General features: G+C 35.5%; 10 protein-coding genes across 13 annotated transcripts; 3 read left to right on the top strand and 7 right to left on the bottom strand.

The window, feature by feature from the left end:
- Positions 1 to 3,994: 3,994 nt before the first annotated feature.
- Positions 3,995 to 11,701, bottom strand: LOC111473082. 2 transcript variants are annotated; one of them, XM_023118640.1, is made up of 11 exons: positions 10,888 to 11,701; positions 9,813 to 10,107; positions 9,451 to 9,616; positions 8,607 to 9,357; positions 8,069 to 8,492; positions 7,781 to 7,962; positions 7,351 to 7,510; positions 6,958 to 7,185; positions 6,525 to 6,872; positions 4,793 to 4,894; positions 3,995 to 4,638 (listed from the first exon to the last, which is right to left on the bottom strand). In XM_023118640.1, exons 1-11 carry the CDS (start codon positions 11,397 to 11,399, stop codon positions 4,408 to 4,410), a joined length of 3,399 nt encoding a protein of 1,132 aa, XP_022974408.1. In that variant the 5' UTR covers positions 11,400 to 11,701; the 3' UTR covers positions 3,995 to 4,407. The 2 variants fall into 2 exon arrangements, with proteins under 2 accessions (XP_022974408.1, XP_022974409.1); XM_023118641.1 differs by having other exon boundaries at positions 9,813 to 10,077; positions 10,888 to 11,700.
- Positions 11,702 to 12,961: 1,260 nt separating this feature from the next.
- On the top strand, positions 12,962 to 16,738 carry LOC111473101 (meiotic recombination protein DMC1 homolog). 2 transcript variants are annotated; one of them, XM_023118669.1, is made up of 15 exons: positions 12,962 to 13,046; positions 13,154 to 13,239; positions 13,701 to 13,792; positions 13,870 to 13,941; positions 14,067 to 14,105; positions 14,349 to 14,406; positions 14,489 to 14,534; positions 14,638 to 14,683; positions 15,130 to 15,191; positions 15,316 to 15,382; positions 15,460 to 15,552; positions 15,629 to 15,697; positions 15,807 to 15,885; positions 16,113 to 16,279; positions 16,527 to 16,738. In XM_023118669.1, the coding sequence occupies exons 1-15, from the start codon at positions 13,027 to 13,029 to the stop codon at positions 16,569 to 16,571; spliced, it is 1,041 nt and encodes a 346-aa protein (XP_022974437.1). In that variant the 5' UTR covers positions 12,962 to 13,026; the 3' UTR covers positions 16,572 to 16,738. The 2 variants fall into 2 exon arrangements, with proteins under 2 accessions (XP_022974437.1, XP_022974436.1); XM_023118668.1 differs by having other exon boundaries at positions 16,113 to 16,620.
- Positions 16,739 to 16,929: 191 nt separating this feature from the next.
- Positions 16,930 to 18,854, bottom strand: LOC111473103 (stem-specific protein TSJT1-like). The gene is made up of 4 exons (XM_023118670.1): positions 18,527 to 18,854; positions 17,680 to 17,920; positions 17,469 to 17,589; positions 16,930 to 17,367 (listed from the first exon to the last, which is right to left on the bottom strand). Exons 1-4 carry the CDS (start codon positions 18,724 to 18,726, stop codon positions 17,177 to 17,179), a joined length of 753 nt encoding a protein of 250 aa, XP_022974438.1. The 5' UTR covers positions 18,727 to 18,854; the 3' UTR covers positions 16,930 to 17,176.
- A 2,791-nt stretch (positions 18,855 to 21,645) lies between these two features.
- On the bottom strand, positions 21,646 to 24,166 carry LOC111473076 (transmembrane emp24 domain-containing protein p24beta3-like). Its single transcript, XM_023118627.1, has 4 exons — positions 23,829 to 24,166; positions 22,738 to 22,924; positions 22,537 to 22,644; positions 21,646 to 21,922 (listed from the first exon to the last, which is right to left on the bottom strand). Exons 1-4 carry the CDS (start codon positions 24,045 to 24,047, stop codon positions 21,789 to 21,791), a joined length of 648 nt encoding a protein of 215 aa, XP_022974395.1. The 5' UTR covers positions 24,048 to 24,166; the 3' UTR covers positions 21,646 to 21,788.
- Positions 24,167 to 25,302: 1,136 nt separating this feature from the next.
- On the top strand, positions 25,303 to 26,315 carry LOC111473077 (early light-induced protein 1, chloroplastic-like). The gene is made up of 3 exons (XM_023118628.1): positions 25,303 to 25,566; positions 25,669 to 25,752; positions 25,874 to 26,315. The coding sequence occupies exons 1-3, from the start codon at positions 25,441 to 25,443 to the stop codon at positions 26,216 to 26,218; spliced, it is 555 nt and encodes a 184-aa protein (XP_022974396.1). The 5' UTR covers positions 25,303 to 25,440; the 3' UTR covers positions 26,219 to 26,315.
- A 694-nt stretch (positions 26,316 to 27,009) lies between these two features.
- Positions 27,010 to 33,476, bottom strand: LOC111473075 (dymeclin-like). Its single transcript, XM_023118626.1, has 18 exons — positions 32,994 to 33,476; positions 32,323 to 32,562; positions 31,969 to 32,032; positions 31,763 to 31,892; positions 31,545 to 31,686; positions 30,835 to 31,077; positions 30,588 to 30,672; positions 30,216 to 30,318; positions 29,871 to 29,996; positions 29,684 to 29,797; positions 29,165 to 29,283; positions 28,838 to 28,925; positions 28,636 to 28,728; positions 28,443 to 28,532; positions 28,197 to 28,316; positions 27,996 to 28,087; positions 27,603 to 27,660; positions 27,010 to 27,319 (listed from the first exon to the last, which is right to left on the bottom strand). Exons 1-18 carry the CDS (start codon positions 33,181 to 33,183, stop codon positions 27,233 to 27,235), a joined length of 2,184 nt encoding a protein of 727 aa, XP_022974394.1. The 5' UTR covers positions 33,184 to 33,476; the 3' UTR covers positions 27,010 to 27,232.
- A 1,028-nt stretch (positions 33,477 to 34,504) lies between these two features.
- Positions 34,505 to 36,414, bottom strand: LOC111473120 (heat stress transcription factor A-6b-like). The gene is made up of 2 exons (XM_023118695.1): positions 36,005 to 36,414; positions 34,505 to 35,466 (listed from the first exon to the last, which is right to left on the bottom strand). The coding sequence occupies exons 1-2, from the start codon at positions 36,305 to 36,307 to the stop codon at positions 34,735 to 34,737; spliced, it is 1,035 nt and encodes a 344-aa protein (XP_022974463.1). The 5' UTR covers positions 36,308 to 36,414; the 3' UTR covers positions 34,505 to 34,734.
- A 1,158-nt stretch (positions 36,415 to 37,572) lies between these two features.
- Positions 37,573 to 40,883, bottom strand: LOC111473097 (1,2-dihydroxy-3-keto-5-methylthiopentene dioxygenase 2-like). The gene is made up of 7 exons (XM_023118660.1): positions 40,773 to 40,883; positions 39,316 to 39,427; positions 39,128 to 39,222; positions 38,877 to 38,991; positions 38,661 to 38,785; positions 37,976 to 38,046; positions 37,573 to 37,868 (listed from the first exon to the last, which is right to left on the bottom strand). Exons 1-7 carry the CDS (start codon positions 40,788 to 40,790, stop codon positions 37,802 to 37,804), a joined length of 603 nt encoding a protein of 200 aa, XP_022974428.1. The 5' UTR covers positions 40,791 to 40,883; the 3' UTR covers positions 37,573 to 37,801.
- A 3,793-nt stretch (positions 40,884 to 44,676) lies between these two features.
- On the bottom strand, positions 44,677 to 50,025 carry LOC111473074 (VAN3-binding protein-like). The gene is made up of 7 exons (XM_023118625.1): positions 49,944 to 50,025; positions 49,490 to 49,620; positions 45,616 to 46,030; positions 45,268 to 45,546; positions 45,129 to 45,178; positions 44,980 to 45,037; positions 44,677 to 44,900 (listed from the first exon to the last, which is right to left on the bottom strand). The coding sequence occupies exons 1-7, from the start codon at positions 50,023 to 50,025 to the stop codon at positions 44,677 to 44,679; spliced, it is 1,239 nt and encodes a 412-aa protein (XP_022974393.1).
- A 3,156-nt stretch (positions 50,026 to 53,181) lies between these two features.
- On the top strand, positions 53,182 to 55,234 carry LOC111473086 (protein IQ-DOMAIN 1-like). Of its 2 annotated transcripts, none has more exons than XM_023118644.1 (4): positions 53,182 to 53,828; positions 53,915 to 54,154; positions 54,266 to 54,892; positions 55,052 to 55,234. In XM_023118644.1, exons 1-4 carry the CDS (start codon positions 53,412 to 53,414, stop codon positions 55,070 to 55,072), a joined length of 1,305 nt encoding a protein of 434 aa, XP_022974412.1. In that variant the 5' UTR covers positions 53,182 to 53,411; the 3' UTR covers positions 55,073 to 55,234. The 2 variants fall into 2 exon arrangements, with proteins under 2 accessions (XP_022974412.1, XP_022974411.1); XM_023118643.1 differs by lacking the exon at positions 55,052 to 55,234 and adding an exon at positions 54,985 to 55,040.
- Positions 55,235 to 61,454: the final 6,220 nt, after the last annotated feature.

The raw sequence follows: 61,454 nt of genomic DNA, 5'->3' as shown, positions 1-61,454 counted from the left end.
ATCTATTGTTGTATAAATGAACTTGATTCTTCTTTAACATGGTATTAGCTGTAATTTGAGTTTAACAATTTTTATTTTACATGTTTCTTGAAGTTAAGAATATCTTTGTTTATATCGATACTTTTTTTTAAATTGTTCGTCTAATCAATTTGTTGGAAGCCATATTGAAGCGAACCCGATTAATACCCAAATAAAGATCTCCCACAAGCTGAAAATAATTTTGATCACGAGAAAGAAACCGGTTCGTTAGAACACGAATATTAAATCTTAAATAGGTAGCTACCGATTTAAAACATGGGTAGAAATGTTCATGGCAGCAATCCCAAAAAACTACATGAAATACACAAACTGCAACTCTAAGAATCTTACAGAAAAAAAGAAATCAAAAACCAATTATGAGATAGAAAAATGCATATGGCGTAATGAAATCTTGAAAAATTAAAGGATACCCATGTCGGCTGTTGCTGGAAACAGCATAAAGATAAGGCCGCCGCCATGATCAGAAGCTTTGAAGAGGGAATCAGAAACCCTAATTTCTCTCAGATCATGAAACCCTAAACCCTAAACCGAAACCCTAAACCCTAAAACCTATCAGAAAAAGGATCACAAAACTCAATTATGAAAGGAATTGATCCAAATTAAATGAAATTTTGAAGGGATTAGGGTTTGTGAGGGAAAAACGACAACAGGTGAAACTGTCGCATGATCTGATCTTTCCTCAACGACGAAAACAAGAGAGAGAAAATTTAAGATCATGCTGGCAGCTTCAACTGTTAGTAATTCACCATAATTTGAAGGGAAAAGCTGATGAAATTAGGGTTTAGGATGGAGAAGCAAGAGGTTGAAGAAGAGGGGTATAAATAGAAGAAACTAAAAAAGGAGGGACTAAAAAGAAAAGTAAAAATAAAACAGTGGTCCCTTGTTGGTGCAAATTGAATATTATCACGCCAAGCCTAACTCATGCAGCTCTTTTGCAGAGAAGGGCTTGGTGGGTTCATTTTTTTGCATTAATTACCCCTTGAGAACCCTATATTGGCGTGGAGGCCCTTTTCTACTCTCTCTCTCTCTCTCTAGCTATGAGAGAGAGAGACCGACAGAGATTAGAATGTGCTTCACCATAAACGAAGAACACTTTATTCTTAGAACAATCCAAAGAGCCAAACAAAAAAGATGGGAACGTTTGTGCATGAAAATTCTTGGTTGTCACTTTTAGGGTTTTCAACATTTTTGTTTTTAATTTGAATTATACTTTAAACTTGGCATAGATAGGTCGATCGATCGCCCGTGTTAGCGATGACAAATCACGAAAAATATGACCTATGAAAGATAAAATAACACATTGTGTGATGTTTGTCACATCAATACTAATACTTAAGTCGAGTTTAGCAAAGACATAGATATTCATACAGGTCGGGATGTTCATGGCCCGTGTCCTTTTAAGAGGTCGATGTATGTAACAACAGAGTAAAAATTAGGTACATGAATGAACCAAAACCACACTTGAATGAGAGCAATCTTAATGATAGAATGAACAACAAAAACTTTTTTAAAAAAATTGAAAGTTACTACTCGTACTAACGAGATACACCTTTGTTTTTCAATATCTCAGTTATAAGAACTTCAAAACTAAAAATGTTTTGCTTGAAGCAATTCTATGTCGGGTGAAAATAGAACATGTTGAAAATACATGCATTGGTATGTGGGGATAGTCTTCACTTTTAGAAGCGAGAAGTAAGTAACGTGACTATGTTATAGGAGAATGTCGAAACCATCAAATATCCAATCTTAATCCGAATTCTGAATATGAGTTGCTATAATAAAGGCTTTGGGTTTTGTATACTCTTGATCATTTGTTTAATCCCATGCGAATATAAAATGAAAAGCATATCTTATAGATATAAATGCTTATTAAATGGAATATGTTTATTGTTTTTCTTCTAAAGTTATACATAATATGCATAATATACCTAATATGAATTTAGATTCGACGTGTAACGGTACAAGCCCACCGTTAGTAGATATTGTTTATTTGCTCTGTTATGTGTTATTGTCAGGCTCACGGTTTTAAAATGCTTTTTTAAGGAGAGATTTTCACACTTGGTAAGAAATATTTTATTCCTCTCTCCCACCAATATGAGATCTCACAATCTACCTACTTTCAGGTCCAGCGTCTTCGTTGGCAAACATCCTGGTGTCTGGCTATGATACCGTTTGTAAGAGTCGAAATCCACTGCTAGCAAATATTGTTTGTTTTGGCCTATTACGTGCATTTTAAAACATGTCAATTAGGGATAGATTTCCATAGGCTTATAAAGAATGTTTCGTTTCAATGTGGGATCTCACACAACACTTGATAGTCCTATCATTATTCTGTATTCCTGCAACATGATCACATACTTATCTTGGACTACTATCTGAGAGTGAATACTATTCCCACAAACCAACATATAGTGTCTTGTTTTATTCTCACTCATACTTCCTAAAAGAATTTTTGTAAGTTTTTTTTAACCATCATACCTTTATAATCGCTATCATTAAAAAATGACCTCAATTCGTTCGTGTACCTCTAATTTACTCGGTTATCACAAAATGATTTTTTTCTTAGAAATGTATCACAATCGTGTGGACATTAAATTTTTTAGTTTAAAAATTGAAAGTGTGTCCTTGTTTGAAAATTTGCCCTCAAAAAAGTTTTTTACCTCATGTAATTAAAAAATAAGAACTATCATGGTGAGTGACTTGTAAAGCTTATTATATATGTAATAATTATTCACGTATATTATCATACTCTTTACTACTTTAATATGAGAATATAAAGAATCTTAACTTTGCAATTAAACTCACAATTTTGCATAGTTTTGTAGCATATAAATCCACCAATATGATTTTATCATTATTCAATTTCTTAAAATTTCAAAATAAATAAATACTTATTAAATACAAAAATTGAATTTTTAATGATTTGATACAAGACTTGAAGATCCCAACATTTGCGTATTTATATCCCCTTTTTGGGTACATATTTTGATGCATAATAGGCACGCCAAATGGGAAACATGGATCTCACAAGCCCATTTTACCTTTAATACCTAAGCCTACTACTTATATTCTTTATTATAATATTAAAAATTTCTAATTATTTAATATTTAATATAACCCCTAATTTGTATACAACAAAGTAAACAATCATTTAGCCAAAATTATGCTTATTTAAGTAATTAAATTAAATAATTCGAAAGAGCTAGCAAAGGATTAAAAATGATAGCGATATAAAAAAAATATTGTGAATGTGGACTTAGGCTTTATGAAAGGATTAAAAATTTAAAATTAAAAGGGGTTAGCCCAACAACCCCTAGAGAGGCTAGAAATTGAGGGGTCATTTATCTTAAGGGTGGTCCTTATGTGGGATTCGAGGAGGCAATGGCAAAAGGCACAAAAGGCAAACCCTTTTTCTTTCTGTGTTTGTGGGGTTAAAGAAAGCTCAAAAGGGCAGAGGGTTCTTATTTAAACAATTAAGGACCTTCAAGTTCTATGCCTACCTAGGATTAGGGTTCCCCCCAAGATTCTAAATTCAGAATAATCCTTGTGTCGTGTCGGTCTAATATATTTGTGAAGGAAAGTCGAACACCTTTTTCTTTTTCAGCATCAAGCTGTAATTACGCGCCTGCCTGCTGTGTTCGAACACGTCCATCTACACCTGATAAACTAGTCAAACCTGATCAATAAACTAGTCAAACCTGATCAATAAGTCATTGGTTCGAATCTATTACTCCCATGTGTTAATCAATAACATAAAAAATAAAAACACGATGAACCAGTCAAGCCAAGATTCTAAACTCAGAATAAACTCTTTCTTTTACTTGATTACATTACACGAACAGAATGATGAAGAGAAAAGAGAAGGATTCAGTGAAGGAATATGAAGATTATGATGATATCCGCGTGGCTCTGTATAAAGCAGATAAAGCTAAAATCTTTATCAAGGACGGTCAGGTCAAAGAAAGCATGGGGAAAACAATTGATAATAAGATTATGTTGAAGACAACGGTGAGGGGTACAACTAATGAGGATCCCACGTTTCTCTTAAATGTCTCCCTCAAGTTCTCTACACACAACTGCATCAGAATCAATTCTCCTCACTGGTTTGGATGTGGGGGTAAATTTGCCTAAAAAATTGTGGGTTTTAATTACATTACGATTAGATATTCTACCTTTACTACTTACTTACTTAGCGCCAGCCACTGTATTCTAAAACAACCTGTGAGACTACGACTAATTCAGGGGACAGAAGGCCCTACTACAAGGATCCAGGAAACATAATACAAACGTTCTAGGGCTTCAAAAATTTGGGATAAGGTTACGGGGCGGCTGAGGGTATCAATTTCATGTGGCTAGTTTTTCTAAAGATTATACTTTGGCTGTGTGCTCAAGCAGAATTTTGTGTAGTTCTTCCGCTGTTGGTCGGTCGTTCGGATTTTTTTGAGTACACTTGCAAAACAAGTCGATCAAGAATGTTTTGGTTTCTTGGTCTTTCTCTGAACCATCTGATTCTTGAACAGATTGAGACATTGAGCTTTCCTTTATCAACCCCAGTGCCTCCTCCTCAAGCTCTCCTATCAATTCTGGTCGTTTGCCCATCTGTTCAGGTTGAGGGCATAATTATTGATCAGGGAAAATCCTACACCTTCAAATTTGGATCTAAATGGCAATTTTACTTTTAAAAAAATGAGATCCAATTCTTTTTAAAGAAGTCCTGGGAAATGGAAAACTAGATCAAGAGAGTAAAAGAAACCTGAAGTTGATCGAAAATCTGCAACTCTGTCAGCCCCAAGTACGGAATTTGAAAAGTCAACAGTTCAAATAACAGACATCCAAATGACCAAATATCCACTTCCTGCAACCAAAGGCAAGAATGAAATATCAAATTATCGACATCATAACTTGACAACATAATGCACAACTAAATGTGTGGTGTGAGAAAATCAGACGATGCATGAATTTCCTTCTACACTAACTCGCAAAGTGTACTGGGGAATCACAGGATGGACGCAGAATGCAAATTTAAATTACAATCCAAATGGCAAGAATATATTTTTGATAGAACACAAAAGAATGGAAGAAATTGTGAATGGGCAGTTACAAAACCTCCAAACATTTGAGAGGTTTGGGACACCCCAATAAAAACACATCTCGTTCCAGTTCCCAGCTATATATTTAGCTTGCATCACTCTCACACACCACTTCCTTCCTGGTACTGACACCTAGCATCTCCCATTCAGTCCTTGCTAATGGTTTTACAGGAAAAAGATAATATAACCTCCTGACTCCCCCAAGCCCCATATTTCATATGCCAGGCTACCTCCTTTCATATGTCAGGGAGTTTGACATTTAGCTGGATGCCAGTTGTCACATAGTAAGGTTAGATGTTTGTTCCAAAGAATTGTAACCTGTAGGCTACCTATCCCCGACCTATCCAAATATGTTAAAAGAACCAGTGGCAGACAGACAAATACCTAACAATTGTGGATTCCTAACAATTTTTTGCCCTTAAAATTCACTTTATCATCGAGGAGTGGTTAATCGACAAAGCTAAAATGCAAGTGAAGCAAACCCATTGAGAGTCTAATTATTCCCCACCGTCCCTTAAGTTCGTCTGCTGTCTATGTTAATAGCCCAAGTTTTGCTAGGGACACCCAGCTCTCGAAAGTAGCGAGGGTTTTCTCCAAGTAGGCCCACCCATAGACCATAAAAATTGGTAGCTGTTTGTGTACAATTTTCCCCCCCTAAACAGAATAAAAATCCAGAATAAAAAGCAACTCTATTGAAATCCTGACAAAAAAGGGTGGGGCTTTGGGCATTCGTTTGAACCATCTCACTGTGTTAAAAATTGGGTGTAAAAATCAGTCTTCTCTTCCAGCTCATTAGGAAGTATATTACCTTATCCCTGCATTTTCCTCTTTCTTCTTCAAAGTCAGCAAGCCTATACCTTATATACATCCACCCCTACCACACCCCTTTGCGGGAAATATCAAGTCCATCTGTAGTTCCAACAACGTGTCAATTCCTAGCATCCAGCTTGTCTTCAATCCTGTTGTTGCTACCACAGGCCTTGCTGCTGTAGAGCACCACTCCAGCAGAGACATTCACTGATTTTGGAGAAATGTTGTGGCACAGGTGTAAGGATAATTCACCCAACAACAAACTGACAGGTCCCTGGGGTCTAGATATTTTTCTACAAAGAACTACCCCCCCCCCCCCCCCCCCCCCCCAGAAAAAAAAAAAAGAAAAAATCCCATTCTATGATAGAAATAAATATTTTCCAGAGAGCATTTCCGGACACTTCATTATTTTCCTAATTCTTCTCAACTTCATGGCATATTGGCATATTTCCATTCCACTCTAAGCCAGAACAGATAGTTAGAAATGTATAGCACCATACCAAGAATGACTCAGTAGTGTAAAAAAGAAACGTTGCTGAAAGCCTAACACATCCACAAGAAAAAGTGAAATGCTAATCTACATACCAGTCCATAAACATTTGGTGTATGCATTGCTCGTAGAACTTCTGGAGCCATCCATCGAGGTGTTCCAACACAAACATCAGGAGGAGGTATTCCAGTATGGGCAATGCAACAAGTGTGCAAGGAAGATCGAAGGGGCACTGCTCTATCAAAATCACAAAGCTTAACCATGGGAACTCCATCAGAATTTTCATCAAAATCTATCAAAACATTTTCACTTTTGATGTCACGATGAATGATGTGTTTCGAATGCAGCTCTACCAAAGCACTTGCAACATCTCGAGCTACATGCAATGCCAGATCCATTGGAATGTGCTTTTTCCCAGCTTGGTACAACTTGTCCAAGTAGCTCTACAACATACAAAACAGAACATAAATTGAGAAAAACAATTACTGATACAAAAATGGTAACATAACAAGCTATACGACAGTTTACCTTTAAAGATCCCCCTTTAACGTGCTCTAAAAAAATTGCAGATCTAAGTAACCGGCGCTTCAGTTTTCCGTCCTCAGAAGGAATCCATTCGGAAGATATCTGATGCCCATACATCTGTACTATGCAGGAGTGTTTCAAAGCACCCAGTATTCTAACTTCACCTAAGCAACTGTATTCAAAGTTCCTTATCTCATCAAATGAAGATTCACAAACTTCAAGCATCCGTAACTGCAATGTCCAACACATAATAAATGTACCTCATCAAAGGTTTCTAAATGAAAAAAGCAACGATATAGCACACAGCACAGCACAATACTAATTAAAATAATACCTCAAATCAGTACAGCATAACATTAAGATAAACAAAACTTTTTAATCTGTCTAAAATGTTACCTTTGCAGCGGCCTCAACTGACCCAAGTTTGCACTTTATCACAGAACTAGAAGGTGCCTTCTCAATCTCATCACAGTTGGACAGAGACGGGAAGGAAAACCCTGGACTGGATGACATTCCGAAAGAAATAGGAAGTTCTGCACGACTGAGAGGAATATACCTATCACAACAGACAAGAAGTTATAAGATAAATATAAATATATCAGATCAAAACTGTAAGCAATGAATTCTGAAACATGGAATTGAATCAAAGTGTAATAAAGTTAAGAACAAACACTATACAGAATAATAAAGAACGAATCTACATTATCATAACAATAAAATAAATAAACAAGTGCACAGGAACATTAGACGTTCAGATTCAATCCTTAAACATGCATATGTAGTTGGAGAAATGTCAAGGCCATTGGAACTGACAAGAGAAACCTACCTGCAAAAATACTCAGGATCTGCTTCTTCTCGTATATCATTTGGTCGACATGCATCAACAACCATTCGAACCAAAGCATTGCCTCTTTTCACTAAGATCACATTCCAGGCATGAGGCAAGAAATCCAAGTAACCTCTCACAAGCTCACAAGGTACTGGAGGCTCCATTCGGTCACACAAATACTGAGGTAATCAAAGCTTTGTTAAATCCAAGTAAATATAAAACCAGTCATTACAGAAAGACCCAACAAGAACAAGCAAGGAAAGGTTATTACAGTAGGATAATCACCTTAAGAAGAAGCGCTCTATGCCTGCACACACCAAATTTCAGAGCTCCAAGGGGAACTATGACGGAATTTCGACTAGCTTTAATAGCACGAAGAGATTTCTCACAGATATCAGTAAAAAGAATATCCTCATAATTATCCACTGTTAATTTAGTGGACGCAGTAAGATTATTCCGATCTCCAGTTGAGCAGGTGCAGACAAAAGGCTTCTGATACTTGGAACCAGAAACAGCTTTCCGTGTTTTCTCAACCATTGCACTTCTATCACTGCCTCCAAAATGATCAGACACAAATAGAGCAAGTACTTGTATGATATGCATGTCATCAAGAACTTGATGTCTTTCTTGGGTTCGGTTAATCTGCTTTAGACGAAGTACCAATGACTTCGCAGATATCACTGTAGAGTCTAATAATTCATCATGTTCCCTGGGCACATACAAATAATCATTATCATTTTCCACTCTCCAGTATGAAAGTCATTGGATACTCAATCTACTCAATAAATAATCAGTCACCAATATAATGTCTTAACTAATCTACCTGTTGACAAGAATGACTTCACGAGAATCAAGATGAAAATTTTGCTCATAATTCCTTAATGACATAAAGGGACGATCACGCCCTGCATCATAAAATCCATCCGGAACATAATCTTCAACGCTGCAAAATGATATATTATTGTACTTGCAAGATAAACTTGAGCTATCTTCAGCTGCCTTTCTTGACTTGCAAGGTTTAGGATTATCAAGTTCCCTCTCAGAATATCTTTTCAACTTAGCATTATCCTTTGATATTTGGGATGATGACCCTTCTAGGTCATGTGCTTCATTTCCTGGTAGCGGCAAAGTCTCACTGGGCTCACGACATTCATTGTCGTCCCTTGTCATTTTTCCTGCAGCACCAATACAGATACCTGAGGACTCCTCCACAGGTAGTTCCTTTTTGACATCAAAATTGTCCTTCTCATGGTTCTTGATAAGATCTTCCCCTTCATCTTTTCCATGACTGGTCTCTTTACTATCATATAACTCCTCAATAACTGATGAATCTTCAACTGTAGTTTCAGAAGTAGGAGCAGTATCAAGCCTCCCAAGTTCATGATTTTCATGGATCTTCACTTCAGTATGATGATCTACTCCTTTCCACTTCCTGCTATTATTCAAACGCTCCTGGCGAGCTTTTTGCTGTAAATAATGTCGTCTCCGCCATCGCTTACCTGATTTTCGAGATGCAAATGATCTACTGTTTGTTGAAGATCCCATTAATAGGTTTGATGAGAGATTACGAATACCTGCAAAAACAGAGTTCTTGACAGTGAAAATCAAAGAACCAAAATGAAAAATCCATGTTCAATCATTGAGCATAAAATGACCGCAGAACACACCTTTATGTGGAAAATTATCACTATTGTCTGGAATGGTGGCTTCATAAACATCCATTTCAACTGTAGAACTAATACATTCTTCATCAGCTATTTTGTCTCCACAATTTCCTTCAAAGTTGCAGCATATCCAGGAGGGTATCTGACACCTTCTTAGAAACTTATTGTACTATACCACAAGGAAAAACCATAGCGAAAACCAAATTAAAAAAATATATGTTATGTCATATTCAGAGTACAAACGTGTAAAATAAATTTAAATGAACAGGATCTAAACCATTAGATTGGACAGAAAGGTTACAATTACCAACTTGCCAAAGAAACTATGTAAATATACATAAAATATAATAAAAAAGACAAAATACCTGTAAATTTAAGTTCTTAAGGCTATGCATAGATACAAGTTCAAGAGATCCCAATGACGTTAACCTATTACTTGAGAGATCCAAATTCTCCAACTTTTGCAGGGAGGACAAAGCTGGAGGTAGTTCCACCAACTTGTTATTGGCAACTCTCAAGGATATCAAAGCATTCAAATAGCCTATTTCTGCTGGAAGGCTCTTCATCTTATTAAATGAGAGATCTAGATACTCCAAACTATCCAGGCAGCCAATTTCAGGAGGAAGGAATCTGAAGGAAAAGGGAACGCGACAAAGATACCTTGTTTAAGAGTAGATAAATAAATAATAAGAAATGTACAAACTAGGATGAAAAATGGTTATGAAAATCGTACTAAAGCTCAATAGTTCACATCACAAAACATCATTGTATCATCAGTCTACATACGTAGTTTATCCATCCAGGTATGGATCTATACAGCAAGACATCACAATTAATGAGCTGATATTCAACATCGATGCCACAGTTACATGTCCGGCTAGCAGAAATGAATCACTAGTTAAATAATAGAAAAAGATATGGATTATATTAAAACTTCTAAGACACTATTAACTCGTGGAAAATTGACACTTCTAAAAGTGATAGACATGTACGTACACTTGCATGCAAACAACAACAATTACATAATCTATCACTCAAAATGATACCCTACAGCAACAATTGAAGAAAGATCCTAATTTTAGATTCCTATATCACCTAATGTGATAGCCTACGTAAAACTTCAAAATAAATTGACGAGAGTGAATGAGGCTGAAGTCACTGTTTTCCAAATCATTTGGATTGTTCAAAAGAAAGTGACACTCTAATGTTATTTTGTCTCTTTCTAAAACATTCCAATAGACCATAACACATAATATGGAAAAGCAGAATACAATCAAACAATCCAACTCGCTTCATCATTTTTTTTAATAAGATTAGTTCGTTCTACCTTCGTAGAATGAAATTCTCATCTAACTAACAAACACAGAAGGCAATTAAAGCAATGATAGAATGTTCAACTTCTTTTATACTTCTAAACAGGTATAAATGAGGCTCACTCACCTAATAGAAAAGTGACAAACAGTGAGCTTAGTCAAGCACTTAAGGCCAGCGATCTCACTAAGAATTGGAAACGACGAAGGTTTAGGAGGAATCTTCGATAGTTCGAGCTCCTTCAGATCCTTCAGTTCGTGTAATGATAAACCACCAAAACCCGGTGATGATAACTTCACCTGCAAGCATTCTAACCCCGAAAAGTTCTTCAACTCCGGCGGAAACAAATTAATCTCGTTCCCGAAGAACTTCAGCATTCTCAATTCTCTAAAGTTGCCAACTGATTTCGGAATCAAATTGAACGCATTCCGAAATATGTACAGACCCTTCACTGAGCTGTGGGAACCCTCCAAGAAGTGAGAATCCAAGTTTTTCCCCGATACATCAATAACCGAATCATCGGTTTCGTTTCCACTATCACCCTCAAACGAAACCAAGTTAGAAGATTTCAAATTTCTTTCCTCCCCAAGGCCGCTTTCCGACGAGTCGGCGACCGTTTCTTCGGAGTTAAGAAGCTGCATTGAGGGCAACAGTGCCTTCCGGGATTAATCCACAGGTCAGAATGGCGAAGAATCGAAGTGTTGAAGGTTTTAGCCTTCAGAACAGGAATCAAATAATCCAGAAACAAAAAATATATATATAAAGCGTAAAGCATGGAATGAAATATAAGAACGAGCAAAATTTGAAGTTAAAGAAAGGGATAATCCATGGAAAGGGGCAGAAGGAGCGGGAAGAAAAGGCCCGGAAGAGGACCGCTCCTGGTGAATAAGTTAAGAAGAGAAACCCTAGAAATCCAGTGAGACAGTGGGAAAAGAAAACGTTATAACGGGACGGGGATAAATAATTGGTCAGTATACGCTTTGAGCACGCCACCTTTCCTTGAAGACGCTCCCCTTTTATTTTCCGTTTTTACCTCCTTATTTCTTTTTTTCTTTTTTTTTTTTTCCATTTAAAATGTTCCCATAATTCTCAATTTAGTTCTTTTAAATCTTACAAATATTTCAATCAAGAAAATGGCTTCTTAATTATAAATAAATAATTATAATTATCATAATGTCATTTTATATTATTAATTAATTAAATTAACTAACTATACTACCAATAAAAATGTTATTTTTAATCTTTAATTTACTTAATCATTTTTTATATAAATTAAATTAAGGAAATGTTATAAATATTTTGAAGAAAAAATAGAACACGAATTTAAAATAAAATCAATATTTATTTTATTTAATCAAATTTGAAACTAAAAATCACATATGAAATAAATTTGAAAATTACTAATTACGTCTCTAGTCAAGTAATGTTTAATGCTCATGAAAGTATCACTAATAAAAACAAACACTAAATCCGTTTCAAATGGCGAAAAGTAAACAAAAAAAAAAATATAGCGTGAATCGTATTTAATAATCAATATAATTTAATTGATATCATTTTGAGTTTACAATATCACGTGTTAAGATGGTTAAGATTGCAAATTTTGGAATATGGATCCGATGGATTAAATCAATAATTTAAATTAATCAATCAATGACGGTTCATGAGTTTAATTGATAATTTTATAACTATATACACGTTTTAATGGATAGAATTTTTAATTTACAGTTTTACCGTCATTCTCGATTCTACGAGAATTTTTATGAAAGCCTTTCATTAAAAAAAAAGGTTAGGAATTTCTCTAAAACAAATGTGAAGTATTATTTTTTTAATTTGTTTTTCACTTTCTCTCCCTATTAAATTATCTAATATAAAAAATATATTTGGACACGTATTGATAAAAGATCAAAAGGTATATTATTATCCAGGTTAGTTAGTCTGGTAGTGAAAAGTCAAATTTATCCTCGAGACGGTAGGGATTGGCGAAATTAGTTACGCCAGTCTACTGGAGAGGGGAGTGCTCACATCAATTTGGGCGCGTTATCCCAAAATAAGTGAAAAGTCCTAAATACCCTTTGAAAGTAGTCATGCTTTTGCCAATGTAGGCCATATCAAAACGCATAATTTCCCCGCCGTTTACAAGTTCCCGCTCCCTTATAAATTCAGTTGTCATTTAATTTTTTTTCATTCTTAAGTTCCAGCCGGCTTCCTCTGTTTCGTTCACTAGCAGGAAATAGTTCTCCTCCGATTTAGGCACCTTCAAAGCCAACAATGATGCTCGCAACGCTCAAGTGAGTTAGAAATTTGTTCTCGTTATCTTTCGTTTTCAAATTGTAACAATTACTTCTTAATCTATCCGTCGCATTCTCTCTCATTTTGTCGCTGTGATGTTGCTCAGAGCGGAAGAACAGAGCCAGCAACTTCAGATCGTAGAGCGCGAAGATATTGAGGATGAAGACGACTTGTTCGAAGCGATCGACAAACGTAAGTTTCAGAGCTTATAACTTATAATCAAGTTATGGTTTCGCTATTCAAAGAATTTCCTCGCTGACTCTTGTTTTGTGAAGTTCAAACAAAACTTGATTTCGTGACATTCTATCTTAGTGATTTGCTTGTTGACCTCGAGGTTGATTTGAAAAACTCCAATGCTAATCGATTTTCTTTTCTCCGAAGAGATATGAGATCGCTGATACGGCATCACGGAATCTCATTCGATTGATTCATCAGCAATTTAATTTAGTGATCCTTTCATTTCGCGATAGCCTTGCATCCAGTTTAGCTAGGTTTATTTTTTGTAGTGGCCTATTTTCTCAAGGCATGCAATTCTACCAGAGTTTTGCTAAAGTCGAGGGGAAGATGCAACTAGTTTTAGCCATCAACTAACTATCATGCTGTACTGTTGTTCCACTACATCTGATAGAGTTCCTATGGAATTTTCTGTGCAGTGACTTCTCATGGAATTAATGCTGGAGACGTGAAGAAGCTTCAGGACGCAGGGATATACACTTGCAATGGTTTGATGATGCACACGAAGAAGGTAGAACAATTCTTACATCCGATTCTATATATTCTGAATTTGATGTAATTATAGTGACCAGGGGATTTGTATCTTAGCACTTGACAGGGATAAAAGGTTTATCCGAAGCGAAGGTTGATAAGATCTGCGAAGCTGCCGAAAAGCTAGTGGTCAGCGACTCAATCACCACTTCTGTTATCCACGATGCGTGCAATGGTTTACACAATGATATCAAAATGCGATGAAGTCCAGCTTTTCTTCAATTAACAGTTATTATTTGTCTGTTGTTTTTCAGAATTTTGGTTATATCACTGGAAGCGACGTTCTGCTCAGGGTAAGCTGCTTCTGTTTTTTATTGGTAACAAATGGAGTGTAACCAAATAGATCCATACTTCACCAAAATGTACAGTTCGCATAGTCTCCCTTTCCTTTCCCGCATGCTATAAGTTTCGCGTTCGGAAACAACTGTGTACGATTACCTTTAGTTTTTCTTGTAGCTCCTATAAGTTCAAGATATCTTCTAGTAAAATACTGTCCGTCATGAAATGCAGACTGAGACCTTGATTTTTGTTTGTAGAGAAAGTCTGTAGTTCGCATTACGACTGGAAGCCAGGCTCTCGATGAACTCTTAGGAGGCAAGTCCTGATTTACCACGTTCCTTTTTTCACTATCTCACCAATCATAAGCATTAAATATTGCTTTAATTCTTTCCAAAAGGTGGAATTGAAACTCTAGCGATCACGGAAGCTTTTGGAGAATTCAGGTGAGAATGCATATGTTAAAAGGCGCTTCAATTTTGTTTATTGAAAATCGAAGTCCCGTATTTAAATTTCCGTTCTCCTCTGACCTCGTTAAACTAATGCTAGGTCCGGGAAAACGCAACTCGCGCATACTCTATGTGTCTCTACGCAGGTAATCTACGCCTCATCTGAACATTCATTGGGGTGCAATAGTCTTGTTCCTTTTTTCGGTTCTCAGGTCGATGGAATTTTATTAGTTACTTACAGAAATCGTTTTGACACCGTCCAAATATAACTTATGCCTTTCACTCTCCTGGCACCTGTTATAAAGCTTACTCATACTAGTCTCCAGAGAAAGTCAAGTGCCCACAAAATAGTTATGGAATTACAATTGAGATTGTATTTCAGAAAACCTGGAAGCATATACTTGTTCGGCTTCGCATCTGATCTTTAAAATTGAGTTCGATTTATGTAATGCTATATTTGGTAATATATGTATTCAAAGAAAAACTCAGGTTTACTTATCTTTCTTATAAATCTCGTAAGTACTTAGCGCCTCTTTAGCTGCATCAAATCTGATAACATCTTAACGATTGTGCTTGGCGTTGGCCTTCGCAGCTTCCCACCAACATGCGGGGAGGGAATGGAAAGGTTGCATACATCGACACTGAGGGCACTTTGTATCCTCTTTTGAAGCTTCTTTTATCATGTCGTTATCGTGGCATGTCTAGAGAATTGAAATGATTATCTTCAGAGATGTTCCCCTTTTCAATATGTCCTCTCCTTAACCACACGCACCTGCAGCCGACCTGATCGAATTGTGCCTATAGCTGAAAGATTTGGCATGGACCCGGGAGCTGTGCTAGATAATGTAAGCACCATTCTTTTGCATATAGCTCCTTTCAACCAGATCACAAATCTTTTATTAATTTGCTGCTAATGAAATAGATCATATATGCTCGTGCCTACACCTACGAACATCAGCATAACCTCTTGCTCGGCCTTGCGGCAAAAATGTCCGAAGAACCGTTTAAACTTCTGGTGAGTCACCTGGTAACTTGTAATTCAAATGTCAAAAACTATGTTGCCTGACATACATTCTATCTCTTAATTTCAGATTGTTGACTCTATCATTGCACTTTTTCGAGTGGATTTCACTGGAAGAGGAGAACTTGCAGAGCGCCAGGTCGAATCCTATAGACTTCAACAGACGTCTTAGAATTTAATTTCCCTATCTAAGTCTCACCTGTCACCTTGTTTCATCAATTATGACACAAGCTGGTTGTCAAGTGCAGCAAAAACTGGCGCAGATGCTGTCCCGATTAACTAAAATTGCAGAAGAGTATAATGTAGCAGTTTACATGACCAACCAAGGTAGCGATTGAACTTTATGGAAGTCGTTTCTAGTGCTTAATCATCTCATTCAGGCAATCCATGACAGACATGTTAGCTCAATTTATGGTCAGAATATTTTGACCTTGGTACTTCTTGTATTAGCTGGATTGACTGAGACAAAATCGTTTGCTGTTGAGTACACAAAACTGGTGTTTATCATTCAAAATGTTGGTCACTGAACGCGCTATCTGTCTTGTTGACAACAGTTGTTGCAGACCCAGGTGGAGGAGTGTTCGTATCAGACCCCAAAAAACCAGCAGGAGGCCACGTTCTTGCCCATGCTGCCACGGTAAGACTGATGTTCAGGAAAGGCAAAGGAGAACAACGCATCTGTAAGGTGTTCGATGCTCCTAATCTGCCAGAGTCTGAAGCTATATCCTTAACTCACATCACGTCACACTTCATCACCTTCATTTATCATTTTCTGGTTGGTATAAACATCGAACCCATGAATCTCAACGATTTCCGAAATCATCGAACCAATGATGTAAGCAAGCAGTAAGTCCTACAATTCTACTGCACTCATATCACTACATAAAAATTGTACTTGTTAAACATTGTAGATAAAGCAGAAGAGAAAAGGCTACACCTTTCACACAATTTTTCCTTGACAGAACCACGTTTTTCAGATAACACCAGGGGGCATTGCAGATGCAAAGGATTGACGCCTCATGTGGTGCTGGAAAATCAAAGGAAACACAGGTTGAAATGTTTTAAACTTTTCATCTAGTTACTGGATACATATTTTTATCTTCTAGTGACAGTATGTAAGACCCTATGTACATTGTATCTTCTAGCATCCATAACGTTTTTTGCTACCCCATATGCAATCCATTTGAAAAAATAATGAAAAAGCGCCTTCTCTAGTAAGCATTAAATTGCAACTCTACTCAGATAAAGCCAAATATGCAATTTTGGCAAGGAGAAACTTTTTGGCATAAATCCAAAACCAGCGAAAATCTGTTTGGATCAATGCCCTTCAGCCATTAGGAACACATATAGAGCCAATTGTTAGAGAAGGGCAACCCCAAAAACATTTAGAAACAGACTATTATTCCACGTATCTAGAATGTAACTCAAATAAGCCACAGAAAGTTTCATATGATATTAAGTTGTAACTGCATAAACATGCCCATAACGGGAAGGGAAGTATAAACCCTAAGTACCCATTTTCAAGGCACAGTTAAAAGAGTAATGAAATATGGAAATATGGAAAGAAGCTGGAGGAAGGCCAAGGCAAAGTAAACAAAGCCTTTGCCGAATAGTGCACTCAATAGTTTGATGACCAGTTTGCAGCACTCCCAACTCTTGGCATGCCAGAACTTTCCTTTCGAGCCTCTTCATCCACCTTGAAATTGGCTCCACAGACATGACCTGAACTGTCCACCCTTGGCACTGGCTTCAGCTCATTCAGTGGATGCTCAAAACTCCTCAACCCACCGGATGTTGTGAAGAAGCAACCTAACATATAGTTCAGAAAATCAATGAATAATAAACAAAAGAACCATATGAGAATATGATATGATACCAGAAGTGATGCCCACAATTCCCATAAAAATTACCTTTGGGGAAAGAAGCAAATGACTTTCCACAACCCTTCTTCATAATTTCTACATCATCCGAGAGAACAAGCTGTCCCTCAGAATCAGTTCCCCAGTGTAGAGGAACACTCCCATCAGCATCCTACGAATTAAAAAGACACATAATAGGTTAAAAACACAAGAAATCTGCAGCAATCAATGGTTAAACTAAGGGATCGGGGCAACAACTTACAGAAGCAAAAAATGCAGCTTTTGAGGAACTGTCAAATAGAACAAACACAAATTTCCCTTGAATATCTCTGACCACCTGATCAGCTGGATATGGACCCCGATCCCTTAACGTTCGATACGCTTCGATAACGATGATAACCTCATTTGCAGCTTTGTTCAATCCATATTGTTGCTTCAACTGAGCAACATTCTCAATGTGCCCTTGGAACAAGCAGAAAATGTCGTCCACAACCGCGAATAATCTATGGTTATAAACACAAATTTCATCAATTTCCCAACAGCAGCCAAATCTAACAAATGCTCTTACAAGAATGAAGAATCGAGAAGCCAAACAAACCCCAACTCCCTTCCCAACGATTCGACACAAATCCCATAAGAATTATTGATGATTGATGAAGTGTAAAAGAATCTTGCCAGACCAAGAATCCCATAAGTTTAAAATTATATAAACTAAACATTGATCTGGAAAGATTTGACCCTCCAAAATTTTGATCGAGTCAAAATGGAAAATCTGAAGCAAAACAAAAAATGCCCAATAGTTTCCTCAAAGAACACAAATTAACGACATAATATCATATAAGTAAACCCCTGATTGCAGATAAAACCAAGAATGAGGGGGGAAATCAAATAAACATGGAAAACTCGATTCTTGTAAGTTCAAACAGAATCTCAGCAACCCAAAACGAGAAACAGTGCAGATGAAATCACAGGAATACAGAATCTTAATGAGATCAGCAATCAGATCCAGAAAAAACATAAAAAATGAAGAAACAATCAGAAAAACAGAGACGAACGCTATAGTTTTCCCCAAAAGAAATGAAGAAAAAGAAGAAAGGTAATGAAAATACCTCGGGAGGAGAGGGTTTTTCTTCTCGACGGAATAGGCCAAGAGACCGGCGGAGCCGAGGTTGACAATGACAGAGTCAGGGTACACAGAGCTAAAATGCTTGGCGAGAATTCCATCTTTGAGAGCCCAAACGGAGTCGGAGTGAGGGCTCTGCAGAGCGTCGGGACTTTTGGCCACCGATTTGTCGAAGACGGCGAGCATTTTCGAAGATCGTCGATCAGAAAATTAGATGAACTAAAACACGATTGGTTTCGTTTGTGAATGCAGGGGCTTGCAAATACGGGCGATGAAGGATCGCATGGTCTTGAAGGACGGAGATAAAAACAAAAATAAATAATAATAATAAGGTTAGTAAATTTCCACTATTGTCCCTCCTTATTTCTCTAATTTTCATTATTTACAAACTCGCACCCACACTTGTTTTTTTTTTTTTTTTTTTTTTTTATGAGAATAATTTTGTAGGGAAAAGCTGAATAAAAGTGATTATAGAATAATCACTTTTAGCTTTAGCATCGCTTTATATCCATTTTAATATATTTATTTCTATATACAAATTTGGAAAGTTCAGAAACTTTTATAACTTAATAAACAATATTTTCATTTTCAGATTTTTTTCTTTTTGAACTTTTAAAATAAAATTCTATTAATTTTCATTATTATTTTGCCATCACGTATTCAACGGAAGATGATTTAGCTTTAATTATATGTGTGGCGTTCTGATGTGGATGAACGTTAGAGGCATGTGATTTGAATGAATTAAATATTAGATAACGAAAAATTTAATTATTAGTTAATTGCCCCAATTATCCATAGTGTAGGGGTTCTCTTGTAATTTTGTGAAAGGGGTAAGGGTTTTGAGAGGGAATCTGAAGCATATCCATTCTTAACGCGGAACACCACGTAGTAATACAGTCAGAAATTCAGATTAATCAAATTAAAAAAATTATTAATTATTAATTTATATTCAAATAAAGATGGATATAAACAAACATGTTTCAAATTAAATATGTATATATATATATATATATCGCAAATTTAAAAGTATTTAATAAAATAAATATTTATTTTTGAACGTCATTTTGGTTATATATATATCGCAAATTTAAAAGTATTTAATAAAATAAATATTTATTTTTGAACGTCATTTTGGTGGGATGTTGGAGAAATTTGGGGATGAAGGGAAGGACTTTTTTTTACTACTAATAAAAAAAAGAAGTTTTAATTAATTAATTAATTAATTAATTATGAAAGTAATTTTCAGTCAGCTAAATTGGAAATGTGAGTCAGCAACACGTGGATGGAACATTGTATCTGACTTTGTATCTACTAATTTGAATATTTGAAATTCCTTTTTGTGTGGACCGATGGTTGGATTGTTTGTGGAAAAACAATTAAATGTTTATGAATAATTCCATACCAAAATTNGATTTAAGAACACATTTTCGGATAATATAATTATTTACTAAAATAAATCTTTAAGAAATGATTACTTGCATATAATATAATAATTCTGATTTGTTTTTATCGTCTAATATACTTACCTTTTACCTATTGATTATCAATCTGTCAAGTACAGATCATTTAAAATTCGAGTATTGATATATTATTAATATGTATATTGATTATCAATCTGTCAAGTACAGATCATTTAAAATTCGAGTATTGATATATTATTAATATGTAAATTGATATCAAACCCTAATTTGGTCATAAACCGTCATACCCACTTAAGACAGATTAAAGGAAAGATTTCATGGATATTAGGATATTAACACAAGATTAAAGGATTAATGATCCCCGTAGACTAAAATCAAGATTAAACACAACCAATAATGTTTCCTCAAAATTCAAAGCTGAATTCTGCATCTGGAAAGAAACTCCAAGCTAACCAAATAAGCCAGCCAAGCCTAACACAATGGACCGAGATTCTACAGTAAGCAAAGACAAAAAAGGTACCAAATAAGCCAGCCAAGCCTAACACAATGGACCGAGATTCTACAGTAAGCAAAGACAAAAAAGGTAGTGATACCGATGGCTTTGACTCGAAACTTTTGAAACAGTAATTAGGGTCTAATCCTCGTTACTCGAGAGTTATGCCCCAACCATCAAATATGCAGTAAATTCATGTCATTTAGCTTGAGTGCTGTTATTGCTCTANATATATATATATCGCAAATTTAAAAGTATTTAATAAAATAAATATTTATTTTTGAACGTCATTTTGGTGGGATGTTGGAGAAATTTGGGGATGAAGGGAAGGACTTTTTTTTACTACTAATAAAAAAAGAAGTTTTAATTAATTAATTATGAAAGTAATTTTCAGTCAGCTAAATTGGAAATGTGAGTCAGCAACACGTGGATGGAACATTGTATCTGACTTTGTATCTACTAATTGAATATTTGAAATTCCTTTTTGTATGGACCGATGGTTGGATTGTTTGTGGAAAAACAATTAAATGTTTATGAATAATTCCATACCAAAATTGAATATGATTTAAGAACACATTTTCGGATAATATAATTATTTACTAAAATAAATCTTTAAGAAATGATTACTTGCATATAATATAATAATTCTGATTTGTTTTTATCGTCTAATATACTTACCTTTTACCTATTGATTATCAATCTGTCAAGTACAGATCATTTAAAATTCGAGTATTGATATATTATTAATATGTAAATTGATATCAAACCCTAATTTGGTCATAAACCGTCATACCCACTTAAGACAGATTAAAGGAAAGATTTCATGGATATTAGGATATTAACACAAGATTAAAGGATTAATGATCCCCGTAGACTAAAATCAAGATTAAACACAACCAATAATGTTTCCTCAAAATTCAAAGCTGAATTCTGCATCTGGAAAGAAACTCCAAGCTAACCAAATAAGCCAGCCAAGCCTAACACAATGGACCGAGATTCTACAGTAAGCAAAGACAAAAAAGGTAGTGATACCGATGGCTTTGACTCGAAACTTTTGAAACAGTAATTAGGGTCTAATCCTCGTTACTCGAGAAACAAGAGAAGGGCAATGAGGATGTCATCTGGAGTCGCAAACATCCTTTCCCAGATGCATAGGGAAAATGGTTTTTCCTTAACTTAAAAGAATATAGATAACTCATGAACACATAACAACTTATTAAAATTTAAAACTGTAGAATGGTCAAAAGTGATTATATAATATACTCAATGTTAACTCTCATTCCTAAGGTTACTGAAACCTAACACAGAAGCAACAGCGTTATCACTAGGATTGCTCACACCCGGTTATATGCAACTGACTTACTGAACAGCCGACGAATGTAAACGACCTGTAGCCCACTTGCAACAGCAAGCAACAAATACTCTCCCACTGTATAGAAAATTACGCGCTTTCTTGTGCTTTCGTTCGCTGCATCAAACAATATTCAAAAAGGTTATCAAAATATAGCAAAAAGGTTACCAAAATCTTTTGTCTGCCATAGAATCACCCATAAATCAATTCAATAACTTATGTAGATAGGCTAGAATAAATCTAAGATTCTTGTTGCTCCCTTAACTGTAGAGCCAATTTCATCACGAGTCTTGACGTGTGGACTATTATATTAGTAAACAATGAAGATGGGAAAACGACATTTCACGAATTCAGACTAAAAAATTCAAGCTTGCGTTGTTCAGCTATACTAACAATCTCATACATTTACATTCAGAAAGCTAACATTCTGACATTCGGTTAACCGCAAATGATTCACACCAAATTTTGTTTGGGGGGGGGCGCTAGAGCATACAAAAACAAGCCTAAATGTGGTAAAATGAAGGCAGATTGCTATTATGTGAGAGCTTGTGAGTTGTCTATGCCTCTACATTAATATTAGACTAGTAATAAAAAAGAAAAGTGATTTTAATATAATGCCCGCAAACAAGATTCAGCTGGCGTTTTCAACATTTGCTAGCAAGAATTCCCAGAAATGGCATAAACAAACAAATTCATAAAACCGAAACCACGCATAAAAATAAACCACATACTGTGACGGTGGCGAGCATCACGTGCTTTCAAATATTTCTGCTCAGCAGTGACTGACTCCAATGCCTCTCTAAGCTCAGCAATCTTAACATTTATAGGGTCTAGGTGTTCTGCAAGAAGTGACCAAAACAAGGTGAGAAGAGAAATGTGTTAAATTCTCACAGGCAACCAAGACTTTAGCAATGCAGAAGTTAATCAATTACCATCTTTAGCAAGGTCATGTTCGTTCGGAATGTGACCCACATGGATGTAGAAAGAAACAGTCTCGGGAGTCGAGTAGGGATTATGAAAACAGAATTTATACATTCCACTACGAGGAGCCTTAAACTCAAACTTGTCGCCAGAGGTCTCCTTCAAAGAGTGAACCACATTACCTGCGGGAGATGTAACCTGCACGAAAATAACCCATATAAGGATATCTTCAAACAGCATTTTATCATCGATATAAAACGATCAGACAAGAAATTCCAGGTACCCCAATGTTCAGCCAACCATAAACAATGAAAGAACATAAGTAGCTTCAGATAGATTAAAAGAAGAAGAACAACAAAAACAATGCAACTCATCAACTTTTCTAAACATTGTTTGAACCACCGCTTTAGAAAGAAGAACAACAAAAACAATGCAACTCATCAACTTTTCTAAACATTGTTTGAACCACCGCTTTAGAAACCCTTTTGTGAAGATGCGCTCAATAACTAAGTAACCTAGGAATTGAGTTGAGAATCATCACTCGTCGTAGTTATTACAAAAACAAAAAATTTTTAAAAAAGGGGAGCAAGAGATCGCCAATTTTATAAACCATGAACAATTGAACCATACAATTTCAAAAACGAAGAAAATTACAGGGTATCAGTCCGCTCAGGCTCGAAAAGGGATTTATAATTGTGAATCTATTGATCAGAAACTGTTCAATAACGAATCATCTCGCAGCTCACAAGATAAAGAAACCAATTATCAATCTAAAATATCATCTCTCAAAATCATAATTTCAAACGAACGAACCCTAGACGTCGAATTAACAAAAGGGCAAAAATTTCCACCGTTCTTCAAAAAGTCAAAATCAACACACAAGCTCTCACATTCTTTCCCACGCCAATTTCACAACAAAGATCATAAAATTTCCCAGAAATATCAGAAATTAAAAACTAAACCCTCCCCCACTATCCCAAGCTCCCCCGATCTAAGATCCAATCTTAATCGAGCACAACCAACAAATCGGCAGTAATGAAATCCATCTACATGCAAACATAAACACAATAAAAGATTGAAGATAGAAAAGATAGGAATTTACAGAGAAATCAATGCCGGGATGATCGGCGCCCCAGAAAATATCATGATCGACCACCACAAAATTTCCAGAAACAGTGTCGCCTTCGTACAAAACGTACTCATAAACGCATTCAAGCTCGTTCACTGTGACCGATATTGAATCGATTCCGGCGAATAGGCTCACAAGAAGAAGACCCGCCAACAGATATCCGCATCCCGTCTCTCTCAGCCTCCTTTCCATTTTCACGCCTTCTCGGTTTTCTTTTTCCTTTCAGATCCCTTAGTCCGAAGTTTATAAATGGTTAAGTAGCACTAATCACCGATCAATTTACAAAAGTACCCTTTTCTTGTTTTTTTGAAAACTAGTCTTTCCATTATAGAACATATTGGAAAATAAGCCGGCGGCTTAAAAAGTTATTTAATTTTCAAATCTCTAATCATCAAATCCATTTTCCCCTTTTTTTTATTGTTATTTTGGGCTTTTATTTTGGGCCTATTTGGGCTTCTTAACTGGTTGCCAAGCTGTTCTTATGGGCCCATTTATATCTAATCTTTTTTTCTTTTTCAATCTCTTTTAGATAAATTTAAAGCCGTTTGCCCAAACAACCAACAAAAATCAATAGTTTATGATATGATTGGCAAAAAATTAAAACTCACACCCTTATCCATTTATAACCAAATTGAATATAGTTTAAGTAACCTAAAATATATTTAACCGATCAACTGGTCAATATTTAAATATTCATGCAGCCACAATCGTTGAACTAAAAAAAACTTGTCAACCGTCCCTTACGCCAAATGATTTGTTTTTATCAACAAATCTTGATATTCATTCAAAAAAAAAAAAAGAAAAAAAAACGTACGAAGTTAGTGTGTTCTTATTATTGATGCAAGAATCGACTCATAAATTCATATTAGCTTCATGTTGAGGTGTCTAACCGTACGAAACATAACCCTCTATGACTTTATGTTTAGTTCCATACAAAACAAAAAGTTTTATAAAAATGAAGTTGAACCACGATTACACCTCTTCCATGACGCTTAGAAAGTTTATGTGGACGGTTGGATGCCCCAAATTATACCTATAAACCCATAATTTTAATGTTGGTATTAAATATTCTTTAATATTGGTATTCTAGTGTTGAATTTTACTTCATATAGTGTTCATTCCTTCCACTATTATATATATATATATATATGTATATATTCTTTCTTTCTTTCTTTTTTTCTGATAAAATTAACACTAAACAGGAAAAAAAGAAACCCTAATTACTCCTTCTCCACTGATCTAGAAGCTTCCTCCAACAACCATTAACCCACCGTACAAAAGTCTCCTTCGTTTCTCCTGGTGAATTAGGAAGCCACGCCATTACACTTTTTCATGTGTGGACAATCCAACCCACGTGACTCTCTTATTTGGCAATGAATGGAAACTGCTGACGTGGAACCTAAATATCCACCACTCCCTGCCCCATCCTCCGTTATATAAACCCCGCGGAGCTTCTGATCTTCACCATCATAGTAGCGCTCCACCGCTCAACACGATAATTTTCATTGCTCCTTGATCGATCACTGCCCTTAATTTCCGCCCTTCCTCTGCTCCGCTGACGTTGAACTCCCAGGAACTGAGCGAAATGGCCACTTCTGCATTGTTACAAGCCATTCCGGTGAGCTCGGCATCTCGAACTACCTTTAGGACACCAACGAACCGGTTGTGTTCAAGGAGGACGGCCTCCTTCCGTGTGCGATGCACGGCGGAGGTAATCATTATTTCCTTCCTTCCTGTCTTCACTTTTATTCTTTGTATATACATCCTAGGGCTTAATGTATGTCTAAATCTGTTTATTCGACTGGACTCTCAGGAGGAGCAGAGAGAGCAAGCGATTCCTACTCCAGCTCCGCCGACGTCAAATCCGTCCCCCCCGCCACCGTCTCCGAAGCCGAAGGTAAACAATCCTGTTACACTCACCAGCCGTTCTCAATCGACGGATCGAAACGTAACAGATGTAGATGAACATTGTCTTTAAATATCATCGTTAATTTCGAATCTAATAATGCGATCCGCAGGTGAGCACGAAATTCTCGGATGTCCTAGCATTCAGCGGGCCAGCGCCAGAGAGAATCAACGGGCGGCTAGCAATGATCGGCTTTGTGGCCGCTGTAGCGGTTGAGGCATGGAAAGGTCAGGATGTTTTGGAGCAAATAGGCAACGGAGGAATTCCATGGTTTGTGGGAACAAGCGTGGTTTTGACACTGGCATCGCTGATACCTCTATTTAAAGGGGTGAGCGTGGAGTCTAAGTCGAAGGGGCTTATGACATCCGACGCTGAGCTGTGGAATGGGAGGTTTGCGATGTTGGGGCTCGTAGCTTTGGCCTTCACTGAATTTGTTAAGGGTGGAAGCCTCGTGTAGGTTGTAGTTCTGAGATGTAGTTTCCATGTCTCTTAAGAGAATTACGAATGTGTTACTTATATTACTAGTAATACTTCTTCGTTTGCCTATTATGTCATATTTGTGTTTGTCCCAATTGCCACCATTATGTGTAACAATAGCTATTAGTGCACTAATTAACATTTAATTTAAACATATTAGGACTCAGTTTATAATAGGAATAATTATGAACCCATCAACTCCATTTGAATCTTTGTAATAATGACATACACATTATAAGACGAATAAATGTTTGATAAAACTTAAAATGTCTAACATTATTATTAGTACATGTAAAGAAATTTCTAATATAATAATATACCACTATCAATAATAAATGACCATCAACTACATACAATAAATATGGTATACAAGGAAGCTAACAATAAATGATATATATACAAAAAAAACGTATACGTGGAGTTCCATAAATATGTCTATATAACCTCATGATTCAAAATCCTTATTACTGATCTTATTAATATTGGAGTTCCATAAATATGTCTATATAACCTCATGATTCAAAATCCTTATTACTGATCTTATTAATATTTCAGAGGTTAATATTACTATTTCAAAGAAAATGCAAACAAATAAATAAGTACTTTACATGTGAACACTATTTAAAATTCATATTACTATTTCAAAGAAAATGCAAACAAATAAATAAGTACTTTACATGTGAACACTATTTAAAATTCATATTATTAGTGACACTTTGGTGATATTTATCTGTTTTATTTTAAATTTAAAAAAAAAAATAAAAAAAAAGCTTTTATCTTGATACTATATTGCTCGTAGTCTCTTATTCAGTACACAATTTATCTCCTCAAAAAGATTTATCTACAGTGGACAGGCTTCTTTCTTCAAAACATATAAACAGAAAAGAATGGATGAATGTATTTTCATCTATATACATATTCACCATAAACCATCCACATCTCTAATAGGGCCGGGGCGGGGGTAGAGGGTATTGTGATACCTTTGCATCTGCTGCTAAGGATCGATGTAGATCGCCAACTTGTGAGGCTCACCTTTTTGTTGCTTATCATCATCTTGCGTTGTAGCTTCATCATCTTCTTTCTGTGATTGTGTAAACATTCAGTTAAATAATGATCTCAATTAAGATGTATTCTCTGCAAATCAAACTTTGAAAAGATTTCAGTTTTGTTGATCACTTAAAAGAACTTTTAGATGAATATTTTAATTTCATGTTCTTAGAAATGCAAAAGCTTTGACAGTTCAAATTTAGAAAAAATTTAGCCAAACTTCAAACTACAGAAAGTTGGCTAAGATTTCAGAGTAACTAAACAAAATTATTTATTAGTTAAAAAAAATACTAATCTCAACAGTTGAAGGAACTTACTTCTGAAGGTAGATTAGCTGGAAACAAATTTATGACTCCAGCATTGAAGTTGAAACCACTGAGCAAATCAGATGATGAATATAAGAAGCCATGGATTAGCTACAGGTACCAAATTGATGTAAAGAAAAAGTAAGGAAACAAAAAAAAAATCTGAGGAATAAGAGACCGAGTACATGTTCAAGATCATAATGGATAAAACCACTACGAGGATTCAAATCTAAAATATATATATATAGCAATTACTAAAATGAACTGATATGCAGAATAGTCATTTAAAAATATGGTTATATGAGAATCTCATGGATTATGATGGGGACAACAGACTTTAGTTTGATTTTTCCAATGATAATACATAAGAATTTTGCATAAAAAGGAGCATGAAGGAAAAGATACCAGGTTGATAGTACAAGCTGCCACACATATGGAATGAAGAACTCTTCGGGATGACTCTCTTGCTCATACGTGAAACGTAATTGAGTATACATCTACAATAATATAAATTCGTATTAGAAAACAAAAGCAATAAGGAAACTGATCTTCAAAAATCATTTGCCCAAGTTGGCTTTTCAGCTAAACATCGAGTTTTTTTCTCACCTTCAAGCCTTCTCCACGCCAAGATCTGCAGTTATTAATGATAACTTGCAGCACTTTCTCAACTGACCAATCACCGTCCCTTCTTTGAGCATCTATGCGGCTATTGAAGAAATCTAGTACCTACACAGCATTAACAAGTAAATAAGTACGTGCAAATGACTGGCAAAGCCTAATAAGCCAAATTGCAAAGTTAACAGGGATGGGGGAGATAAAATTAAGAGAATTATACAATATTCTGAAACATACAGTGTAAATGTTCTCAAGGAGTTCATTAAACCGTGGGTGATTCTTGAATGGCTGAAATACTTCTTGCCTGTGCATTATTGCATATAAAAACTGCCAAAGTGTACAGATTCAATAACAGAAGAGGGAAGTCAATAAGAATAAAGCTAAATATACAACCAATTATTGGATCTTTCATCAGCTTCTATGATGGTACCTCTGGATTCCGTGGTAGAGCATAAGACAGAATAGCATTCAGAATTTCGAGGACAAGCCTCAGGAAGTCGGTATAAATATGCATCTCAGTTGACTACAACAAAAACAATCAAACTCAGCAACACATTAAATATATTGTGCGACCATCCATATAATCCAAATACAAATTTGACTTTGGACCCTAAAAAATTATAGTGAATTACCGCATCATCTGTTGGGAAATTGACTTCGGTGGAGTTGGTTTTAACATTATCAACCTTAATGTCTCTGAGTTCTGCCGATCTGTTATACCTACACCAAAATTAACAGCAAGAAAACAGCTCATAAGACAAACCATGAATTATGATACAAGAGTCGTCCATGAGTAAAGGTATCCATAAGTTTCATGCTACTCGATTGCATCCATTTAAATAAGTACATTAAAGTGGAAGTGGCAACTCATCTCTGATGCCTCATCAGTAGCATCGTGTACAGTGAAATGGAAAAAGAATTACAAGGGAATCAGCCAACAGAAAGAATTATTGTCTTACTTCCTTGAAAGCATATCAAAAAGGCTGACCAGCCTCTGAGACGCATATGAACTCAAACGGTGGACATGAGGAGCCATATTTGCTAATGTTGCAAGACAAGTAGTATGGAGATATACATCCTGTCAAAAAATGACCAAATACATTAGTGTGTGAATTAAGTAGGTTAAGAAGCAGAAGAAATGGAACATATTTCAGGATTGATCTGATGTTGAAATATTTTGCATCAAGTTATGAATCTTACTACGAGCTTCAATATAAACCAATGATGAAGAGTAGAGAGAGAAAGATGAAATAAACTCAAAACCTCAAAATTGGCACGCAATTGATAACACTATTCATCACTCCACAAGCATTTACATATTTATTTGCTTAATCCCAAGCAGTTTAGACTTCCACAAGTCAGGAAATTATATAAAAAGGGCATAGGAGCATGATCATCATCTATATATTAAACCACATAAAAAATTTATTGTGATTACTCAAATCGTACTTTAATTAGATGGGCTTGTCAAATCATACCCGCAACTTAGAGAGGTTGAATTGTACGGTCCTGATCAAGATTATTACCATCAGAGAACCAAGAGATGTTTGATGAAGAAGACGATCCTTATACCAAGGAACTGCAGGAAGTATCTGAGGACATAGTAATAGAACTTAATAGAACCTCATAAGAGCAAGAAAACATGTAAGCAGATATCGGCCTTACCAGTTTGTGAATGCTCGCATTGAAAGAAGAATCCTGGCTAAGAATTAGAAGTATGATCAGTAACATGTAGATTTGATTAGATGACCTCGTTGAAGCATTATAGAGTGCTTCCAAAATGGGCATCAACTGTTCATAGATTATCAAACAGAAGGAGCAATAAGATATAGTTGTTACAACTGTATAAAGTGGATGTATGACCAACGTACAAACATGACACCGCAACAGTATATAAAAAAAGAAGTGAACCATCCAAATTGACTCCCCATAAACCATCTAAGAAATCTTAGTTGCAACATCGCACTAATAAACCGTTGCTTTGATCAATATTGAACTCCAGCAACTTACCAATGTATCCAAATCAGTTCGCACCAGAACATATTCCAAGAAGTCAGGATTCCCTTGCAATAATGAGTAGAGAAGAAGAACGGAGCCCTCATCAGCCAAGCACCTGCAGATACATATCCTGTTAAGGGTAACTCAAAGAAAAAGGTTGTCTCGTGCCATCAGCCTTTGCACCTAAAAATAGTACACAGATGCAAATAATACTAAATATGCACATATTAACTTTTAACCTCGTACTACAGCCTAGTAAAATAATATATGAACATAATTAAATTCATATATGTTGCAACTAGATTCCTGAATGCATAGAACTTTACACGTGAAATTTGAACATATTATTATCAATAATTATTAAACAAGAAAGCGAATACATACATTCCAAGAGTATCAAACAGTAAAGCAAATGGTAACCGCACAAGTGGACCATTATGTGCATTTCCGTCCGTATCAACACGATCGACTGTCAAGCACAAAATAAACCAGCATCAACCATACATAAATTGCCTAAACAACAACAAACAAATAGTGATGGAGCAAGGAAAAAAACCAGCATCAACCATACATAAATTGCCTAAACAACAACAAACAAATAGTGATGGAGCAAGGAAAACTAATATCTTACATTCGACATCAGATGCATTTTCCAAGGCTTTGCAATAGGGATTGTCATCAAAGGTTGAATTCTCTTTCAAAAGAGAATCTGAACTAATGCTATCGTCACTTGCTACAGATCCATTGCTCACAACACATTTACGATAATGAATGAGAACAAGAAGAACGTGAAGACTGCAATCAGCCAATGGACTTCTTGAGCCTTGGGCAGTTGAACTGACCAGGTAGTTGAATGGCATTAACACAAAATTTGCTGTAGAAAGGTTAAAGGCACACATGTTAGCAGAGGCTTTTTATCAGTAACATAAGCTTCAAATGGTATCCCAGATTCAACAATCATGCAAACAACCAAAAATACAATAGATCGCACGCCAAACCAGATACACCGGCTTGGTTACTTTTGGTGAATGAATGAAGGGAAAAAAGCCTTCTACTGATTAATTAGGCAAAAAAATGACATGGGCATATGAAAGCTAGTAATTTAAGAAATGACAATAAAAGCATTAAACATAGCAATGTGGTGATAGAATTGATTAAAACTAAATCTTGGTCGACAAAATCAGAGAACTAAAACCAGTAAAAGGCAAGAAACCACACAAAGTTTGGCACATAAAACTCTAAAATCAGATTCAAAGACAAATCAACAAAATCCATTAAAAATAATATTAAAAGAGATCCTTATTGGGTTTAGTCAAAAAAGTGAAAGAAAAAGTGTCATACCTGCTGCAGAACCAACTCTCTGCAAGACGCCAGACTGATTTCCACCAGAAACTACGGGATAAGAACTATTTAAAGGTACGTTGGGCCGACTTATATAATTCAGTAGTAGTTTGCGCATGACCACAATTACTAAGGCCCTGTCCTGAAAATCCCACTAGAAACTTAGCAGCAGTAAACTTATAAATTTTGATGTTTGACCAAGTTAAAAATCCAGTTACCTGAGACATGGCTGCATCAATAAATGGATTAAAATCCTTTGGTCTAGGTGATGGACCAGAAAGAAGTTGAGTTGACATGGAAATTAGCATAAAGTTAAGCAGCTCCACGTGGAGGAGGTATTTCTCATCGCTATTAAGAAAAAGTACATACTCAGAATAGTAGACATTTCTCTCCATCGAGGGAGGGGAGTAATTCAACACTTTACCTTGTATTAACTGAGCCAATAAAGCCAAGAACAGAATGAATTACAAAATCCTCAAGTTTTTGATCTGCAAAATATAAAATGAGGCAGGATGAAACCTATGGTGCTTCAGAGAGAACTAGAACGTTCGGCAAACACGGCTAAGCATGCCAGTTCGGTAACAGACCATGAAATGGAAGTGAATGATAGAAATAATCTCAAACAAACAAAAGCAACTGAAACGATGAGATTACACAGACCATTTCTAAGCACATAAGAAATTGCTTCTATTTGAAGATGTGGAGAGCAAGTTCATAAAATTATCAACTCCCATTTTACAGTGTATAAATGAAAAATATGGTTCTAAAAAGGTTTTACCTCCTAAGAAATCTTTTGATGCTGATTCACCATCGTTCAAGGACAGATATAATTCTTCAATTCTGTCACTTTTCGCATTTTCAATCAAGTGCTTCAAGAAAACGGATGAGATATGAACCGCGTTAATTGCTTTCTCATAATTCAAGGATGATGCTCCGGAGTTCGTCATGCACTCTTGTAAACACAATGCCATGTGAATTAAAATCTTTGCAAGATGCCTCGTCTTGTAGTTGTTTGTTGCTGCACAAACAACACAAAGCCAAAAAAATACAAGGGGATTTACAAGGTTTGCAAAATCATGAAATTGGATTTAATTTGAGTTTCGTATTAATGTCTAATGCCGCAGCCCAGCACTACAAAAAAAGCCAATTGCTATAAACTCAGTATTTGCTTAACTATAACAAAAGAATGTTAAGAGCACAAGAATCTGTCAGTTTGAACCATAGCACATAAAGCTCCAACATGGCACCAACGCACTAATCAAAGGTTAATGGAATCTCATGCGGCACATATCGTGTCCACTATCATAAAAAAAACTAACTAATCCAGTAGCTAGATCACATTCGATTGGATATCCCGTCCTCCCTTGGAGCCAAACCAACTGCATGACATAGTTTAAGCTTACAACATCCAACTCTAAACAATTAGAGCAATTAAAAGCCATAACCGACCTAGTAGTTCACAAGCTTGTTGAACGCGGTGAGTCGGCCATTGCAGGCTAAGAGGAAGTTCAAGCAATTTCTGCCAGAAATCAGAAGAAATGGGGAAAGACTCCTCTCCGACAAAAGTTCCGATTAAGTACTCCGCCGTATCCTGCGGCCGCGAGCTAGTCCGGCGCGGCGTAGAAGGCACAGCCCCCATCTAAAACACCAAGCAACAGAATAGAAAACCCTAGATACTCAGATTCTTGACTCACTCCTTCAGTTCGGTGTCAATGCCGATCAGAATCTAAAAACAAGCAAATTCAAACCGTAGTGAATTCACACCGACGGCATTACAGGTAAAGAAAATCTGAGACGCTCGATCAAACTTTCAACCAAGAAAACTAAGAATCCTTCCCCGTTCGTAACAAACAAGGAGAATTGGTGAGAAACCGGGAGAGCTTTCAATCGAAGGCTTATAGAACTAAACAACAAATAAAAATAAAATGGTTTTATCGTATAACGAAGTCGATGCGTCATAAAAATTTACCCCAATTTCCAAATATTCTTATTCGTTTTATCCATTTATTTTCTTTTATGTCAATATTTATTTTTCAAATTACGCGTTTTCTAAATTATTTATTTATAATTAACACTCATTGAATCCACCGTTTAAAAGTGGTTAAAAAGCCTATAAATACGAAAAACTTTAAATTTAATAATTTTTTTAAATACCCATAAAAGAGGCCAAAGAAAAAAATGATACCTTAATTTTAGTTGGATTAAAAAAATTATTATTTTTTTAAAATTATTTTTTTTCTTGTTCATATTTGTCAAATAAAAACTATAATTTTCATGCAACAAAGGGAAAAAAAAAAGAGTAAATAATAAAATAACCATAAAGCCAATTGTCATATTTATTGAAAGTTTAAGGAATTAAATTTATTATAATTTAATTAATTTGATTTAGCGCTTGACGTGGGATGAACTCCATTGGACATTGACTTGGCGCACAAAGAGAAGATAGTTTCCTTGGCTATAAAGACATGTGGCTTTAACACGTCATTTTAAATGCTTAATTAATTAAAGTATAGTCAAAGTCGTCAGAGTTTTAGTCAGGTGTGTGCGAGTCTATTGTATTGATTGGCGCCTTCTGGGAGTGATGGGAAATCAGCGGCTGAGATCTGGACAAAAATGGAGAAATAAGATGCTGACGGTTACAAGTTGGGCTGCCAATAGAATGATGGGCCCATTAGTGGGTATGTTGGAGGCCCAGAAAATCGCCGGTGGAATTGGAATTTTTTTTTATTTTTTTCTTTTAATGTATAAGCCAATTATTCAATGACCGACAATTTTAATTATTTTGTTGGTTAAAAGGAAAGATGGGCTTTTAATAATATTATAATTAACAAATATCAAAACTATTAACCCATTTTTAAAAATTTAGAAGAATTTTTGTTTATTGAAATTTGATTAAGAATTCAAAAGGCATGAAAATAAATTTATTTTTTAAAAAGTAATTATTTTAGTAATCTTGATGGTCGAAGTCACTGCCTTTATGCATGGGTCCATTACAAATGTTGTGTATAAGTTGCGGTAGCAGTAGCGTGTAGATATCTAGAGAAAGATAGAGATCTACTACGTGATCAACTGGACTCTACCTCACATGTGCTCTACAGGCTGCATTCCATCTTTCTTCCCGACGAGCCAACGAAACCGATATTTCAGTCTCCCAAACCTCAATTATTTGCAAAAATCAAGTATGATCCATCTATTTAAGATTAGAATTCAAAAACCCAAAATGAGCAACCAATTCATCTCCATCTTCAACCTCATCATCTTGTTCTTCAAACCCATGAACTCCAAACCCTTCTTCATTAGCCTCATTCATCAAATTCTCCCAAAACCCATCATCCATTGCTTCATCTCCTTTTTCACCCATTTCTTCTTTAGCAAAATGCTGGTTATTTTGGTTCATCTCAACGGCTAGTAGCTCGACATCCACATGGATGTCGTTCGCGAATGGCGCCTCGTCTTCTTCGTCATATTCGTCGGAGGTTGGGGAAAGGCCTTGGTCGATGTGTCGTCTTCGTTTTCTATTGATGCCTTCTTCAAGCTCTTTATGCTTGTCCTTTTGGTGGATGAGTTGTTGGATGAAATCAGGGAATTGAATTGCTCTTGCTAAGAAGTTCATCATTAGTTGCTGCCTTGTCTCTGTCTTTTTGAGGCGGCGCTCCATTGTTTGGAGCTGCCCTTTTGTGGTTTGCTGCTGTTGCCTTAGCTTTACCAGCTCCCCCATTAAAACCTGCTTGTCTCGCTGCAGCCGATCGATTTCTCCGTCCAGACCGAACCGCCTGACTTCGACACAAGGGTCCGGAGCTTGGAGAGTGGCATTTGGTTGCACCGTTTTCCTCCTCCGAATCAGCTTCAGAAGATGCTTCTGCCCTCTCAAGAAACCTTCATGAGCAAACTCCCACTTGTCTGGATCAATCTTCCTAAATCCCTGCCAAAATTAAGAAAATAAATATGGTCGACTAAAAATCAACATAATTTATAAGTAATTAATACATTTTACACCCGAGACCTTTATGAAAGCTTATGGTCAAAGTGAACAATATCATGTGGAGAGTCGTGTTCGTCTAACATAGTATCATATCAAAGTCATGCCCTAAATTTAGATTGACAAAATCCTCGAATGTTTAACAAAGAACTCCAAAAAGAAAAAATGAGTCAAGTCACCTCGGCGTATTTTGTTCGAGGGGAGGTGTTGATAGGTTTATAGAATAGTCACTCCATTGATAGGAAGCTTTTTGAGAAAGCCCAAATCAAAGTCATGAGATCTTATATTCAAAGTAAACAATATATCATACTATTGTGTAGAGTCGTGTTCGTCTAACAATCATATTATCGTGAAGATTTGTAAAGAAAAACAATTTGGCCAATAACCTTAAAAGAATCGAAATCAAGGCGGAGATTTGTAAAGAACACCCATTTGGCCAATAACCTTAAAAGAATCGAAATCAAGGGGGAAGAAAACTTACATAGGTGTTAAGTTGTCGAACAAAGCTGGAAAAATTGCTGTGTTTGAAGTATTTGGGGAGAAGGGTCAAGGAAAAGGATTGAGGATCCCAAACGATGAAGCTGTTGTTGTCTCTACTCCAAGAGACAATATGATTGGTGGTCGAATCTTCGACGAATTCGTATGTTTTGGTCAGAAATGGCGGAGGACCAGCCTCGTGAAGACCCTCCATCGGCTGAGGAGCCACCGTGGGCGACGGCGCTCCGTTAGAAAATGCAGAATTCGACGCCGGAAACTCCTCCTTCACTCGGCGGAGACGATTCATGATCTGGGTCGTCGTTAATTTTTTGAAATTCACTCTTAATTTAGTGGAAATTGAAATCTAAACTGTGAAGGATATTATGAAGAGAGAGTAGTAGTAGTAGTAGGTGTTGAGTGGAGGAAAGAATCAATACCAATTATAGAAAAAAATGAAATGAAAAAAGTGTAAAACTTTTCCTTTTTTCGGTCCATTTTCCATTTTAGCCCTTTCCCTTTTGAGCATGGCATCAATAAGATTTCAATTAAGATGAGAGATACTTCTTCTCATTTGGGTGTGTTATTTTTTTAAATGTCATCATTATTTTTGTTTTTGTTTTGTTCGCGTTGTAACAGTCCAAAACGATCTCCCTATTGCAATGAAAATTTAAGAAAAATTGGGTCTAGAAAATTCTAGAATTATAACGTCAATCAAAATCCTCTCTACGTGAAACATAAAATCAAGCTCAAACTCGAATATATTTTAAGTTAGATCTTAGTTGAATAGATATTGTATGCTCTAAAATTGAAAGCGGATGTGGAATGAGGGATGGATGGTAGTTTGGTGGGGTGGCACCCAAACCAATGTGTTTTAAGTTAGGATTTTGGATGGACACGTCAGCTACAAGATAGCAATAAAGATCCAATAGAGTGATTACAGGTGGATTAAAAAAAGAAATGATATTGATGCAAGTTTTTGTTATGGTCCAAAAAAATTCACGAGAGCATAATTATTTTAAAGACTTGATTAAATAAAAAAAAAAAAAAAAGGACTATTTTGATTCAGAGCTTTCGGTATTATAATAAAAAAGTGAAATTGAACAGGTGGAAGGGACACGTGGAGGGGGGTTATGGGGTTATGGGGGAGTGTGGTTTCTTATAATAATGAAAGTAATGAGCTGATGGGGCATCATTCTCAGTCAATGACGTGGAACTAAATTCACCATATTTTTATAAATATTATTTTATTTATTAAGAAAACAGATGGAGGATTTGTGTAGAACCTCCTCACAAAGAACAGAGCCCACACTACCTTTATTTTTGTCTCTTTTTTTCCCTTTTCCTTCCAAACCAAATCCATGTTTCACAACCGCATCCGCTTCTTTTTCTTTTTCTTTTTCTTCACTATTATTCAAGTATTGAAAATAATAATAATAATAATTTTAAAATATATGTATTTAGAATATTTGAAAGTTGACTCATCTCTTATCTATAAAATAAAACTTTGTAAGAAAAGAGTTGAGGAACATGACAACCACCATTACCAAACACTGGACAAAATAATGGACAAAATAATGCACAAACACTGCTGATTGTTTAATTTTTATTCCATCTTATACCACACGCTAGGATTATATATATTTCAGAAACACCACATAAAAGACAGAGTACAAACTATTTTACTTTTCGCATGAGCCTAGGCATCGGGCATACCGAAGAAAGGACATGCATACCGGATCATACAAATAGTAACGGGTTCGACAGCTAAGACCCAATCCAACTTCAGAAGCGCGAGCAGAGTTCAAGCTGCAGCGTTAATGGTTTGGTTACCACCTTCTTTCTCCACAAAAATTTTTAGATACTCCTTCCTGCAAAGCAGCAAACGAGTTTGAGTGCTATTCATAGTTGAGCTAAATCCATGGCAAGGGGCACAGGGAAAATCCATGACTGCACCAACTACAAGCATTAGCAATACCTCGCGGGAAGATGATCGTTGGGACGGTTGTGAGGAGTCCAGACAGGATCACCAACAAAGAGTCGCATAGCCTATATACATGAATTTGCCTCATCAGAAACACTGTTCCTTTTCTAAGCACTATAGTATAAATTTGCCTCAATATATAAATACATCAGTCCCAAACATACCCTAATACTACCCAAAGGAGGGCTTCAAGGAATCATTATTGGTTTTTGTTGGTTGGAAGACTAGTTTCTTCACCCTACTGTTCCTAAATATATATATATATATATATATAACAAGTCGAGCCAAAGCCAACAAAACAGATATGAACTAAATCCACGGTATACTGAATGGAGTACACCACATGAGAGACAAGTTGTAACAACTTAAACCCACCACTAGCAAATATGGTATGTTTTGACCTGTTATGTATCGTCGTCAACCTCAAGATTTTAAAACACATCTACTAGAGAGAGGTTTTCACTCTTATAAGAAATGTTTTGTTTCCCTCTCCAACCGATGTGGATCTCACACAAGTCTTTAGAAAAAAAAAATTATGCAGTGAAAATCATGGCCAAAGAAGTGGAGAAGAGTAAAGTGAACCTACATGCTGTGAGGAAGGCAAATAAATAGTTAGAAGGGGTTAGAACTTAGAAGCATCAAGAGTCTTATGATGCTTGTTCTATTATGTGATGCTAACCTTGATGTAGTTGTCAGAATCCAGAGTGAAGCGATGATAAATTCCAGCAGGTAAGACAATCATTGCTCCCTTCTTTACCCAAATACGAATCCATTTGTCATTCAGATCCCTAACATCAAAATAACCTTCATCCACCCACATCAAAGAAAATGAAAATTAGAAGCCACAAATAATGCATAATTGAGGTCTAGTAAAAGAAAATATAACTAATCCTACCACTCCCTGCCACACAGTAACGGATCTCCTCATCGGTGTGCAAATGTTCCTCGTAAAAGTTCTTAATCTTCTCTTCATAATTAGGAAGCTTTTCTGGACAGACCTCGCAAAAGTCCTGGCAATAAAAGAATGAGATAATAGCAGAGAGAGAGACCAAACTTGTTGAAGAAAAAACAAAATAATTTGAGCAATTGAACATGTGCTTGCTCATATAGAAGAATGGAATGAACACACAAGTTAAAGAAACAAACCATGTAGGAGTAATTACGATCACGACGTATCTTCTTCAATTCCTCATCTGTTTCATATTTGTCTGCATCCAGTCTCCAGCTCAGAACTCCAAGTTCTGAAATTTTAGCATAATTCACAAAATATAAGTCTATCTAAAATCACTTAGCTTTTGTACAGCTGTAAGCTATTCTATTCTCAGCAGGCTTACCATCAAGTTGTTGGAGGGACAAATATTGCTTCGGATCAAGGTGATGAGGAAGCCTCTGGTCTTCATTACTATCATCCATATACCATGCCTGAATCACTTCCTCTCTCGGATCCTGTAAATGCAAGTTTCGAGAATTGTAATGATAAGGATATTGATAAACACAAAAATTGGGCTACACACAGCAAACTCAGAGCAGCAGGGCCCTGAACAAAACTATCAGACATCACCGATGCATGCATATCTAAGGACATCATTTCTTCTACGAGAGAAAAAGAGAAACTAAGAACCCATTATCTCTATCAGCACCAGTATTATTAGTATGTCATTTAAACCTACCTAAATTTTCCTCGACAGCTCAATGATGCTTAGGCCTATATCCACAAACTATAAAACCGTGACATCAAAAAGATTGTAACAGCCCAAGCCCAAGCTCATCCCTAGCAAATATTGTTTTCTTTAGGCTTTCCCTTCAAGGCATCCTCTCAAAATTTCTCAAAGTTTTAAAACTCGTCTGTTAAAGAGAGGTTTCCACACCCTTATAAGGAATTCTTCATTCCTCTCTCCCACCAATGTGGAATCTCACAAAAATGAAGGCATTTTTTCATTTCGATGGTGAGCATTATTTCACATCATTAACATATAACACCAGGGTGTCCTTTCAATAGTGCCAGCAAACTTACAAACCAAGTACAAATGGCGCCGAAACAACAGAGAATTCGTGAACAATATTGATGCTTTTGCATCAATATTTGCAACAACTATTTTGAAAAGCCACATTCAAGTGCCAAAGTCATTATGCAACACCGTAATTTTCTAAGGAGAACAACTAAAAAAAGTAAGGAAACAGGCGATATCATATTTTCCTAATAAAAACTTCCAAACAACTCGTTAGATTCTAAAGCCCCCTCCAGATAATTGGAAAAAAGCAGAACATGCATGACAATTGGATAATTATGCGATATACATGAATTAAGATATCAATCCAAACCAACCCGGCGACGGGCGACCGGTGACCGGGATTACTTTCCTTTTAACGGATAAACTTGGCGTTGAAATTCCAAATCCAAACCAGAATTTTAGCATTTTCCCCCGGAAATGTGTAAGAAAAAGTTCGCTTAATGAAGGAGGAAGCCAAAACACAATCGGTTTCAATTTCCCATGAAAAGGTGCATACGAACATTTCAGTCTAGGGCAGCACCATCTAGATATAAGAATCAACAGCGCAAAGTAAACCAAAGAAGTTCAATTTTCGAGCTAGTCTACAGAAAAATGAAACTTCAAGAAGAAATAGTAAAAAAAATTCCATAAATTTCAAGCATGCAAAGCCGATTACCAATTATCGCAACGAATTGGGAAATAACGAATTGAAACCGTCGATGAAAAATACGAACAGAGAATTTTCTGCCAATCACACATACAGAAAGAAACGATGCGATGGGCAACAGAGATAAAATTACCTTGTCGGGAACAGCCATCGTCAACTGCAACCAGCGGCCTCTGCTTCAGAATAATAACCCAATCAAATTGGAACGCTTCAAGGCAACGCAGAGAGCGAAAACGAAGAAGCTATATACTGCCTCTTCGAACGTACAAAGACGACAATACCCTTAAATCGTGGCGTTTTATTAATTGGGGATTTTACATAATTTGATTATAATTTTGTATTGCATTTCTCAAGCTCGAGACAAATGCTTTGTTTTTGTGTGCCAATTTCAAAATCAATTCCAAACTTTTCTCAATTTTTCTCAATTCATTATTAATTTTTATACATTTGGTTGATCTAATTGAAAAACCAGATAGAAACAAACACGTAAATTTATTGTAATATTAATAATAATAAATGTACCGCTCATTTACTAGTCTAAGATAACAACGACAAACCAAGTTCAAATCATAATTAATTTAAAACCCTTCTAATATAAAAAAAAAACAAAGCAAAAATAGTAATTTAACTAATAAAATAGAGTTGGAGAAAATGAGAATATAAGGAAAGGGTATAGTTGGAAATATAGAATCTGAATAGCAGCTTCCCGGGATAAGTTCCATTTGGGGGAAGGTTGGACCGGACCGAGATGGTGTCCGGCTGCGGGTCGCGATTGGCTTTCCAGTTGCGGTTCAGGTTCAAAAGTCCACGAAAATGGTCCGATGGGCCGTAATTTCTATGGCACGAATATATTTGGGGATGGGAAATTCAACAAAATTCTTGAAATTAAAGCCTTAATTCAAATAATATATTTGAAAATATTCTTTCAATTCCTTGAAAAATGCAGACCTTTTGGTAAACAACTTGAACTTCTCGTCCTTTTTATTCCCTTTTTTTTCCCTTCACAAACGTACAATGATTGAAAATTATAAAGAAAATAAATTATTTTTATTTTTTGGATTTAACAAAAGATTTAATATTTTCCCCAAAAATGGAGATAAATACCATTTAACAAAATTTTGGTAGCATACGTTACTTATCAAAACAATATTTGAATACAAAATTTTTGTATATTTAATTTTTTTAATTTTAGCTAATAAAATAAATCCACAAAAACAATTAATAATTAAACTAAAAAGGTGGCACTTAAGTAGCCACGCATTCCAAGCTCATTAAAAGAGGAAGCTGCAGAAGGTGGGCATTAGACCGCAAAAAAACGGGCCGGGCTTTATTAATCGAACTGCAAAAGTCGACCCGGTCCATGACCAGTCGTAAAGCCGTACACTTTTTTCATATTTTCATATTTATTATTGGAATAAAAATCGTGTAGTACAATAAAAGAGGAAAAAGAAAATCAAAATTTACCCTAATAGTAAGTTGCAATAAATCTCTCCTTAAATTTACCATTTTTTATAATTAACACATTCCATAAATAATAACCCATTTTGAAGTTTAAATGTGGAGTAAAAGTTCAATAAATATTAAAAATAAAATTTTAAATTTATAATTAAATTATAATAAAAAATTGATAATATAATATGGTCATCACTAAAAACAAGTAGCGTCCAAGTGTACGTAGGAATCCGTCGTTAGGTCTATATAAAACGTGGGCCCCACTGCACATTTAACAAAGGTCATCTAATCTGACCATCCAGGATTGAAGATCCAACGGTGGAGATTTAGAGAGAGATGACTCAGATGTTCGTTCCGTACAAGACAGCTCCCCCTCCCCTTTTTTTCTCCCGCACGTACGTAATCCACACGGGTGCTCCTTCCTTCTTTCACCCCTAATTTACCCCTACCCTATCTCTCTTTTCATTTTTCCTATTTTACCACTACCCCCCTCCTCCTTAAATTTTATATAAAATTGTATTGATTAAAATCTTTAAAATAAAGATTAATAGAAATTTGTAATAAATTCTCGAGAGATCACCGGCATAGACTTAGTCATAGGTCTTCTATCTCCACACGGCATTTTTCTGTCTGGCTTTCGCCCATTGTCAAAATTCCTCACTGCAGACTCCCGTAGAAGTTTGGGCCTTGACTAAGTTCTAGTATGGCTAATCATTGTCTTGGTAAGTTATTGTCTCACCGACTAGTTAATCAAACGCGAGTTTCTCTCGGGCAGAGTAAGCGAGTGAAGAGACGTAGGAAATTTAATTATTTATTATATTTTAAAATCTTATGGAAAAAGGGGAGAGAAGGGGTAAAAAGGTAATTTAGGAGAAAAGGGTTGATGAGAGAGAGGGGCAGTGACGCTGGGAAGGCCCCCAGCAGCAGCAGGTTAAGCCAGACAAGAAGACAAACCCCATTACAATCTTTTTGGGCTCTATGTATTTGACTTGAAATAATACTCTCTAAATAGAAATAAATAAATAAAAAAAGAAAAGAAAAAAAAAACGATAAGAGAGAAGCAGAGGAATTCAGAAAGGCAGCATGCAGCGGCAGAGGCAGAGGCAGAAGCAGAGGAGCAGGTTGGTTTACTCCCCGTCCCCCGCCCCCCGCCCCCCTTCTTCTCTATTCCTACACAACAAAACCTGCTGCAGCGCTTCCGATTTCTGAATGGGAGGGTCACACCGCCATTCCAATCATTGCAACTTCTCCTTACTTCTAACCCTCCTCCTCGCCTTCGCGAGGGTCACACCGCCATTCCAATCATTGCAACTTCTCCTTACTTCTAACCCTCCTCCTCGCCTTCGCCGCCGTCTTCTTCCACTCCGCCGCTGCGGAAACCCAGCGGTGGTGGCTTGGGACACCTCTTGGACCGGGTTCGTCGCCGCCGACTTGCCGATCCAGGTGTGGGAGATGCTGGCCGTGTCAACCGGTTCGGACCGGGTTCGTCGCCGCCGACTTGCCGATCCAGGTGTGGGAGATGCTGGCCGTGTCAACCGGTTCATGTTCCAATTCAACCGGGTATGAGTGTGCCATTGGAGTACTACCCCGAAGCTTGGAGATGCAAATGTGGGAATAAGCTCTTCATGCCTTAGGCCAAATTCAGCAACGCCAAGAAATAGTAATTTTCTTTTTATATTTAGACTAAAATAAATTTTTAAAAAAATGCTGTTTTTATGTGTATATATTGATCTTCTGGTTGGTTATTATTGTTGGTGGTGTTGGTATGAATGAAACTAAGCTGAGAATTAATTTAATGCATCTTTGAACATTATATTAATTTATTGGGTTTGTAATTTAAAAATAAAAAAATTTAGCAATTAGTTCATAATTAGAGGTCACGTGTAATTTTTGTGAAGCTTCCCCACAAGAACAGAGTATGAACAGTAAAAATAGAAGTACAGATTTAAAAAATGTATAAAAAAAATATAAATAAAAAACAAAAAGCTGATTCAAAACAGTGATTCAGCTCAATTATATAAAGAAAATCCAAAATAAATTTTCAAATAAAGCAATATTGAAATTTGGTGGCTTTTTGCATTGGAAAATGTAAAAAAAGGAGAGAATTGGAAATTAATTTTTTTTTTTTTTATTCTTCACTCTCTATTGTTTTCAACAAACGTCGCCGTTTCACAATAAGAGAATTAACAAATATTTTAAAGTATTTAATATATATATATATATATTTTTTTTTTGTGACTAAATTAAATATACCAAAAAAAACGAAATATTCCTTAAAGGAAGTGGAAATCTCTCTATAATATAATAGACACGTTTTAGAATCTTGAGAGAAAGTCCAATCTAAATAGAATAATATCTACTAGGGGTGGATTAAGACATGGAATGCAACTTTGATTCAGAGGGTATAGATTCAAATTCTCAAACTTTCCAGTCTTAAACTTGAAAAAAGATAAAAAAACTGTCACATTTTTAAATTAAATAAAAGTTTGAGAGTCGATTCGAGTGATAGAATGTGTATATGTGAAATGAAATTGATGTAAATGGGCAAATGGGTAACTTTGTAAATAAAATTNTGTGTTCCTCGTTCAAACAGGTTGATCTTGGAACATACAAGTCCTTTCAGCCGCCATTACAAGAAGCTTGGCAACTCCCTGTGTCCACATATCATATTCTCTCTGGTTTCTGCACTCGAATTCCACCACCCCTCGCATCAGTGTCTTCAGCCCGAAGTAGCGGCGGTCATCGCCGCCCTCCAGCAGGTGCCGCCCTGCCCATGCCGGAACATCTTTCACTACATCCACCACCACATCTGTGCAGGAATCCAATTAACTTGAATATTCGGAATATTCGGAATATGAGAATGTAATTAATTAATAAACAAAACTTACTCTTTTTCTTTTTGGTTATAGCCCCAGCCACGTGCCTGCTCTTCATCTTCAACACAACCTGTAACAAAGGAATATAAAATAAAAATTAAAATTTCCCATTTTTTTCATCAAACAAATTTGACATTTTAGAATTTTTGTAAAAAAAAAACCTGATTTGATCTGTTGATATAAACAGAGACAATTTTCCAATGAAGATCGTCTGCAATACGAGGATTACTGGTTTGTCAAAACAAAACTAAAAAAATTAATTAATTAAAAATTTGATGAATTGAGAAAAGATAAACTTACCGCTACGAGTACGTTTAAGAAGCTCACAGCCATCAGCGAGCAATCGTACGGTGACGAAATTATCTTCATGTTGAATTTGATGGTTTGATTCACAGTCCCGTACAAGATCGAAGTCGTGTTGAATCGGGTGAGGGTCGCCGCTAAATTTTTGACTCTCAAAAATATTCCCAGTACCATAGCTGCTGGATGCTCCGATTCCTCTCTCCGTCGGGTTTATAGCCGCCGCATTCCACACTTCCTTCATGGCCCTCGATTTAAGCGTTGCAGCTCCTTTTAAAGCTACAAAATTCACAACACGCGTGTTATTTTTCTAAGAAATTAAAATATGTATTAGGCTGCCACTACAACCTGTTGAAGCGGCGGCGGTGAGTGTCATAATATCGCCGGCGGACTTGACATTGACGGCGGAGCTTATAACAGAGGCAAGGTGATCGTGTTCTGCTCCCATGGCCTCAGCGGCCTCCACGCATTGAGCGGCGACCAATGTGGCAGCGGAGGCCAAAGCCATATCGGTCTTCGGAATATCTTTCCCGTCATTTCCGCCTTGGGAACTTGCAGAGGCGGAGGCAATGGCGGCAATGGCAGCAGCCACCCCTGCAACAGAAACAGCAGCATGAAGCTGAGCATTCTGTACTCTGTTTTCTTCTTTTCTCCTCTCCTTCCTCTCCTTCAACCACCGTCCGACCGTCTTTCCGCCGCCGACAACGGCGGCGTTGGACCCATTCACCGTGGCGGTACTCAAAGTATAGTTGGAGCGGTAAAGCTGCATGGAATTTTGCCGATTCATGCTTTTGAGAAATTTGGAGGAGATGGGTTTTTGTCAAATTGATCAATCAACGAGATCGTCATTAGTTGAAACGAATCGAATTGGTCCCATTAATTGTCGCCGGAAAGCCCTGTTTCTCGGAAACNGAGAGGGGCAGTGACGCTGGGAAGGCCCCCAGCAGCAGCAGGTTAAGCCAGACAAGAAGACAAACCCCATTACAATCTTTTTGGGCTCTATGTATTTGACTTGAAATAATACTCTCTAAATAGAAATAAATAAATAAAAAAAGAAAAGAAAAAAAAAACGATAAGAGAGAAGCAGAGGAATTCAGAAAGGCAGCATGCAGCGGCAGAGGCAGAGGCAGAAGCAGAGGAGCAGGTTGGTTTACTCCCCGTCCCCCGCCCCCCGCCCCCCTTCTTCTCTATTCCTACACAACAAAACCTGCTGCAGCGCTTCCGATTTCTGAATGGGAGGGTCACACCGCCATTCCAATCATTGCAACTTCTCCTTACTTCTAACCCTCCTCCTCGCCTTCGCCGCCGTCTTCTTCCACTCCGCCGCTGCGGAAACCCAGCGGTGGTGGCTTGGGACACCTCTTGGACCGGGTTCGTCGCCGCCGACTTGCCGATCCAGGTGTGGGAGATGCTGGCCGTGTCAACCGGTTCATGTTCCAATTCAACCGGGTATGAGTGTGCCATTGGAGTACTACCCCGAAGCTTGGAGATGCAAATGTGGGAATAAGCTCTTCATGCCTTAGGCCAAATTCAGCAACGCCAAGAAATAGTAATTTTCTTTTTATATTTAGACTAAAATAAATTTTTAAAAAAATGCTGTTTTTATGTGTATATATTGATCTTCTGGTTGGTTATTATTGTTGGTGGTGTTGGTATGAATGAAACTAAGCTGAGAATTAATTTAATGCATCTTTGAACATTATATTAATTTATTGGGTTTGTAATTTAAAAATAAAAAAATTTAGCAATTAGTTCATAATTAGAGGTCACGTGTAATTTTTGTGAAGCTTCCCCACAAGAACAGAGTATGAACAGTAAAAATAGAAGTACAGATTTAAAAAATGTATAAAAAAAATATAAATAAAAAACAAAAAGCTGATTCAAAACAGTGATTCAGCTCAATTATATAAAGAAAATCCAAAATAAATTTTCAAATAAAGCAATATTGAAATTTGGTGGCTTTTTGCATTGGAAAATGTAAAAAAAAGGAGAGAATTGGAAATTAATTTTTTTTTTTTTTATTCTTCACTCTCTATTGTTTTCAACAAACGTCGCCGTTTCACAATAAGAGAATTAACAAATATTTTAAAGTATTTAATATATATATATATATATTTTTTTTTTGTGACTAAATTAAATATACCAAAAAAAACGAAATATTCCTTAAAGGAAGTGGAAATCTCTCTATAATATAATAGACACGTTTTAGAATCTTGAGAGAAAGTCCAATCTAAATAGAATAATATCTACTAGGGGTGGATTAAGACATGGAATGCAACTTTGATTCAGAGGGTATAGATTCAAATTCTCAAACTTTCTGATCTTAAACTTGAAAAAAGACAAAAAACTGTCACATTTTTAAATTAAATAAAAGTTTGAGAGTCGATTCGAGTGATAGAATGTGTATATGTGAAATGAAATTGATGTAAATGGGCAAATGGGTAACTTTGTAAATAAAATTTTGGGAGTGATGTGTGAAAGGAAAAAGAGTAAGTTTGCAGGGGCAATTATGAAAAAGTGTAAAAGAGGAAGGGTATATCAGCATAATATCAGTACACACAACTTTTTTTACCGCTTTTGTGGGTGACAAAACCTTTATGCTTCTCAATCACCGCTTTTGTGGATTGAGAGTTATTGCAAAACTTAAAAGCTAATTATTAGTAGATATTGTTCATTTCGACTCATTATGCATTATAAACAATGTTTGGTTTTACTCTCCAACCAATATAGGATCTCTATTGAAGATCTAACATCCTCACTGGCACACACGCTTGATGTCTGGCTATAATACCATTTATAATAGTCCAAGTCCACCACTAATAGACCCTTAAATATTGTAGTTAGTCTGATGCATATTAAAATCGTGATACATAACGGGGCAAAATGAATAATATTTACTAATGACATTAATATTTGGGGTTAGAGAGGGGACAAAATGGGACTGATAACAGGAGGACTGGAGCTTCATTTTCTATTAGGCAATGATGTTTACTTTTACTAAATGGAGAGAAAAAAAATTATAAATTTACAAATAAAATAAAATAATAATAAAAAAAAAACAAGAGAGGACAATGAAAGCGGTGAAATTTAGTTGGAGCGTTAGATGAGTGTTGTCGTTCAGAAGCTCCAAAACGTCATGTCGTTCTGAGCAATCCCTTGAATTACGTGGCTCTACTTTTATTTCCCTCTTTTATTATTTATTAATCTGAATTTTAAATTCTTTGGGCCTTTTCTCATTCTGGGCTCCCGACAATATTTGGGCCTCTCCCAAGCCCAAGCCCAACCTTCATGTACTTCTCATGCCCATGATTGAGCTATGTAATAATTATAAATTATTTTATATTTTTTATAAAAAATAATTGTATCTGATTTCATTCATGAATCTCTTTTGTTATATAAATTAAAGTTCATATTATATATAAATATATATATCGAGGATGGTTGATTTTGGTATGAAGTTAAACAAGTCGATGCATTAGTAGCAAGCCTTAAGAAAAGTTGTGAGAGTCGAGTCGGGTCGGGTCGTTAGAGTGGAACATTAAAATCATTAAAAACAATTTTGAAAAAAACAAGAAGGAAAAAAGCTTATAATTTACAATTTGTGTTCCTCGTTCAAACAGGTTGATCTTGGAACATACAAGTCCTTTCAGCCGCCATTACAAGAAGCTTGGCAACTCCCTGTGTCCACATATCATATTCTCTCTGGTTTCTGCACTCGAATTCCACCACCCCTCGCATCAGTGTCTTAAGCCCGAAGTAGCGGCGGTCATCGCCGCCCTCCAGCAGGTGCCGCCCTGCCCATGCCGGAATATCTTTCACTACATCCACCACCACATCTGTGCAGGAATCCAATTAACTTGAATATTCGGAATATTCGGAATATTCGGAATATGATAATGTAATTAATTAATAAACAAAACTTACTCTTTTTCTTTTTGGTTATAGCCCCAGCCACGTGCCTGCTCTTCATCTTCAACACAACCTGTAACAAAGGAATATAAAATAAAAATTAAAATTTCCCATTNAAACAGAAAAAAAAAAAAAAAAAAAAAAAAAAAACTATATTTCCCCAAATTCCAAAGTTTTCATGTCATATTTAGTATTTTCCAAAACTGTTAAAAATGGTTTCTTTTAATATCCAACGACGTTTTTCGTCTAAAAATGGAACAATCGATGACTGTTCGAACAGCTGATGCAGTGACTAACTAAGAAAAAAACAAACCTTGTTGTCGTGGTCGGCAATTTCAGGAGGAGTAAAAGGTGGGCTGTAGGCGGCGTTTAGTGAGTCGCTGCTGTGCGGCAGCCTGCCGGATGTCCGAGGAGACACGTCCTGCTGGAAGAACACGATCGAATCTTCGTCGGAACAGAGTCAATAAAATTTTACAAGAAGGCACAAAGTTACCAAAAGGGTTCATAAAAACCAAAAACCCCTCCACGTCGCCGCCGGTCGTAATCTTGGAATTGACGGACTCCAAGGGGAATCGAGAGGGACGCGGAGGACAGCCGGGACGTGGCGGAGGAGCAAAAATAATTCTATTGAGGCCCAAAGCAAGCCTTCTTCGAGTCCAGGCCCAAACTATTGATAATCCATCCTCATTATGGGCTTTCTACAAGGCCTTTAGTTTGGAACAATATATATATATATTTTTTGTAAAAGTAATTAGTGACTATAAAACCTGGTGGTGGTGGCGGCGGTGGGTGGCGGCGGTGGGTGGCGGAGTGGCAAAAAAACATGGGAACGTGAAGACGATCCGACATTACCAATTTTATTCAGTGCTGACGCGACACTTCTCCCATCCCCATTTTCTTCCAACTTCTTTTGTTTTCTTCTACCATAAATAAATAAATAAAAATCTCCTATTTATTTATTTATTTTTATTATTATTATTTTAAATAAAATATCAACCTCAATTTTCCAAACAGTCGACAACTTCATAATATGGTGCTTGAAAATTAATGAAATATAATGTTTTCTTCGTAATGAGAAAAAATATATTGAAAAAGAGTTTGTAATTATATTTCTATTTTCCTCGTTTTATTTTAATAAATATTTAAAAATTTTCAAATTTGATTAAGTAAGATAAAGAATCAAACATGTGACGGTGAGAGGGTCCAAAGAATTCTTAAGCCATATGAAAAGACGGTTAAATTTAATTAATTAGTATACTCATAAATTCAAATTGAAGTATAAATATCTCAATTAGAGATATAAAAATAAAACGGAGTATTTTTATAAATATTAAATAAATATAAGATGGGTTTTGAAAAAAATAAATAAGAGACAAAATAATTTTTTAGAAGTTCCTTATTTGGTATTTTTAATATTAAAAAACACTTTAGACATCAATCGATTAATTAAATAATGCACGTCCATTTAATTTCTATTTATAAAAAAGGAAAAAAAAAAAAAGGTCAATTTTGTTTCCATGCCTCTTTGATATAAGGTGGGTCAAATATTATGACTTTGGTCGCATTTATCACTTTCCAAATTAGTTAATTAATATAAATTTAAATTAAATTCCCAAAGAATAATAAATAAATACAAATCAATTTATTTTTTCAAGAAAAGGAGAAAAAGAAAATTATTTAATTATGCCCTAATTAATGGCCTTAATTTAATCTTGCACATGGAAATATATTTGATTTGTTTTCAAACAAACCCCATGTGGAGAGCCACCTAAGCATTATATATAAGACATAATAATCGAATCTACACAAATTATTTATTTTTTATTTTTTGTTTTTTAATTCAGATTCCAATGAATATTACTAAAACACGATGAAAATTCAAATTCGTACATATTTATATAAATTATAAATATTTGGTTTAAAAAATACTTCATTTATTATAATTTCTTATTATATATATATATATGTTGATATTTTATATTAAAATTTTACGATATGATTTAAAAGATTATCTAAACTTAATAAATTAAGTAAATATTATATTTTTTTAATGAATATTCACAAAGGAGATGAAATAATGAAAATTGCTTTCCAATGGCAAAATATAAGTTTAAAGGAGGAAGCACTTATATAGAAAGCCACGTGAATGCCAACTAATTGTTATTTAATATTTTAATAAATAGGAAATGTAATTAATAACAATATAAATTTTATATTTAACGTTTATTATAAATATATTTGGCGTATGTTGTAATTTATAAAGAATTTTTATTAAAATTTAATTATGAATACGTGTGTTTTTCAATAATTGACAAAATAAAAATAAATAATAAGTAAATTTGAGTCACCAATCCAATTAACTTCACATTTCGAGTAATAATAAGTAAAAATTAATGTAATTGATGATCTCGTAAAAGTCACTTTGACCAATTCAATCCAGCTGGCACTTATTTTACATGCAAATTATACGTTCGCCACGTGGCTTTTTCTATTTTTCACCTTACGTAAAAGTTTTAAAAAAAATCTAATTTATGACGTCAACTTATCATACTACATATTAATTTACCCTTCAATCCTAAACCTTAATATAATGAATTTAACAGAATTAAAAATATAATCTCAAACCAGTTTATTAAATTTAATGAAAAAAAAGGAAAATATTTATTTATCCGTAAATTATTGTTTTTTCTTACGTCATAAAATCATCATACAAAGTAGTGATGGGCAGCTTCATTGCACGTGACTCGTTGGAGTGTTTCACAAGAGTGGCCATGTTATTTGAAGCTTCACCTTCAACCCTTTTTCATTATAAAAAAAATAATTAATTATGTTTTTATCGTGCAAAATTGTCATAAAAATGAAAATATAAATAAATTAATAAAATTTATAGTCGATATCTAGATGCACAACAAGACTAGAACTCATTGGGTTGTTGCGAGCGGAACGAACAGGGCGTGCTTTGGAAGAAGCGATCTGTTACCGAGTCGAATTATTGGGAATAACAAAACTATCTCTAAATACTCAAAGTTTCATATTGGAAGCAAGTTTTCAAGAAACTGCTCGAGTTTTAGCAAAAGTCGCCCTCCGAGGTCGTATCGATTGGTTGAGAGATCTGAAAGAGAACGCTGTTCTAGGAGGAATAATACCCGTTGGTACCGGATTTAGAGAATTAGTACACCGTTCAAGGCAACATAACAATATTCCTTTAGAAACCCCCCAAAAAAATTTTGCAAGGGGGAAACGAGAGACATTTTGTTCCACTAAAAAGATTTATTTCATTCTTGCATTTCAACGAATTTACATGATACATCAGAACGTTGGTGAGATCATAGTAGTAACAGAAAGACATGTCTCAAAAGACATTCGGAGCAGAAGTCGATCCTTTCCTGCCATAATAGCACCATAGCTTCACACCATAGTAATACATATCTTTATTTAGTGATCGTTAAAGGGATAATAAACCAATGATAGAGTTGACTTAGTCTAGCGTCATCCATCCCTTGTCTCCCACTGGAAGATATAGACTACTTCATGCACAACTTCGACATCTCCTCAGGTAGGTTGTTTTTTTTTTTTTTTTTTTTGTCATAAATTCCTTTGAAAAATATATTGAATTTCACTCAATGTTCGAGTATCCAAACAAGCAAAAAAGTACATGTTACAGACAAAAAAAAGGTAGATGTTCAGTGGCGACTAATGGTTTACCCGGCGTCGGTGACAGTTGGAGTGACTTGTTCTTCCTTTAGTGTCTTGAATATCATTCGATGATGAGCAACCAAGTTGCAAAATGCATATGTCATCGCACCACGGATGTTGTTTTAACTAAATATTTTTTAAAAATAATTTAACAAATAATGATTTCAAATATGTTAATTATCTACAACTTTAATAGGAGTAAGGCATATGAATATCTTAGTTTAATATAACAAATATAGAATAAATAAATGGATAATCACCGTTTAGGAAAAATAAAATAAAATATTTATCAATACGACAGAACATTACAAAAAGAAGAACATCATGGTTGGTATAGTTCAGAATCTGTCACAAAGGGAGCTTTCCACTCTGTTTCTTAACTCAAATCTCGCTCACTTCCATCATTTTCTGTAAATTTAATGACTCCAACCAAGCAACACAACAGACAAATGATACACACAGACCGCCATTTTCATCTCAAGATCTTCCCTTCACTTGCAGAGATCTCCAGTTTTTAGTCCGCCGGAGTTTGTTTCCAAATGGGTAAGGCTGGAAAATGGCTCAAGAAATTCCTCTCCGGCAAGAAGTTCCATAAAGAACATTCCCAAATCGCCAATCCGATTTCTCCCATTTCCTCTGAAAACCCCACCACTCCGATTTCGACTCCCAAAGATAAGAAGCGATGGAGTTTCCGACGAGGCTCGCCGACCAAGGAAGTGAATCCACCGGAGCTGAATGTTTCCACCGCTGTAACCCCACCGGCGACTACTACCTTCGACATGGAAAAGGAACAGGACAAACACACAATGGCGCTGGCGGCTGCGACGGCCGTCGCAGTCGCCGCCGCCCAAGCTGCTGCTGCCGTGATTCGTTTGACGGCAGCTTCAAACGGGAAAGCCACTGCAATTGAAGAAGCTGCTGCAGTTAAAATCCAATCTGTTTTCAGATCTTATCTGGTACATACACAAATCTCAAAATTAACACCAAATTTACAATACCCAAATCGAAATTCAAAGCAATTTTGTTGCGATTGAAACTGCAGGCGAGAAAGGCTCTATATGCATTGAAAGGATTGGTGAAATTACAAGCGATGGTCAGAGGCCATTTAGTAAGAAAAAGAGCCACTGATACTCTGCGGTGTATGCAAGCTTTAGTGACGGCGCAAGACAGAGCACGAACACAGAGGATCAAAATGGCTGAAGATTCGAAGCCCACTGCTCAACAATGGCACTCAGCACATAGAAAATCCTTCCAAGAAACCCGTTTAAGACAACCCCATCAAGTAATTTCGAATCCAAATCTTGGGTTGTGATAAAAATCGGATCTTGTTCATAATTTTTCAGCGATACGGTATGACTCTGTTTTTGCTCTGTTTTTGTTCTTATTTATGCAGGAGATTGACAGAGAAATGGAAGAGAATATAAAGATCGTGGAGATGGATTTAGGGGGCAGCATAAAGAATCGCAATAGCTACATCCATTACGCGTATTCGAATCAAGAAAGCTGCCGTCTTTCGCCGACGCCATCGGCAATGGCGGATATAAGCCCGAGAACTTTCGGTGGCCATTACGATGATTACGCCTTCGGAACAGCTCAAAACAGTCCCCAATGCTTCTCCGCCAGGGCGAAAACCGATTTAAATCGACTCCCATTTGAATTCCCCCGATCAGAATACGGAGAATCATTGTCTTATGAGTACCAATTGTTCCCAAATTACATGGCGAACACCGAGTCATCGAAGGCGAAAGTGCGGTCACAAAGCGCGCCAAAGGCCCGGCCGGAATCGCTCGAGAGGCAGCCAAGCCGACGGAGGGTATCAGTAGAGGGGAGGAACATTCCAAGAGCGGTGAAAATGCAACGGTCGTCGTCGCATTTGGGCGCTGCAACACATGGCACCAGTTACCCTCCATGGCCGATCAAGCTCGACCGGTCGACCGTGTCGCTCAAGGACAGCGAATGTGGTTCGACATGCTCAATCATTACGAATTCGAACTACTGTCGATCAATGGCAGCACAGGAAGTAAGTATGAACAAATTAAAATGGAAGAAAATGATAAATTTTCTGGATCACATTCTAAACGAAATGTTGTTCTTGGTGTTCTTGTGTTGCAGGGTTATGGAAACAGATACTAACAAAGAAGATGCTGAAACCAAAAGGAGTTACCTCTTTGTGTTGCAGGGTTATGGAAACAGATACTAACAAAGAAGATGCTGAAACCAAAAGGAGTTACCTCTCCAATTTCTGACCCTTTTCTTTTCCTTTTTGTTTGTAAGTTTTTTTAGTTTTAATGAATTGGTATCGATCCTGTTAGATGACAATAAACATCTAATCAAATAAGATATGTTCAAACATGTTCATTAAGCTCCCTCCATCGAATTTGCAGCTTTATTGGATTTTAGACGAAGTTTTCCTTCATCGAGTTGTCACCTCTTCATACCCTAAGTTATATATTATATGCTTATAGTCATATAACTTACCTTCTTTGATTATTTCCTATCGTTTTTAAATGTATTTCTTCGCACACGTTATAGTCATATAACTTACCTTCTTTGATTATTTCCTATCGTTTTTAAATGTATTTCTTCGCACACGTCTTCTAAAACATTTTTCACAAACGTTACTTGAGATTTGAACATACGCCAACGTTGTTTGTGACGTTCATATTTCTCGTGAATGATTTGTTTGCTGGGTTAGAATAAGTATTGCCCAGTTTTGCTATAACAAGATTACAATTATGTCAAGTGGTATCAATTTGAATCTCCGAAGATCTCTAAGACGTTGAATAATTAATCTTTAAAATTTATATTAATTTTGTGGTATGAAAAAAAAGAATAAAATTCAATTTGAGAACAATGGGCTTCAAATTGGACACATCAATTATTGCTAACTGGGCTTATAGAGTGAGGGGAAAATGTTTGGATCTTTTAAGGGAAAAAAAAAAAAAAACATATTTTCTCGAAAAACATAACTTTTATGATTGAGTCACTGCTACTGGTTCGTATGTGATCTCAGCTAATTAATGCTTTATTCGGTTACGGAACTATTTTATTATTGAATTAACATAATTAATTATTCAATTTTAATTAATTAATCCTAACTAATTGGCTGATTAAAAATGTACCCAAAGAAATTATTTTATCGTAAACTTTTGTTTCATTAAAAGTATAGTTAATTAGTCAAATATCTTAACTTAATCGAGGATTGTTTTAATTAATTAAAATTACTGTCTCTAATGAGTGAAGGGTGGAAAATGATTTTGGACATAAAATATCCTTAATTTGTTTTTTGTTTTTTTTTTTTTTTCTGTTTTTTTAAGGAAGCATCTGGTGGGACCGGTAAAATTATAAAATAATGGAAAGTTAGCTGGAGTGCCTGCCTTGCATATGTGACAGCGGATGGAATGCGACGGACCAATGTAACTGCGCCACGACTTCAAAAGTCAATAAAAGTCAACTGTAAGTTATCTTGGGAGTAGAAAAGCAAAGGAACCTCAAAGTTGACTTGACAGACACAATTCCTTTTGCTTGCTTTCGTCATTATTATTCACTTTTTTTCTTTCTATTATTGTATTTAAACATAAAACAAATTCATAAATATTTCTTTCAATAATTTAGAGTTCTAATTATTTTTTCATATTTCTTTTTTATTAATATATTCTTACAAATGCCTTAAATCTTTTTAATAAATATTAAAGAAAAAAAATATATAACGAAACAAACTGAGTATATAAGCAAATCTGTTCGATAAGAATTTTTTTTTTTTAAAAGCACTCGATTATCTTTTGGACTATATGAGTCCATTTTTAGTTCTTTCTCTCTTCAATTATTGTTCGTTTATCCACTATAGGGTATCGTAAAGCATTTCTATTGTCCACTCTCCATCTCCTTTTTAATCTCCTCTTGGTTTACTTCTATATTTTCAAATTTTACGACGTTCGACTTTGTGAATTGTTTGTACAAACCTGATATTTATCCATAAATTCTAGATATTATTGACCAAATTTGATATGATAAGAACAGTATTTATGGATACACATGGTAACAAAAAAAAAAAAACATTTTTGACTTGGTATCAAAGTAAAAACATGATACATAAACTAAAATCACTTCGGATGAAAGTAATTTTGAATGATTAAAAAATGTTGGAAAAAGTTAGTTACTAGTTAGTACCTATATTAACAACCCACCTTCTTTTATTGAGAAACATACCAGAAATGACAAATCATGTTTGTAGCATTATTAATATTTTGGTATGAACACTGTACTGTATCACGCTCCAGCTGTGAATCTGAGTATCGTGCTCTTGCCACAACTGCTGCTGAACTTCTTTGGGTTACGCATCTTTTGCATGACCTCAAGGTCCCTATTTCACAGCAGCCCTTACTCTTATGTGACAACAAAAGTGCTATTTTTTTGAGCTCTAATCCTGTTTCTCACAAGCGGGCCAAGCACGTTGAACTAGATTATCATTTTCTTCGAGAACTTGTTATCGCTGGCAAACTTCGTACACAATATGTACCCTCTCATCTCCAAGTTGCTGACATCTTCACAAAGAGTATTTCTCGACCTCTCTTTGAATTTTTCAGATCCAAGCTTCATATTCGTTCAAATCCGACGCTCAGCTTGCGGGGGGTGTTAAGGATAGTTGACCGTTCATTATAAGGCAAATATCTAGATATTTGCCTAAACCCTAAACCCTAAACCCTAGATATTTGCCTTACATTACGGGTTACCATATTTTCCCTTTTACTACACCATTTGAATGTGGTGGATTAATCAAACATTCACAAATGTATTTGGTATTAATAATCCAAAAAAGCAGTTCGAAATTGTTAGGTGAGAGGGGAGATGTATATGAAAAAAATGGAATTTATTTAAAGGAATAATATTATAATGTCGGCCATTCCCAAATCTCACATTTGTTTAACAAAAAAAAAAAATAAATAAATAAATAAATCTCACATTCGATTATATTTTATTACGAGCATTTTTCAAAATATTTATTTAGACTCGTAATTGGAGAGAATAGAGAAATTTATAATTTACCTGCTAACATCAATCTCGTGACAAAAAGAGAATTCAAAATAACCTTTTAAATTAGGCCATGTTTATTTAATTTAAAGACAAATCGACAGATCATCGAAAAGAATCTTGGAAAAGGAATAGAACTTTAGAAATGAACGATGTATATAGAATGTTCAATCTATGTCTCGAGTTTGAATGAACGAATGGATGGATGGGCAGCAAATGAGAATGATGGAAGAAAGAAGCATGTGGATTTTGGCATGGATTGCTTGTCTACTTTCCCTTTACATTCAACCACTTTTTTGCTCCACATACCTTATCCCACAACATTTTGTTTCTCCATCAATGATCAAAACATTATGTATCAAAAACAATTTTTTTTTTTTCAGTTTCGAGATAGATTCCGTTTTAACGTATACCCTTATGTTCGGTGGCTATTATTGTCCATCAATTATCAAAATATTATGTATCAAAATATTGTCCGTTTTGTCTCGTTATGTATTGTCATCGTTGTCAGACTCACAATTTTATAAGGAATGTTTCGTTCTCTTCTCTAACCGATATGAGATTTCACAATCCGGGGGTCTAGCGTGCTCGTTGTTATACCGTTTAGAGTGTTACATGAATTTTCTTTTGATTCAATGTAACCTATGAACTTGGAGATTTGAATTGTTTTTAGTTTTTCTAAAATATCTCGTACCCATTGAAAAATAATAAATGATTTATAAATATAGAGATGAGGTGTTCATCTTTTGGAGGGTTGGGTTGAAGATAGTACAAAACTATGGTGTGGGTAGCAGGTTTATATTCGGGTTGATATCATTTTGTTTTGGGACATCAAGATATGAGCCAAGAGACGTGGCGCAGAAGAGGACCACCATTTTCACTTAGTGCAGTTTTGAGTACAAATTTTCCGGGGCCGACTTTGTACGAACCACCGCCCAAACCTCATGGAAATTGACCACCAAACAGCGCCCCTTCTTCCATCTCCATCTCCATAGCCACTCCTTTCTTCCCTAACTTCTTCATCTTTTCATTCATTATGAATTGGATCATTAGAGTTCTTGAAGATGAGATTGTGATTGGAGCATGCAAATGTTGAAATCAAATCAAATTTTTTTCTTCTATTGTCCCCGTCCCACCCAACACCCCGTTTCTCGACAACATCAACCGGGTAATCCTAGGTTCTACCGATACTTGAGCTTCCACTATGGTCATAGTATCCGACTTCACTCCGACAAACATTCGTAGAGATCTTTTTTGTACAGATAATCTTCAATCTGCATTTTTCAAAAATTCAAATCTTTGAGCTTTCCATCTTCACACATCGTTGTGAATCTTGTCTAGCTCTAATATCATTTGTTAACCTCACACATCGTTTTAAAAACAATGTTATATTACATTTTTGTATTTATATTTGAAAATAAAAATTATCTATTAAGAATATTCTTTCAAATAACATATTTTTTAAAAAATATATAAAATCACTAATTAAAATTTAATTTTGCATGATGCCACTTGGCAATAAAATATCAGGAACTTTCTATGAAATTAATATTAATTGTCCCACTAATACTGGAGTTATTGCTGCATTATTGAAATGGATTAACATTATAATCAAATTATTATTAGTAGAATTATTTTTTTAAAACTTATTAAAGTGATTTGAATTATACTATTGTTTTGTTCTATTACCAAATTATTGTCAAAAAAAAAAAAAAAAAAAAAATTTGAATTTGAAAAAGAATTATCAACCAATTTAATATTTCAAAAGTAATTATTATTTTCTATTATCAAAAAAATATATTTTAGGAGTTATGAAATTTTTTAATCTTAAATTAATGGATGGAAAATGAATGTAGATAGTGGAGTTATTATGTGGGGGAAGTTATAACCTATGCTTGTGGATTTATTGATATCATTTGGGGAACTCTAAACTTAATTTTGTTTATAAAATGAATGAAATTTAAGTAATTGGAATAAGTGATTATATTTGAGTGCACTAAGCATTAACTTTCACTATATCACCCATTACCAATAGGGAATGACATATGGAAGCCCTAGAAAACTTGCACTAACCTACCTTTTTATCCAACTTTTACCTTATTTTCCATTCATAAATGAGCATGCTTTCAATCATTTTCATCATCTTCTTCCACTTTCTTGAACCTTTTCGTCTAAAATATAGTCGATTACTATGTTATAGTCTAAATGACGATCACCATGTTTACTGGTCTACATTTGTTTAGCATAGAATGGTTACTATGTTATAGTCTAAATGACGATCACCATGTTTACTGGTCTACATTTGTTTAGCATAGAATGGTAAGTTTAAATGACGAGTCAACGTGAGTTTAGCTCAATAGTTATTGATATGTATGTCTCTTTATGAGATTGAACATACAAATCCCTGCATCTTTATCTAATTTGTGAGTGTTTTTAGCTCTTAAGTGTATGACGATCAGGATTCGAATTTTTAATATTTTGGTTTGTGGGTTGTGCTCTAATTTAATTCTTGATCAATACCCAAATCATTAATCAAATCATGCCTCCAAATAGCTTTTTAAAGACTGTCATATACTCTACTTTGATGGTAGACTGCAATATTGAATGCCAACAAACAGATTTACCAGCTATAACGAACGGATAACTAATAGAGATCTGATGCACCGTAAAACCCTAAAAAATAGTCACTATAAACTATAACGAACGGATAACTAATAGAGATCTGATGCACCGTAAAACCCTAAAAAATAGTCACTATAAACAAAATTAAAGATCCAAAGGGTTACAAAAACTTAATCATATTAATCTTATGATGTATCTGTTCAAATTTGAAAACAGATAGATTTTTTTTTTTTTTTAAAAAAAAGTAATGTTTTCCATTTATTTATGTAGACGCCCACATGAAACACATTAAGTTCTTTTGGTCTTCCCAAATGGAAGCTTCTGTCTGACAGTTCTCCACGTAATAAACTAGGCGACCACTTGGCTAAAGCTTGCAATTTTATGTATGGTAAGTAATGGAGTACAGCATCACTCTTGTTTAATTAATATTAATTACCTCTTAATTATTTTTATAAATATTCCTTAATCATTCTCAAATCATTTCTTACCTTTGATGCTAACATTCCAAATATATATATATATATAAATTTACTCAGATGATATTCAAATGAGAGTGATTATGAAGATATGATGATTAAAAAACTTAAAAATAATTGATAGTTACCACTTGTTAAAATAAGGTGAATATTATTCATATGAACTCGAAAGTAAAGAATTTGTAACATTTCAAGTCCATCACGTCCTCTTTGGAATTTCCTTTATAGGTTACTGCTCAAAGTTTTAAAACATGTCTATTAAGAAGAGGATTCTATACCCTTATAAAAAAAAAGTTTCGTTCCCTCTCTAACCGATGCGAGATCTCACAATCTACTCCTTTTGAGGGTCCAGTGTTTTCGCTAGCACATAGCTTGGTGTTTGACTCTGATACCCTTTGTAACATCTTAAGCTCACTACAAGCAGATATTGTCCTTTTGGACTTTTCCTTCCAG

Source organism: Cucurbita maxima, unplaced genomic scaffold (assembly GCF_002738345.1).
Source record: "Cucurbita maxima cultivar Rimu unplaced genomic scaffold, Cmax_1.0 Cma_Scf00103, whole genome shotgun sequence".
Classification (NCBI taxonomy): Eukaryota; Viridiplantae; Streptophyta; class Magnoliopsida; order Cucurbitales; family Cucurbitaceae; genus Cucurbita; species Cucurbita maxima.
The sequence above is the reverse complement of the archived record's forward strand: the minus strand, read 5'-3'. Positions and strand labels throughout refer to the sequence as shown.

What these genes read in the sequence shown, in the direction of transcription:
- LOC111473086 (XM_023118644.1), top strand. Translation starts at nt 53,412, where the DNA reads ATGGGTAAGGCTGGAAAATGGCTCAAGAAATTCCTCTCCGGCAAGAAG. An exon ending in GTTTAAGACAACCCCATCAA is followed by an intron (nt 54,155 to 54,265) that starts GTAATTTCGAAT and finishes TTATTTATGCAG; the next exon opens with GAGATTGACAGAGAAATGGA. An exon ending in GATCAATGGCAGCACAGGAA is followed by an intron (nt 54,893 to 55,051) that starts GTAAGTATGAAC and finishes TTTGTGTTGCAG; the next exon opens with GGTTATGGAAACAGATACTA.
- LOC111473120 (XM_023118695.1), bottom strand. Translation starts at nt 36,307, where the DNA reads ATGAATCGTCTCCGCCGAGTGAAGGAGGAGTTTCCGGCGTCGAATTCT. An exon ending in TTCGACAACTTAACACCTAT is followed by an intron (nt 35,467 to 36,004) that starts GTAAGTTTTCTT and finishes TAATTTTGGCAG; the next exon opens with GGATTTAGGAAGATTGATCC.
- LOC111473082 (XM_023118640.1), bottom strand. Translation starts at nt 11,399, where the DNA reads ATGCAGCTTCTTAACTCCGAAGAAACGGTCGCCGACTCGTCGGAAAGC. An exon ending in TGATAATTTTCCACATAAAG is followed by an intron (nt 9,358 to 9,450) that starts GTGTGTTCTGCG and finishes CTGTTTTTGCAG; the next exon opens with GTATTCGTAATCTCTCATCA. An exon ending in TTAAAGGGGGATCTTTAAAG is followed by an intron (nt 6,873 to 6,957) that starts GTAAACTGTCGT and finishes TGTATGTTGTAG; the next exon opens with AGCTACTTGGACAAGTTGTA.
- LOC111473097 (XM_023118660.1), bottom strand. An exon ending in ATCGTAATTACTCCTACATG is followed by an intron (nt 38,992 to 39,127) that starts GTTTGTTTCTTT and finishes TTTTATTGCCAG; the next exon opens with GACTTTTGCGAGGTCTGTCC. An exon ending in AACGATCATCTTCCCGCGAG is followed by an intron (nt 37,869 to 37,975) that starts GTATTGCTAATG and finishes GCTGCTTTGCAG; the next exon opens with GAAGGAGTATCTAAAAATTT.
- LOC111473101 (XM_023118668.1), top strand. Translation starts at nt 13,027, where the DNA reads ATGATGCTCGCAACGCTCAA. An exon ending in ATGATGCTCGCAACGCTCAA is followed by an intron (nt 13,047 to 13,153) that starts GTGAGTTAGAAA and finishes GATGTTGCTCAG; the next exon opens with AGCGGAAGAACAGAGCCAGC. An exon ending in ATCGACACTGAGGGCACTTT is followed by an intron (nt 15,192 to 15,315) that starts GTATCCTCTTTT and finishes ACGCACCTGCAG; the next exon opens with CCGACCTGATCGAATTGTGC.
- LOC111473074 (XM_023118625.1), bottom strand. Translation starts at nt 50,025, where the DNA reads ATGTCGGATCGTCTTCACGTTCCCATGTTTTTTTGCCACTCCGCCACC. An exon ending in TTGCCGACCACGACAACAAG is followed by an intron (nt 46,031 to 49,489) that starts GTTTGTTTTTTT and finishes AATTCCATGCAG; the next exon opens with CTTTACCGCTCCAACTATAC. An exon ending in CACCGCCGCCGCTTCAACAG is followed by an intron (nt 45,547 to 45,615) that starts GTTGTAGTGGCA and finishes TGAATTTTGTAG; the next exon opens with CTTTAAAAGGAGCTGCAACG.
- LOC111473076 (XM_023118627.1), bottom strand. Translation starts at nt 24,047, where the DNA reads ATGGAAAGGAGGCTGAGAGAGACGGGATGCGGATATCTGTTGGCGGGT. An exon ending in ACATGACCTTGCTAAAGATG is followed by an intron (nt 22,645 to 22,737) that starts GTAATTGATTAA and finishes CACTTCTTGCAG; the next exon opens with AACACCTAGACCCTATAAAT. An exon ending in TGATGCTCGCCACCGTCACA is followed by an intron (nt 21,923 to 22,536) that starts GTATGTGGTTTA and finishes TGTTTGATGCAG; the next exon opens with CGAACGAAAGCACAAGAAAG.
- LOC111473075 (XM_023118626.1), bottom strand. Translation starts at nt 33,183, where the DNA reads ATGGGGGCTGTGCCTTCTACGCCGCGCCGGACTAGCTCGCGGCCGCAG. An exon ending in ATCAAAAGATTTCTTAGGAG is followed by an intron (nt 32,033 to 32,322) that starts GTAAAACCTTTT and finishes TATATTTTGCAG; the next exon opens with ATCAAAAACTTGAGGATTTT. An exon ending in GGCGTGGAGAAGGCTTGAAG is followed by an intron (nt 28,088 to 28,196) that starts GTGAGAAAAAAA and finishes ATATTATTGTAG; the next exon opens with ATGTATACTCAATTACGTTT.
- LOC111473077 (XM_023118628.1), top strand. Translation starts at nt 25,441, where the DNA reads ATGGCCACTTCTGCATTGTTACAAGCCATTCCGGTGAGCTCGGCATCT. An exon ending in GTGTGCGATGCACGGCGGAG is followed by an intron (nt 25,567 to 25,668) that starts GTAATCATTATT and finishes CTGGACTCTCAG; the next exon opens with GAGGAGCAGAGAGAGCAAGC. An exon ending in CACCGTCTCCGAAGCCGAAG is followed by an intron (nt 25,753 to 25,873) that starts GTAAACAATCCT and finishes TGCGATCCGCAG; the next exon opens with GTGAGCACGAAATTCTCGGA.
- LOC111473103 (XM_023118670.1), bottom strand. Translation starts at nt 18,726, where the DNA reads ATGCTCGCCGTCTTCGACAAATCGGTGGCCAAAAGTCCCGACGCTCTG. An exon ending in AAAAACCCTCTCCTCCCGAG is followed by an intron (nt 17,921 to 18,526) that starts GTATTTTCATTA and finishes TTATAACCATAG; the next exon opens with ATTATTCGCGGTTGTGGACG. An exon ending in AAGCTGCATTTTTTGCTTCT is followed by an intron (nt 17,590 to 17,679) that starts GTAAGTTGTTGC and finishes TTTAATTCGTAG; the next exon opens with GATGCTGATGGGAGTGTTCC.